We start from the raw sequence: 60948 nt of genomic DNA, 5'->3' as shown, positions 1-60948 counted from the left end.
AAACATGCACAAAGATTTTCAATCGTTTTTTATCTGCCTCGTCTGAAGGGAGTTTAATGACGGATGAATATTTGAAAGAAAATTGGTAAAACGGAAGGACATTGAAGAGTTGTCCCAATAGCAATAGTTCTAAAAAGAGGCCAGCTGATCAAAATAGAGCTTTTATTTTCTATCAGTTAACGCCTATAGTGGGAGACAATGACTTTGCTACTTTCAAAAACGAATCCGGTTAGTCTACAACAGGGCAACTCAACTAATTTTAGCAAAGGTCCATTTTGACAAGTTGAATATTTTTGCTGTCCGGTGAATATTTTACATGCAACCACAAAAATTAAACAACCAGTACGAGCACCGAAACACTTTTCAGGTAGTAACTACAGTAGTACCGTATGTAACATGACTTGGATTTTTGTCTGACACAAAGCAATAAATAAAAAAGGAAAAAATGTATTGTGTTTCTTTGTAGTGTAGCTGTGTGGAACGCACATCAGAGAAGACGGCAAAGCGTTGGGGGGTCTGGGGGCTAAGCCCCCAGCTCCTCGGATAATCAAAAAAATTGCTTTTCCCTAATGGAAATCTGTTTTAAGAGGCCCTAAAATGTGGCAATGAAGTTATTTTTCCGGAAGCCCGAGGTCCACCTTCAACACCCAGAAAGTCCGGATTCGGACCGCGGTCCGCCAGTTGAGTAGCCCTGGTCTACAAGAAAAAATCCTTTGCACGTGTTGAAGCTGGAGCTGAAGCTGAAGCTAATATAATTACATGTGATCAAAACAAAAGATTTTGCTCATATTTTGTTTTAAAAACGCGGCATTTGTCAGGGATTGGCCAAGTGGACTGCTTTCCGTGAAGTTTGTCCCCCTGGCCCCAACTTGAAATGATGTCACTGATGTCACGTGACCCACGTCAACGTTTCAATCGGCTGCAATGCCGAGTGATAAAAGCCCTGGAACGACACTCGAAAGGGCGCCAGTTCTATTTTTTCTCTCAAAATATCACAAAAAATACACTGGAGTGGTAGCCTACATTACATAGAAGTGAGAGAGGAAGTGAAAGACCTTATGAGGTCACCAAGTCAGCTTCCACCCCGGTGGCAGTATTTTACAAAAAATATTACCAGTGAAAATTGTACTGAAAACAGTTAGAAGTATAGGTTCGACATCGCTTAAGAGCATGTGGCATTGTGGCTGTGTATTTGGCGGGACGTTTAAAGGCATTCCCGTCCACTTAATTTACTGTAAATCTTTAACCACCGAGCTTACGTCTGGATATGAAAGAACGTTTTAATAAGAAGAGAACTCTGTGTGGCCAAGAAAAACGGCATCAACATTAATATTTGAAAATTATTTCATATAGCCTACTTTGAATTAAATATACTGTATTTTCATCAAAGCTGTAACCAGGCATGATAACAGAATTTATAAACTTTCTACCAGTGGATCAGATCGTGTCAGATGTCTTTCGATAAGTGTAGCCACAAACGCTTCTCAGCTTCTCACTATTTGATCGTTTGTCCTCACAAGTGCACAAGAAATTATTGGTATTTATAACACAGTGCAGAAGCCAGTCTTGAAAGCCATTCAACAGAAGGCTGGCCACTTTCGAGTTCGATAGTATGTAGCGTAACAATAAAATCTCCCGTCACGCTTCGCTACGCCCGAACTTTGCGTAGGTCGAGCAAGCGACAAAAGCAAAAACCAAGTTGACACTTTGTCAAACAGAAAGCAACTTTGTAACAGAGATTCTAGATAAGCGTTTGCTTGTATGCTAGCAATGTGAAGTACTGCAAGCCGTTATTGGTATTTGCTTTTTAATACCCTGTCCCAAAAGCCGCACATACCGGATACGAACAAGATTAATTTACATGATAACCCTAAGACCTTGAACCAAACTTCTTTTGCCTACAGGCGGTGCTTTTTACATCTTTGATACTAAATTGATGCCACTTGGCCGTAACTATTGCAGACCAAATAAATGCACCTCATTTCAAAGGCTTTACCACGCAGCTGCAGCCAGCCATGTTAAGACCAGATCCAGGCATCAAGTTAGTGGGAGAAAACTGATTTAGATTGCGATATGAAAGGTAATCAGGTGTGTAGCTACCAGTGAGAAAGTGGTCCACTGTCAACTAGAGAAACGCTGCAGTTTTAAGCAGAAGTTCGTCGCAATGCTTATTATTTTAAATTTAAAGAAATGATTACAAACTCTTTCGCTGTCTTTGACAGATTTCTGTGGGTGGGTGACTGTTGATATTGTACGAGGAAGATTGAAATAAAGAAGAGTTAATGCGAGAAGAAACAGAAAAGTAACGTTTATAAGCCACAATGCTTAGGCTTTAAGTAGCTATTTTATGAAATGCAGCCCATCAGTTTTTCAGATTAACATAATTTTTTCCTGCTTAGTTTACCTCTTTTGGAATATACATTTTAGGTCTTTTTATTACCTGTTCTTAGCTCATATCCCAAGAAGGAAGACAGGAAATAGCCTACCCCCACTAAGTTAATCATAAGAGATTTAAGTTGTCGAACTGAACTATTGTTTGAAGGCACGTGACTAGCTATCCCTTTTGCTTACAGATGGTATAGTTGAGGAAGCCAGTAAATGATTTATTTTTTATTAAAAAAACTTGTATCTTTTCTCATTTATTTATTGTAGGAAAGTCCGTGACTCCTAGATTCGCTACTGTTGTCAGAAAAGCATGTTTATCAGGTTACGTTTAAGCTGCCGATCTTAACAACTTAGATGTTGCTGGAAGAAAAAGATCAGCAGGCAGCATGATATGGAAAATGTATCCAAGTAACCCTTAATTCACACGTGAAGACATCCTCAATTTTTGCAACCTTAGTTACCGGTTAATGTTTCTTTATGAAAGAATAGTGTATTCAGCGACTTTACAGAACAACACTACTGGATCTACAAAATATATTGCCTTGCTGATAGAAAATTATCGATTTATCAACAACGTCACGCACTAATTGTGAACTACATCATGTCTAATTTTAGAGGTAACGAAACTTGTGGCAGGTGTAGCAAAAGAGCGCCCATCGACCGTTCTTGCCAAAGTAGCCTCCCAATTGTTGACAAAAAATATTTCTTTTATTGGTCGATTTTTGTTTTAAACTCTTGTAACCTAAGCTCGAAAAGTTAGTGATTTTAATACAATGTCAAAGCAAAGAATATTGTGTCGAAATGAACATTCCAAAGTAGTTTTATCTCGAATAGTCCTATAGTTCCACAACAACATGTAGAGTTACAGTCTTACAGACGAACGTGATGTAGTAGGCTCCGATGAAACAGGTGTAAAACATTAACATTTATAGACTTGTCTGTGCATATGAAATCGTTGAGCTAACCTAAGCTTCCCTGTTTTTATTAGCAATAGAACTTGACTAAAAATGACTCAATAATGAAGACACCAGCTTATGCGAGCGCTTTTATTTGACAAAGTTAGTGGCCATTTAAATTGCACTATCTTACGTATCTGTACGTGCAATGTGAATTGAAAAAGGACGCTTTTACTACAACAAACTTTATGGAGTTTCTGCTTTGGATTTGTGGGCTGTCTTGGCTAGAACGTTTCTCCTTTGTCGTAACAGGACTATTAGTTTTGTGTCTATTGAGTAAGAAAAGATTTGCAAATTTTCCTCCAGGACCGTATTCAATTCCTATTTTAGGAAACTTGCTCCAATTGCAAAGGCAACCACATCTCGTCATACATGAGTTTAGAAAAAAATACGGGGACATTTTTCGAATTTATCTTGGCTCTCAGCCTGTGGTGGTGGTATGCGGAAAACGATACGTGGATGAAGTCTTATCTGTGCAATCGACGCAGTTTTCTATGCGACCAGATTTTTTCAGTGCAAAATTTGTTTTGCAAGGAAACAGTTTTGCCTTTGGAAAAATGAATGCAAATAAACACAAGCAATACAAATCAATAGCAATGGCGGCAATTAAAAAAACAGAAAAGTTTTTTGGAAAATCCAACCTAAATGGACACAAGAATCTTACCAATGAATCATTTGTTCCTGAAACGTTCATTCCAAAAAGAAATGAAGGACTAGAGAAAATATTCGCTGAAGAAGCCGTCATTCTTGGTCGTAAATTGGTCAACTTAGGCAAAAAGTACCAGCAAAAGCATGGAGAAGAAACCGGAATGAACAAACAATATAAAGACGCTGTATACAAGATCAGCTTAGGAGCAGCAGCTAATATGATGTGTGCCATTACTTTTGGAAAAAGGTAAGCGTAACTTTATTTGACGTTTTTGTCATAACTCTAACTTGGAAAAAATCAGACCAAGCTAAACCACTCATTTTTACAGTTTACGTCTGCAAACGTTAAAAAAATATAAAAACAATGCATTTTTCTCAAGGAGCTTAAGAGCCTAAACACGAGATTCAATAAATATATCAGAAACTAATACAGTCTGCCCAGTATCAAGTCTGTTTTCATAGTTTGCGTACAGTTGGAATGTTACTTAACTCAATTACTTTGATGTATGATATTGAGAAAAAATTAATTCTCTCCAAATATCACCTTGTTTTCATCCTCAATCTTAATATTTAATTTATTTGAAAAACTTAATTTGTGCAAATAGAACAAAATGGAATTGCATATGTTTATTATCATCCAAGTTAGTCTAGTCATGACTCATGATCAGCTTGCGTGCGAACAACTCGGTGTAGATAAACTTATTAAAACTAGCTCATAAATTTTACAAATGATTTGGTCTCCGGTTACGTCACACACGTTTGACTTGATTGGGTTTTTAAAGTGGTAGAAAAAAAAACGTTACGTAATTGTTGTCAAACTAGATACATTTTATGGTAATGAACCGCATTACATGATGTTACATGATTACATCACGAACCATCATCTGCATCCCTGCAGTAAATGCTGAGTTTTGAGTCCATGCCGGTTGAAGTCATGCAATAAACTGTTTGCGTTAAACCTAGCAACGCTTAGCGATCTTTTCCCCTTTACTATGGCGCTGGTGTATCGTGGATTGCAACTGGTACTTTATTATGCTACAGAACATGAGGACAAATAAGACAAACTGAAATTACATTTTTGATTAAGTCAGTTACGGTAATGGTTAGGTATGGAGTATCATATATAGCTTAGCTAATCATGCTGTGAAATATTAAAAGTCAATTTGTACGGATAAGCTTTATGCTTTGTGTAAAGTAGGTGGGTTGGTAACTAAGGTATGATTTGTAAGATAGTACCCTTTTTGTAGTACCTATTTCGACTCCACGGTCAATTTATAAATACAATCAAGTTTTTTTTAATGATCTTTGCTTAACTTTATCGAACACTTTTATTGTGATATGTTCATTTGTTAACCATAAAAATTTATGTTTTTGATCTATAATCTTCACCATTTCGCAACAAAAAAATAATTTGCGTTTTGACTGCAAAAATGTTTACTCTTCTTAACATTTTTTGGTGACAATTTAATCTGTATCAAATTGCCGTTGTTTGATGTTGTATTACCTCTGTGTGAATGCTACGCTTCATTCAACTATGATATTTTGCATATCAACAAAAACTGGACTCTGTACTCGCCAGAGAAAAAAATTACATATCATGATTGTGTGTTACTAAAAGTAACTTTCCTAGTGTGCTTGCGTGAGAACAAATTAATCATCAATTCTTGCGATTAATTAAAAAGGGTTATTAGTTACTCTATTTTTTTGCTTGAATAACAGCGAGTTTATTTATTGCATTTTCTATACTACCATTCCGAACTTATGTTTCTCGGCAGCCGATTTGTAGCAAGAATTGACAGCGATAGACACCGTGTTTCGCCCATGAGGCTGGGCTCGTTGTTGTACTTTTCTGCAATGCAACATAAAACTTCATTAAGCTCCATTAGACTGATGTACTTTCACAACAAAGGCTGCGGTGCTCACTTAGTAAAACACTGAGTTAAACGGAAATTTGCTTGGATTTTAAAATTGAATTTGCCAATATAGTGTGGAAGTGACTACTTTCTTGATTATTTTTTATCACAATACGCATCCCTTAGGATCATTGGGAAATTAAAAGAAAATTTAATGAAAATTTTAGTAACGATGTTTTTATTTTTGAATATTAAACGGTAAGATGTATGTTAATGCTTCACTAACGTTTCTCACAATCATGACGAAGCTTATCTTCAGACCGGGTGATCTGTTACATTGTAAAATTTATAAGATATATACTGCCTATATATATTACATGTTACATTAAATATAGTTAATTACTTTTAAAAACCTCTACACCCGGAAGGTGGGATTATCAGAAGGTAGTTATTCTAACTTACTTGAATAGATAGCCTACGTCTGACAACGTAGGCTATCGTTGTTTTAATAAACGGGGTGTTTCTACTCGCTTTTATATGATTCTTAAATATATTAGCGTTGAGAAGACCCCTTTTCAAACTCTTACGCTTTGCCACTGTATCCATTGCATTGCTGATTGAGGTGAATGGAAACATAGCAAAAATGGATGTGTATTTTTTCAGATATAAACCTGAAGATCAACAGTTAGATTTCATCACGGACGTATTGTGGGATTTGCATGGAATCGATGAAACAATTACCCTAGTAAACTGTATTCCAATTCTTCAAAAAGTCTGGAAGCGCCCAATTAACAAATTCATTGGTTTAAATAAAACATTTAATGGGTACGTAGGTAGCTATTAGCCTACCGAGCGTAGAACGGTGGTTTATTTATAAATGGTCTAACTAGGCTACGTAGCTTAATTTGGTCTTGTCGGTCGCAGTCGGGTTGCTTGTGACAAAATGTTTCGATACAAAGTTTTCGTCTTCGTTTGTTATTGGTTTAGAAAAAAATTTCGTTGTTTTGTGAATTCAACACAAAACACTTTACCGATCATTTAGGCTCATGAGCAGGCCTACTCGGTGCAAAAATAATTCGAAACGTGTTGTTTCAACCGAAAAGTTAGTAGCCTAAGCTACATATCGCGCTACTAGCCATCTCTGCAGAGAAAGTTTTCTATACCTGGTTTATCGCATACGGTTTCTTGGCTATAGCCAGATTAACGTCAGTTAAGTTGGTCCAATGACTTAACATCTCATTTACAGACTTATTAAAATGCACATTGCCGCTCGAGAACGCCTCAGGCCGAAAGATAGTGAGCATGCGACTACTGAAAACATGAGTAAAGGAAATAATCATTTTATGTCTCATAACATCACGGATAATTTATTGAGCATGGAAGAGGATAAAGATTTTGAAGGACTGGGGAACGAAACCACCACTGCATCCATAGTAGGAAGACCTTATACTTTTTTTCTTTACAGTCATAATCTCGTTAGTCATTACTTATAGCCTACTTGAACACAAATGGAAACGAAAATGTTATTTTATAGCCTACGTTTGGTGTATGAAGGATAGACCACCAAGGATACTCATAAATACCAATGTTTAAGACCCTGCATTAATACTTACCACAACCACATAGGCTACCTTTACCAGTAACCATTTTACGACTACCCCGGTTTTTCTGCGATGTTTTAAACAAAATGATGATCGCTGTTACTGAGTCTTAGGTATAACTTGACTTAAAATCATATCCAGACATATCAGCAGCAAAGGCGAAAACTTGCCAGTAGTTGCATTTTACTTTGCGCTTAGTCCGTGCCAATAACTCGGTTATTTAATGCCCAGCTTTGCACACAAAAAAACTGAACGAATGAGCAGCACTGGTTCGGCTCTTGAGGTGTGCGCTTGAGCAATGCATTTCGAAGCTGCTCACCATTCAGCGGCACCTCCTAGGACCAAGAAGAAATAATAAATTACAGACAATAACACTTCAAAAAGTGGAAACTCCTCTTTGCCAATCTCGGTGACCAGGCCTGCGTAAATGGTTCAAAGCTTCTACAAGTATGCGAAACTGTCATTAACTAAATTTTCAAAAACGTTTTCTCAGTCCGACAAAAAAGATACCCACAATCAATTATTTCCCACTTTCTTGGTTACAGTTTTCCAAGTTTTTCACCACGGAGGCTTTATTTTATTGTTGCTTTTTTATTTGTGTTTAGGTAGGTGATATTTTTGGTGCTGGAGTGGACACAATGGCTATTCTGTCAATGTGGGTTATAATATACTTCGCAGCGTTTCCAGATCTTCAAAAGAAAGTGCAGACTGAAGTAAATCAGTTCGTCAGCAAAAACTACAGATTACCTTTGTAAGTTGATTTCGCTATAAATATTATTGGTGGGGCTTGTAAATCGTGGCCTACGAAAATAGATGGCCTAGACCAGTGGTTCTCCACCGGGGTGCCGCGGCCCTCAAGGGTGCCATTTACGTTTCGCAAGGGTGCCGCAAGTTATTAGAGTAGCATTATCAAATATGCGCCCAGACATTCAAAGGATTTGCGCTGAAACTCAGCGCAAATTTCGCACTGACTTTGTTTAAAACGTACTTCATTAAATTGTACATGATATGATACGGAGCTGCAGTTAGGGGTGTTCAATTTCGATTTTCGATTCGATTAAGGTGATATTCGAAATTCGTTTTTCGTATCGGACATATTCGAAATTATAGCCGCCCTTTCGGCTGAACGCGGTTGAAAGTAACTCGAGTGGCGCGAAATCTGTCTTGTCACATTTCAAGCGAAAAAAGACTTCGACGCATGCGCATCGTCGATCACGTGACTATCACAAGCTCTCGCGGGTCCAACGGCCAGTCCTGCACCAGGGATGCCAGGTTGGCATTTTTAATGCCAAATTCACAAATTTCTCTCAAGAATGAAGATAGCTAGGTTGTGCAATAGCAGAAAGTGTAAGCTGAGCTTTGTCGCAGTTTTATCCATTTTTTACCAAATCCATAGGCGCCTAAGCCTTGGGGGCAGGGCCGTAGCCAGACCGCAGAGCAAGGGGGGTCAACTTTTTTTTAGGGGGGGGCCGAAAAAATTTAAATGGGCAAAATCATTATAATTGTAGCTGTTGCTCGAGAATGTTGAGATTTTGCCAAAGGGGGGGGCGAAATTTTTTTCAGGGGGGCGAGGCCCTCTGGCCCCCGGCTGGCTACGGGCCTGCGTGGGGGCCAGGCCCCGACGCATATTTCTGTGTGGGTGCAACTTTTTATGCTGTATTGATACATAAAACAATAGATGAACTAGCGATCGGCAGCAGGAAAACACTTTTTGAATACAAACCGCAACAGCTTCGCGATAAATAATCACTAGAACGAGTTGCGATGCTACAATCCAACAACAGACAACAAAATCTGTCATTTTTACATTGATTTAATGTCTGCAGACGTTGAATCAATGTAAAAATGACTGATTTTGCTGCCTGAGACATAGCAAAAATCTACCATTTCGTGTCGATTCAATGTCATCAGATGTTGAATACACCCAAAAACAACATAATTTGCTAGGTAGACGGAGTGTGCGTTTAGCTTTATGCGCTTGAAAACATACTCGATGTCGCTTTCGAGTCGAAACCTCTGCAGTGAAATGTCGCGGCAGTGAATCGCTCGCTGTGAAAATGAACTTGAAGTGTTTGGGATCCCAGCGACCTCGGCTTCAGCGGAGCGATCGTTTTCAAAAGCTGGCCTGACCGTCACGAAGCTGAGATCCCGACTGATGGGTGACCATGTCGCTTGTGTTCTTAAACACCAACATGGGCCTGGAGCTGTAGACGTTATTTTGTGTTCTTTTTTCGCAAATTTTCATCGTTTTTTTTCGCGTTTTTTAGCGAATTTTCATGTCGTTTCTTTCAATAAAATCACATTTTGCAGTGTGGTGAATAGTTGTGATATTTGAAATCGAAATTCGGAAATCGAAAATAAATTGAATTTCGAATATTCAAATAATCGAAATTGAACACCCCTAGCTGCAGTTAGTTTTGTTTTTGCAAAAACTCTTTTCAAAATTATTTTTATTTACAGTAATGCAGAAACTTTTTTGGTTTGACTGTGGGTGCCGCCAAATTATTTGGTTGTTTGCAGGGTGCCGTAAGCCGAAAAAGGTTGAGGGCCACTGGCCTAGACAGTATAGACACCGTGCACAAGCCTTCAGAACTGAAGACTGAAGTCGATTGCAGATAGCCTAAGCACGTTACTTGCGCCCTATATATGCCTAAAATGTTTTTTATTCAATTGTTCAGCGTTGAAGTGTTTTGTTTATCATGAGAAACTTTAACATAAGAACTAAATTAGCATTTTATCAAGCAATGTGTCAACACATTTCATTAGTAGAAAATTTGAATTCCGAATACAAAGTTGTTCGTTGGTTTTCTGAGTCTAACTTTGAAACAGTTTCGCATCGCGACAATTTCATCACGATTAACTTGTATGTTGTTACTATTAGGGTCGTGAATAGAAGCAAGCATGTAACTGAACAACACACCTATTTCTTGAATTACATGTTGTGGGGTTATTATGCTTCTTTCCTGAAAATTTATGCATCTTGAAGTGTACGTCTGGCAACATTATAAAGTTATAATTTCGTTTAAAATAATGAAAATGTGATTTCTGTTCCTAAAGAAAAAACTGTGTTCACATCATCCAGATGAAACAAGTTGCCGTTTTTACATTGTTTCAGTGTCTGTATCTGGTAACCATGAAACTAGAAATAGATGTGTGTAGCCTGTGGCTTTGAAATTACAATGAAATACTAGAGTTGTTCAAAACATAATTTATTTGATCGAACTTTTCGTCGAAATTTAAATGGAAATGAAATAAGATCGAGTTTTGCGTCGAAACAAACCAAAATTCAGAACATTTATCGATTAAAAAAGCAAAGCTTTTTGTTTCGGCAATAGCCAAGGCATCATTTTAAAGCCGTGTTGGCCGAGTGCCATTTGTACATTACGTCATGTGTAACCTTTTCATGAGTTCGTCACAGGCGTTGCTCATTTTGCCAACAAGCCTGCAAGGTTTCTTTCCTGGCAATAACAAAGAATGCGTTGACTTACTTGAATAGTATGGGGTAACCGTAATAGTTACTGTTGGGAATAATAGGTAAGGCACAAATACAAACGTATGCGGCTTACTTTCACAACAGACAGGAAGCAATAACCCAGCTGAAAAAATTCGTCCTTTTTACATTGATTCAACGTCTACAAACTTTTATTCAATATAAAAAGACAGGTTTTGTCAGCAAGACCACATTAGGGAACGTTCAAATATTACGTAACGCTTTTTTTCCGAATTTTTGACTCCCCCCCTCCCCCATGTAACGCCAACATAACGCTTTTTTCAATCCCCCCCTCCCCCATGTAACGCTTTTTCACTACGAATTCAGCATAAAAAACTACCATTCCGTACTCGAAAGCGTTACGTAACGTTTTGCTTGAACCCCCTCCCCCCCGATGTGACGCTAACGTAACGCTTTGCATAAACCCCCCCCTCCCCCTCGAAGGCGTTACGTAATATTTGAACGTTCCCTTAACTGCTGCTCTGTGTCCAAAAGATAACAATTACACACTCGTCCACAGATTAAAATTCACTTTATATTAGTGTGGTACAATAGGCTACTGTATACGCATTTTGGCCTGGTTTAGGCCTAACTAAATTTGTCATCCTCTTACGATATATTCAGGGCCTGATTAAGGCTCATGGGGGCCCGAGGCACAGCTAAGTTTAGGGGCCCCTGTTGGCAATCGCTTTCAAAGCAATGCCATGTAGTCTCTGCGAATGATGAAATATGGGCTAAAAAATAGTTCAAGCAAAACTATAACTTCATAAATATTAATTTAGCTAATTTACCTACAACTTTCTAACAGTATGAACACTTTTATACATATTACAAAAATTATTGGATGAAAAATCTCTCTAACAGATTGGCAATTGAGCTCATTTTAATTTCATACAGGACACACTAGCAAAATATAGGCTACATTTGAATTTGAACTAGCAGAGTTTATTAATGGTTCCTTGAAACCAGTGCTGTGTTAAACCTTTTGTGGGCCCCGGGGCCAGAATAATTTTGGGCCCTCTATCGTCAAGCAGACCTATAATATTGTGTATATTTTCACTGCATCGACATGGAAATGTGGTTCATTTCAATAGACTTTCTCACCAGTTTAGAAAACAACACAACTGTAAGTAACCGCAAACACAGGTCTATTATTTCTTAGCTACATCTTTGCTAGGAATGAAAGCCAAAAGTGTTAACAATTTCTAATAAAAAAAAAATACTGGGGAGCTAGTACACAAGTCCCCCCACCCTTGGCAACTCATGATAAAGAGGAATTGACCAAAACATGTGGATGGAAGTGTGTGAACAGTAAAGCAAAGGTAAAGTAGTTTCACCCTATATGTTTGGTTGAGTCCTGTCTTTGTCATGAGTTGCCAAGGGGGGTGGGAGGGGGACTTATATACCAGCTCCAATACTGGCAATGGAACATTATCGGTCACGACGCGGTCATACCATCGTACCACACAAAATTTTGACTGTTTTAACTTTGCCCTGCTTTGCCGCCCGGTACCGCGCAGATAAAATCTGGGGATAAAACCAAAGCTGTAGAAATTATTAATTTCCATTCAGATTTGGTCATCTGATAACATTATTGTTTTTCACTATTTTTATGTTTTATCTGGCAACATTACTTGTTCTGTCAACCAAGGTGAAAACATTGTGATTGTACGGTAACTTGTAAACAAAAGCAGTGTAAAGCGTTTTGAGGATCAGGTGTTCAATTATTTTTATTCAACATTATTTCATTCCAAGGCAAAGCTTTCATAATTTTATGTAGGTATTCAAGTTAATTAAAGTGTTTAGGGTATGGTAGCCTAAGTTAGTGGCAAGAATAAACAGGTCCCTTGTGTTAAAAATGATTTTTGTTTTGTACCGTATCTACAACATGTGATATGCCAGGCTAAAAAGGTATTTGAAAATAATTGAGCAATTTCATGTGCATATATTCAGAAAAAGTAAATACAGAAGAACGTTTCTGTTAAAAGTACAGGACAGGTTTTTCCTGCTCGCAACATCACTAGTCAAGGATATTTATAATTATGGTATTGTAAATGTTAAAATTGAAATGATAATTAAACTATCTGAAATGCTATTTTGCTTACAGCTTACAATTTTTTAAAACAAAGCACTTTTATTGATGAAAAGAATCTGAATATGTGAATTCAAAAGGGCCCTCCAGTTTTTTTTTTTTTTTATTTCACTATTTGTGCTTTCCAATTTCTTTCAATGTCTTCTAAATGATACTTAAAAAAAAACAGCCAGATTTTTCAAACATATTGGTAAACACATAAAAAATACTCTATAAATTTTTCCATTGATTTTGAAATGGGCCCAACTACAGCAATTGCACTTCAACTTCTCTATAGTTTCTCCACAGAATCCTCAATGAGTGAACTTTTTAGGTATGATGCTTCTTACCAGTATGTTTAAGCATGTAATCATTATCGAAGTTTCACCACAAAAGTAAATGACCAAAATAATTAAAACAGTTGTGCCAAAAACACTTTGTGGCAATTGGGCCCTTTTTGAATTCATATATTCAATTGCATCCAATACATTTCTGCAGAACATGTTACTAACTTTATCGCATTTTAACTTTGTTTTTAGATAGCAATGGTGTTTTTAGAGATGTTTCAGTGTAGTCAGGGCCCAAATTTGTAAAATAGGCCCCAAATTTGAGATGTTTTAGTATAATAAGGGCCTAAATCATCTTCTTAATGGACAAGTACATGCAGTGAACTTTAGCAACTCAAAAAACACTTTTCTGAAATGCAAAAATCTATTATTTGTGGGCCCCTTGAGATGGTGGGCCTGGGATCCGGGCCCCCTTGACACGGCACTGCTTGAAACCTATAAAAGTATTGACGCCTACGGTATTAATGTAAAAAAAATTGGGGGCCCCCAAAACCAGGGGGCCTGAGGCCTGTGCCTCGTGTGCCTCATGGTTAATCGGGCCCTGGATATATTATTGTTTCTTAGCACACTGTGCGTGGAATAGATATTACAATTTGTATCATCCACATATGTGTGGAAATACGTTTTAAGAAGACGAAGTGTTGAACAATATGCGTCTTTTCAGGTATTCGGATTATAACAACCTTCCGTTGATGATGGCATTCATCACTGAAACTCTGAGGCATTGTAGTGTGATTCCATTTACTGTACCACATTCACCCATTCAAAACACGATGCTAGGTGGTTATATGCTTCCTCAAGGAATATCTGTCATGGTGAGCATGTGGTCAATAAACCACGACCCTGAAGCTTGGAAAGACCATGAAAAATTTTGGTGAGAATATACCCAGTTTTGTCATAGTTTCGGTCCAGGAGCTACTGCGGTCCAAAAGTTACCGTGCTGCTGCAGCGTGGCACTCTAGAAATGACGTCAGAACACAAATAACCAGAGCTGCCCGGCGCTTCTGAAAGCGATACAAAAACAAAAAATTTTAAACTAAGTTTAATTGAGTAGTTACTCTCAAACTAATGAATACCTTTTTCTTTAAGATTAATTAATGCCTAAAATTGTCAATGTAACTTTTTGAGCAGTACAAATTTCATTTATTTTCATAATAAAATAATTAATAATATTTGGCAACCCTGGTAACTCTTGGACTGCGGTCACTCCTGGACCGTTACACCGGTCTTAAGTTGGAAGATACGTTAAAAAACCATTCCAATTTTTGTCCAAAAAATAAATGGATATGAAGATAGTGAACTAAGAAAATAAACTGTTAAGGAAAAGGTTGTTGATCAGAAACGCTGTTTTCAAACCACTATTACATTTCGCTATTTGGTTGCCTGACATTAATTTATGGTTCTTCCATCTGTCACATACGTAAACTGCTCCTGCAGTTGTTTTCACTTCCCTACAAGTAACTAGGCAAACTTTGAAAGGTCATACTAACTACTGTAGATAGTGTAGCATACACTACAATGAGTTTAATAAATATATTTGTGCTGTCTGAGGAACTGTTAAATAATTAATCACTTTGATTTAACAGCTCATGATTCATTTGCTCAGCGTTCCTTTCTTATCAAACTAATCTACTTATACAGGCCCTGGAGATTTCTCAACGAAGACAACACTTTCAACAAAGGCTTAGCAGACAAAGTCATGGTGTACGGTGCCGGTCGTCGGCGATGTGCTGGAGTGACAATCTCAAAAATCCAACTGTTTGCTTTATGTTCGACGCTGCTACACACCTTTAATTTTGAGATTTTTAACAAGAAAAATGTGGTGTTACCAGAAGCAAAATTAGGTTTATCTTTAACACCACTGTGGGTTAATGTTAAAGTAACCGAACGTGAAGAATAGAGAGAATGAAACGCCAAGATGCAATGCTTATAATTGCCTATATTCATCAAAGTTTATTCTTTTCTATAGGATGTGCAGCAGTGTTGAGCGAATTCGTAAAATCATTTGATTTTCGTTTAAAGTTTATAATTGCAAGAGGCTAACTAAAACTAAACTCATTTGGCCATGAAAGCAACTATACCACAATTTGTTTAGTGTGTTCAAATGTCTCTAATATCATTCTTTGTCTAAGCTACTTTTCTGGCATAATATGGCCATTGTTTTGAAAATGTCTTCTCAGTTGTTTTTTTCAACAAGCAAGCGCAGTGATTCGATCTTTATGTGCATGATTTATTTCTTGACTGATGATCCCCGAGACCTTTTTTTCCAGAGTTGTGAATTGTATTTATGCATCATCTCTGTCTACAGTTTATATTATAGTTGCTCTTGCAATTTACTAAGTTTCTTGAAATAAACAAATTCCAGGGAAGAGACGAAACGAAACCTGTGGACTTCGATTTAGAATTGATTCCCACTTTATAAGTGTTAAAATCTTTCTGACTTCAGCCTATAACCTCACTGGACTCAAAAACCAGAAGAAACCAGAAGAAATTTGTCTCTTCCAAAAGCAAATATTACTTAATGTTGTCTACTGTATCTTGCCCTACTTTAACTTCTTCAATCGCACATACGGCTGTTGTTACAGAATAGGTGATGTGATATTACTTGATTCTTCTACCTTTTGTTTTTTCGTTAACTACATTTATGTTTATTACACGTTTGTGTTATGCAATTATGCTAAAAATAAAGATTTATTATGTACAATAATTGATTGTATTGATCAGTAGCATGGTCAAGAATTCGTAAGGATGAAGGGTGGTTCACAATTTTAGGCCTATTACCTTCATTTTAGCTTTTTAGAGACACTTGACGCTGGGCTCCTCTCTGACGAAAGACAAAGCCTACCGTTTGCTCCTGTATAACCTTTGTTTTAATCCACTGTTTTAACCTTGACTGCAAATATTATGACCAGTAGTTCTGTTTTCGAGTTAGTGTAGAGGCTAGCTGTTTTTTACTAGATTGGCTCAGCTTTGAATATTAAGCTAACTGGGCTATCGTAATATCGTATTGCTTTCATCTTTGAATGATCGACAACCGGCTCTAAACGTTATTAGGCCTAGGCCAAATGTTGATAATTTAAAAAAATCTTGTTATTTCAAGTAGTGTGTGTGCTGTGACAATGTGTGCTGTTATTTCAAGTGCTGTGACAATGTGTGCTGTGACAAGTTGAGTTTGGTGAGGTACGTACGTGAAAGCAGCGAGGGGACGTGGCCATGGTAAAAATAACTCTCTTGTTGATAAACCTTTAAAAATCAACCGTGTCTTGGTTAAGCTACAATCAATGAAATCGCAACTTCGGAAAGATCCCGGTGAAAATGCATTGACAGGCTGAGGTAAGCACAAGTCCTCTAGCTTGAAATCGTTAAACCTTATGTGAGTATGTAACATATCCTTCTCAGTCACAGTCTTGTCCCAGCCACTGCCTTTGATACATCTAAGGTTGATTTTCGGTCAGATTATACCGATAGGAGTATAAGTTATGTGCAAGTTGTTTAAAACTATTAAACATGATATCGATTGTGGATATAAAGTCGGTTCAATAATTTAATCAAACATCGTAAATACCATTCACAATTAAAAAAACATGCAGTGCTTAAAAAGCCTTTCGTGTAGGCTAGAAGTAGAACGACATAACATAAACTGCAGACAGATGTTGGGCTACACTATAAGTAGGCTATTGTAGGCCTATAGAGTAGGGACAGAATTTGAAGAGTGTTGGGGAATAGGCTTTCTATTTCAATTGGGTAAAATTTGACCCCATGCAGCTTCAGTTTCAAATAATTCGAAATCACCGAGTAGCCTAGACCAAAATAATGTCAAAAATCTCGCTGTAACACGCAACAAACAAGTCTATTCCTCAGCAAAACGTATTTATGTGTCATTCTAAACTTGACGCCACATTTTCTAACGCCTACAACTGTTTTTACTGCATTTTAATACGTCAAAACACTCAAACTGTCACATTGCATTACAAAACTTCAAACAAAAGGTATGTACAGAATGTTTGTAAGAATTCTTGTGATGCAGCCACGCGTGACTCATTCGTCAGTATATTTACCTATTCAAAAGTTTTAAGAACACATGTAGAAAATTAAAAATATTGTAATGAGTTTTGTTGTTTGATTTCTTGCACAAAATAGGCTAGAAAAATTCTGAGTAATGCAAAAATATATAACCTACGTGAACAAGAGCCAATGCGAGTAAAATAAACACTGGCCATCGCGTGCGAGACATTGATCAATTTCAAATGAACCCTTCGAGTTCACTGAAAATATCACTCGCCGACAAAGACAACAATGCTTCACTAAGGTCACGCTTTGCGCTGAGTTCACGCGTATTGCCAAGTGAAGTTCCCCATCTTATCGAGGCACTGCTATAGTAGCCTTGAGGGGTGTAATCACTTTTTTATGAAATTGGATTTCTCAGTAGACTATTTCTATTTCTGAAAACTACGTTTTGGCGACATCTGCTACTCTGCATAGCCTACCTTACCAATACACCGTATAAATTTCTTGAAAGTTCATTTCAAAACAAAACTTTGTTGCCAAATTACCCAAATAGGCCTAAATCATTTTCTAACTTCATACATGTCAAATTTCTGAAATTAAAACTCGCCTATGGGAATATTTGGAACACATTTTTCGTATCGTATTATATAAAATAGCCTAGTTTTGCATACAGGCAAAACTTGGTCGTTAATCTCTTTCAAACGACAATTTTTTTAATCAACATGAAATTGCTTGTCTCTCAGCAGCTGATTATAGCAGAAATTGACAGCAATAGTCACAGTGTTTCGCCCATGAGACTGGGGTCGTCAGTATCGCACCACTTGTTTGAACTTTTATTTAGGGAACGTTCAAATATTACGTAACGCCTTCGAGGGGGAGGGGGGGGTTTATGCAAAGCGTTACGTTAGCGTCACATCGGGGGGGGGAGGGGGTTCAAGCAAAACGTTACGTAACGCTTTCGAGTACGGAACGGTAGTTTTTTGTGCTGAATTCGTACTGAAAAAGCGTTACATGGGGGAGGGGGGGATTGAAAAAAGCGTTACGTTGGCGTTACATGGGGGAGGGGGGGGTCAAAAATTCGGAAAAAAAGCGTTACGTAATATTTGAACGTTCCCTTACATCAGTAGCGATAAACGTGAATAACCACTGACGCAAATTAAAATAAGCCAGATCGTGAAGACCTTGAATAACCGGCCTACCGCGCCCCGCGTATGCGAGGCGCGGCGTGAGGGGACGGGCGACTTTGCGCCCGGAAACGGTTGGTCCACCAGCTAAGGACGCGGGGCCAGGGCTGGGGAGATGTGGTGCCTGTGAGGAGAGAATTGGTGGCCGAAATTCCGATTGATGAGGTCGCGTCCCGAAAATTTAGAAAGTCGGGACGGACCAGAGAGACGGGTACGAACCGCCCTTTTGGGATGGGGGTTCGTCTTCCGGCAGGCTGCTTGGGTCTGCCGGGGAGAACGGCTTACACCCGCGGGGAAGATAGCCCACGGAGAGCGTTCTCTCGCGTCTCTCTCTCGCAGTCATCCTACAGACACTCACCTGGGTTTTAATTCCTGGGAGCTCCGGGCCGGCTGCTTTTATGAGCGGCCGGGAGCTAGAAACTGTGGTCTCCTGCAAAACGGAAGATTAATTTGATTGGAAATGTGGGACGTTCTGCAGGGGCTAATAAAACGTTTTAATAAATTTCCCTCAAAAGTATTGGGTGGTTTCGTTTTGGAGGATCGTCAATTACTTGAGTAAAATTTTATCCGCGGAGCACAGAGAGTTGTGCACAAGTTGAGCAGAAAGCATTCTCGCTCAACTGGGTCGTGAGAGCTAGCGGACAGAATCGAAAACACAAGGATCAGACTTTTATAGGTAGGAAAAATCAGTTTGTTGTTTTTTTTTTTTTGGGGAGGGGAATCATATCAAAAGGGGTGACCAGGGGCCGGTCATTAAGGGCTGAGGTTTGTGAGAACCCAGCACGTGAGGCAGCTGGCGAATACAATACACTGGGACGCGACCAAGTACAATAACATTGGGACTCATTCCACGGCCGTGACTTCAAAGATTGCGGCGCGTAACAGAAACGTCCATTCCGCTGTCACGGTGCAGTGTAATCAATTTCGAGGCGTAAGAGAACGTCCATTTCGCTGTCACGCCGGCTGATCCGGTCGTGACATTTGCGAGCCGATTTTTGCGGCAGCTATCAAGTGGGGCTTTTCAGTCCTGCCCACTGGGCCTCTGAGAGGCGTTGCGAAGTTACGATAGACAATATACAAGGGTTTGGTCGCGCCAAATAAGGATGTGGTTGCTGCCTCACGTGTTCGGCTCGCACTCACCATGCTCCACTGTTGGGTGGGGTTCTGATCCGCTGGTGTCGTCTTTTTGTTTTATGTTGACGTAGCTCTTCATCGAACGAGCCCGGCTTTCCAGGCTTTCCAGACCCGGTACGACCCCTCGATCGAAAGAGCGGCCGTTTTACGGGCTACCTCTTTAACCCCTCGAGCAGGAACTCCCAAGGCCACCAGAGCTCTAGAGCTCGCCGGTGGGTAACTCCCGAGGAAGCCCACGACGAATGGGTCGTCCAGGACACCCTTTCTGGGGCGTTTCTGGACGGCCACTATGTTGGTACACAGTTCGCCGTACTTGGTACGTTTTCTGTCGGCGGCTCTCACGAGGGAATCGGCACCGTACTCATACGGGCAGGTAACGTCACACACGACCGTGACACCGTCGGGACGTTGCAGGACGATATCAGGCCGCAGATCGGCCCCACCCGCCTCCACATGCTGTGGAACCGAGCGGTCGACGGAAATGCCGGATTGCCATTCGGCAGGCACGTTGCTCACGAGCTCCTCCAACACCGAATTGTGCCTTTCCGTGATGAGGCCCATCACCTCCGGGCAGTGGTTCAGTATGTGGGGAAGCGTCTCCTCCGCCCTTCCGCATCTTCGGCACATGGCGGGTTTGTATGAACCTTTTCCTCCGGGGGTTGCTTGTTTGGCCAAGGGCAACAGGTTCAGACGGGCCTTGTACGCGAATATCCGGTCCGCGGATCCGAGGAGCTCCGGGTGCCGTGTCCAAGAGTTCGAATACTCGGACAAGCAGTGGGCGCTGACCGTTTTGCCTTGGTCAGGTTTGGACTCCCACTGCTTCCTCCACTACAGGTCCGTGAGCTGGTGGAGGACCGGCACCAGTTTCTTTCGGATGGACGGGATGACTTTGGAGCTCCCCGCGGCCAACTCGAGGCCGCCGTCCTGCAGCGCGGACCAGCGCACGTTCAATCGACGCGTGGCCGCCGGGACTCGGGCCCACAGGCTTCCGCCTGCTGGACTCGGCCTCGGACGGACACCGTCTGGGGGTTTCTCTTCGTTCAGAAAGCTGGCCAGGGTGGTCGTAGCCGGTTCTTTGGTGCTGAACTTCGCACAGGCGTGACGTCGTAGTTGACCTCGCGCGATGGCGGACACGACGCCGTCGGGTGACGAGAGCATCTTGAAGGCCTGGGCGATTGTCAGTATGTCGCCTTCGCGGCACACGTTCATCACGCCGAAGCCACCCGAGACCGGTTTTGTGTGGACGAACGCCCCGCAAGTTCGGACCGGCAGACGCCAGGCCACCTTCAGACATCGGGACACCAGGCGGTCGATCGCCTGCAACTCGGCCTGCTTGAAGCGTCGCACGCGAAGATGGTACGACACGGACGGAAGGATGACAGAGTTTAGCGCCACGAGTTTCTGGCTGGGGGTCAGGAAAGAGTGGAAGAGAGCCGTGATGTGGCTCTCCAGGGTTGACAGGAAAGGTTTGGTGAGGGAAGAGTCCGAGGCGTAGCCGGTTCGAGCGCCCAGGTATTTGTAAGTCTCGCCCTTCGGCAACACCTTGATCTTCTCTCCCGAGAGATAGAAGGGTTCGGTGTCCGCTTCCAGGCGGGACTTGGACGCTCTCCTGTATGACAGGGTGCTGCACTTTCGTGGGTTGAACCGTAGCCCGGACCAGTTGGAGAAAGGTTCCGACGTGGAGAGTAAAGAGTTCATCTGCTCGCGGTCGGAAGCTACGAGGCAGATGTCGTCCGCGTAGGCCAGTGCCCGGACGGTGGCATCTTCTTTATCCGTTGGTAGATTGTAGCCACAATCCTTCTTCTCAGACACTCCTCTGAGAAGGACCTCGATGACCAGGTCGAAGAGCAGGCCGGACAACGGGCAGCCCTGACGGACTCCTCGCCCGACCGGGATACTGTCGGTTTCACCGGAGCCACAGCGAACCGTGGTGGTGTTGCCGCAGTATATGTCCGAAATGCACTCGACAAGGTCATCGGGGGCGTCAAAGTGACGCAAGACGTCGACTATGCATTTGTGTCGGACGCTGCCGAAGGCGTTCCGGATGTCGAGGAACGCGACCGACACAGGCCGTCTGCGTGACTGAGCGTCGAAAAGAACAGTGTCCAACACAAACACGTGCTCAAAAACACCTTCTGTGGGAACGAAACCCTTCTGTTCCGGACCGATTACCCGCCCCTCCTCCGCCCATCTCCTCAGGCGGCGGTCCAATACGGCGGCGTAAATCTTATATAAAGTGCGGCAGATGGAGATTGGTCGCCAGTTGCTGACGTCAGACAGATCGCCCTCAGGGTTCTTGCGTATAAGGGTGATTCTGCTGGTTCTCCACTGGTCCGGGACACGGCGATTGACTCGACAGGTCTCGAAAAGATCGGCCAAGAGTCCCCCTCTCGGGTCCAATTCCTTCCAAAAACCATAGGTCAGACCGTCCGAACCAGGGGCGGAACCGACGTCGAGCGACTGGAGTACCGCCTCCACCTCCGAGGCCGTAATGGGACCCTCGCCATCGGATACGGGGGAAAGGTTTGCGCAATCAGATCGATAACGTTGGGACTTCATCCACTCTGGCATCGTTGAGCAGCTCCCGGGCTCAGGAGCGGTCAGGTCGGCGCGAAATCTCGCCTCAATTTCTTTCGGCGAGATCTCGCAGCGACAGTCGGCGTTTTTCCCTTCCACAATCTTGCGGACCGTGCGTTTCATGTCCTTCGAGAACTCGTCCCGCAAGTTCGCGCCCCGGCGATACCGGGATCCGTTCCCGCGCGCGCCTCCGCCGCTCGACCGAGGAGAACCCCCGTTCTTGCGACGGCGGGCCGCGCGAGCCCGGGCTCCGCGGTTGAAACGCGGCTTGCGGGGTCGGGTCCTCTTCGGGGGGGAAACGCCAACGGTCCACGCTTCAAGGTCGTTGCAGAACACGTCGAAGCTTGTCAGGGTATTCGACCACCGATTTTATCAGTCAGTTTAACTCTTATCTTTGTGGAAAGAAAAAAGTCAACAAAACCAGCGAGCGCTAGGGGAGGACATTGTGAAGGGAGCGTTCTTCCTGGCTATCAGCACAAGGCTGAGCAGTCACCAGTACAGCGAGCCATAATTCGCTAACCATAAGGGTGTAGCTTTCATGCTAGCCATTTAGACCAGTGCTTCCCTACCTTTTTCAGTTCGCGACCCACTTTTAATGCAAGTTTTATTGTGCGACCCACAATGAGATATGACATCTTTATTATGCCATCTTCACTACCGGCGCACTGATTTAGACCATCCAATTAACTATGTTTCTCAGCAGCCGATTGTAGCAATAATTGACAGCGATGCTGTCAATTCTTGCTACTGTAGCGGACGCGTCGGTTAGTGCGCGCGCTCATATGCTGCCGTCCGTGCTGACGGCGACATTCCTGGGCAGAACGAGATTGGGACTGGCAAGGAATGACTAGGACACGGTGGTCTTCACACTGTCTATTTACTAACTGGCTTGACAGCTAATGCTTGACTACGAGATTGAATTCTCCAAGGCTCCGTCGTTTATTAATTGATCCACTATTTTCAGGAGAACAGAAATTTAAACATAGCGAACTAAGAACACCGAACTTTCAAAGAATAGAACTTCAACTTGCAGAAATCAAATAGCCAGTTTGGTTGCAACCAGAAAATAATAGCGAACCTTCTTGAATCGTCTCGAATAATATAGTTGAATAGTAAAGTAAAATCTATTACAGTAAAGGTCTAGTAAAGTTCTCGATTACAAGTACCATATCCTTTACACCAAAACTAAAATTCTCTGTCTGTCGATTGGTTGGCCAAAACGCGATATACATAGTCGCTGAGGAATGAAACATCTGTAAGCTATAACGTTGAAAAGACGAAAACTACGCATATGTGATGGAAGCTACAGGTTGTAAGAATGCTTTTAGCTGATTGGCGAACGATTTCTTCAGAGGTAAGCAAATTCCTAATCATACTTCAGGAAGCCCGAAGCATACTTGCCAAACTACCTGAATTGGTTGACTTACAGAGTAACATTACATATATGCAACAGAACAATGATATCAAGGCGGTAACAAGCGTTAAGGAAGATTGAAAAGACCTAAAGTGAAAACGCAGGGCGCTACACTACAATCCAAATCCGAAGCTGTACATCGAGATTCGAAAAGGACGAAGCTCTAGTCAAAGTCTACGAAGCTATTGATTAAGCTACGTATTGGTATCCTAAATTATACTGTAGGTTATCTTTAAAAAAAATATCAATGGAACCATGCAGACAAAAAGCATATTTGTCATTTGAGTAGTAATAAGTCGCTCTGTATCGCCACCTATAAGCAGATTACATTTCTTTCACTGAACGGGTTAAGCTGATCTCCCAGCAAGTTACCTTATGCATTATTGAAACGTAGCTGTACTGACAACCAAGCTTTATAAGATACTGTCTAACTTTAATAAACACTCCCTCCTTCGATAAAGTAGAACAACAAAATACAATCATGCTTTTATTTCATCACAAACGAGTATTAGGTGATTGCCCATGTGTCGAAGGGCAACAAGTTAAATCAAGAACAAGATGGTCGATGTGTGGCGCGTATGATTTGATCCTTTCAATGCGAGACAACGTAACGGACCACTTTGCATCTTCGAGGCTTAATTGTTTGCCAGGCAAGCCACTAAGAATTTGCTGTATGTTGTTTGCTGTTTCAATCGCCCAAGAAGTCCATTCAGGTTTCAATTTTCTATTGCAGGAAATATTACCACAGCCAATGTTATCACCAGACGACATGTGTTCGTTGTGGCCATTGTCCTGACCAGTCTTGGGTCGAGATGACACATTGCAGTGAATATGAAGTGTCCCTCCACTTGATGGATTCAAAGCAGCACAGGCTGCAAAATAACTTTCTTTTGCTGTAGGTATGAGACCCAAAACAACTCTATCGGCTAAACCAACCGGACACACCTGAAAGAAAAGTTGTAGTTGTAGTAGTGGTTAGTGCTGAATCTGTACCAGTCTGGTAATATAAGGTTACATTACTATGTCACAATCAATGTGCGAGGTCTTGCGACCGGCTGCTTGTATCTCGATCGAGCGTGCTGTTTTGATTGTAAAATTCTTATGCTATAGGTTATCATCGGTCATTATCCTGAAGTAACCTCTGATTACGAAATCTGTATTATGTAACGTGTATTCTAGGTCATTCAATTGCTACGTGCAGATCTAGAGTCTTCTTTAAACTTGCTTGTTTACGCCGCTCAGTGCAACGTGACCGAACGATGAGTTCGTGTGATGCAACATTACGTAACCTTCTCGAAGTTAGCCTACTAGACCGAACAAACCTTTTATAAATAGTGGTGTAATTTGCGTAATGATTATTATGGGAGTTGTATTAAGATGAGTTGATTATTATGATGAGTTGGTGATGAGAGATCATTGTTGTAGTAGTAGCAGTTGTTAATAGACGCAAAGATTATTGTTGATCGAGAGTTGAAGTATTGGATACGAGTAAAGCAAAGTTGATGCTAATATAATTTCTGATTGAAATTAGAATCGTTTGTGAGTGGATCACGTTAGAGAGAGAGAGAGAGATATTGCTTTTATTTGCCTTTCTAATACGACTCGATATAAAGAAACACAATTACATACATATCAAAATATGGCAATAGAAAGGTCTGGCAGCACCGAACAACCTTGCGGTTAACCAGTCAAGGTGCTGCCTGTCATCAGTCATCTTACATTGCAGCATCAGACATTATAACTGTATCAATAAAACATAATGATGGATGGAACGTTAGACGTTAGACGTTATAACGTTAGACTCGATCAAAAGCCGCAAGCGTTGGAATCTATTGCTGTTTACTGTTACTTTGATTAATTGCTGGAAGTGGTGAACCATTCGTTGGAGTCCTTCAAGCGTTTTCATATATATCATTTCACTAGTAGAACTATCCGTGAATTTAATTGACTGCTTTTCGGTTTAACCCATTAAACTACGTCATTGAACCTTTCCAAGTCTTTTTCTTGGTAAGAGATAGAAAGAAATCGTGACATACTATATGAAGAGTAAGCCAAACTTTTAGTCTTAAAGGCATACTAAATGAAAATTTCAAACGGGAATTAAGCATTAAAATGCGTAAACTGAACATTCAAGAATACATTTCAAGAAAAATTACCGAAAAAAAAAAGTTTTCAATGGCGCTGGCAAGGCCCAAAGTTTCATTTATTTTCAAAATAATCAAAAGTGCAAACACTGCTCGAGAATACGTCACAAAAGACAGCAATAACAAAAGCCAAGTTACCACATCTGATGTTTTGAGCAAACTGTCTGATGTTTTGATGTTGAAATGTGATGTTTTGATGTACATACATAGCCTACAGTCAAATCGCCCGCAGTAACAATTATTGCGAGATCAGCTGATTGCTAGTCTCTAGTGACGCAGACTGTACAGTCGCACGCTTCGCTGCTCAAACCCAACCTCGTTTTGAAAGCTCTGACAAAAGCACGCGCGCAATGGCGGTCAGACCGCAATGGGGCAAAATTTTATTGAAAATTGTTTTATGGTAGCATGTTAAACAGAAAGAACGTGGAAAATCGCCAAGTCAGGTTTTTCCTTTAGTATCCCTTTAACGCAAAGAAATATGTAGCAGTAAAGGGCGCAACTGGCGGATAAATTTTTCTTGTCATTTTGAAAGGCGGGTGGTAAAAAAGGAATAGATATTGTCACAATCTTTTGAATATTCGACTAAAACTAACAAAGCAAACTCATGTTCAGGTGAGAATCGGTTTGATTGAGGAAATCTTTTTCCTCAGACTAAGAAAGCTTCTTTGTGAGTTTATTCCTGGCGGTTTCGCATAAGTAAGCAGTGGTGTTTAAAACACGGCTCGCGGGCTAGTTTTTACGGAGGCAAATTTTAAAAATACAATTGAATATGGTCGCACAAGAAGCTTGAGCTTAACTCTGTTGAACTTCTCAGTTAACACTAGATGGAGCCAGCCATGAAAACAGTGCTTCAATATTACTGTTAACGCTACTAAACAAAATTAAGCAAAGGAAAAACTTTCACCGCTGCCGCGAGTCACTAGAAATGGCAGCATCGAGGAAACAAAAATTAGCGAGTGTAGAAAATTTTAAACACGGTGGAAAAATGAAAAATTTTTCAAAGAAATGTAATCTTGCACACACATGTGGAAAAAACGTTAGCTACAAGCCTATTTTTAATGGGAGGATGGTCCGTTTGACCAAAATAATGGTCGGATTAAGTGAGGAAAATTTCAGGGAAAAATCAATTTAAATTCGGGACCAGCGACCAATTGAGCGGGGTTGATTGTACTGTATAACTGCAAACGCTTCGTGACTGCCTTCCCTACAATATACAATTGGGTCTGAAAACTAACGCCAAATTTTAAGAACAAAAATGAGTGAAAAATGTAATGCGGCCCGTCAAAACTCACAATTAGCAAAATGCGGCCCGTAGCTAAAAAAATTTGCGCACCCCTGCTGTAGAGGCTATGAACCACAGACGCAGGGCCAGTTATCCATTTGTTGTTGTATGCCTATTTATAGATGCAATTACACTTTTGTACCAAACACGCAAAACATACTATCCTTGTTACTTACTTTTCTGTTGTCTCCTTCAAAAACCGTACACCGATCTTCCACTTTGTTGAGACGTAAATTATTCCGCAACGCAATAACAGCATCAGGATTCCATTCGCACGCGTGAACATGTTTTGCTTTTGCATGTACAAGCAATGGGAGAGTAAAGTATCCGATGCCTAATGTTGCAACACAAGGACAGCACCATAAGGCTAGCAACAGTTGAGCACATACTATGTAGTTCAGGTTGTATAAAAGGAACACATTTTAAGTTGTAATGAATTGAATATTGTGAAGCATTGCGAGAAGGAATTATTGAAATCGACCGTTGTGAACGCAAGACTTCGGTTGAGTAGCAAGATTAAAGAACGTGTTGTTGAATGGAAGCTACAGCAACCAGCAATATAAACAGTGATGTACAAGATGTGCACTATGATACTGAGGGCTCAATCTAGTGCTAATATCCAGGAAGACGGACCTATTTGTACTAAATGCTTTTCTCTATAGTTAACTGATTACAGTACTTTCTTAAAGGTGTTGCGACCGTGCTAAATTTTAAACTTATTAGACTATCCTAATTCGGTCACAAGCACATTATAACGTTTGCGTTTTGTCGCTTTCAGCTATGTCTAGACATCTGCTGTTTGACAGGTGTTCCTTTTTACTGAAAATGTAAGATTGTAATCAACTCAATTGGTGGAAGGAATTTTCTTTTCCTTTTCTCCCACTTTAGGTAATCTGTTTCGAAAGTGAACTTAAACTAATTTCTGCATCCACAACAAAATGCGCTCATTAACGAAAGCAGTTCATTTTTCAAGCTTCTCTGCAATATCTGTATGACTTTCTTTTCTGCAACCAAGACTGGCATTTTTACAAGACTGCTGTAAGGCTACAGTAGGCTAATGGTGTTCCTTAGTTCGGTAGGCTATTAGTCCATTACTATTGATATTTCTTATTTACTATAGCCACAGGCTGTTTGCACAGAACTACGTAATCAAACTATTCATGAGTATTCAGGCCTAACGCCTAAACTCAGCTAAACATAAGGATTGTGTATTTAATAAACTGATAGACTTATGGTTAAGGTAAAGCAACTTGCAAAACCTGTTCCTCTTTTCTGCACAACCAGGTTTAATAATCCTAAAACAGCGTTGGTAAAAAAGTATTGATTTAGGCCTTTTGGTGATTCAGAAACAGCTCATACTTTTGCTCAAGTGTGAAGGCTGTGGTCTTTGGAATATGAAGTTTTGCGCACCTATAATCCTGTATGTCTGTAAGGGCAGGAATTTTTTATTTTTTTACTGAACTATTCATTTCTATTTTCTTCACCATTTTTTTCTTTCATAAACTTTCAATTCAAATTTACTTCAATGAGGAAATGTTGTCACAAGTGAAAACCGAATGTCTATGGCTGTTAAGCTTTGTTACACTCGACTACTGAACACAGGGTAAGCAAATAGTAAGTTTAGAAGCAAATGCTAAAAACACTAACCCTTTAAATTCCAAGGAGGAACCAGAAGATATCAAAAGATTTTCAAAAAATCTAGCCAAAAACTGTTCTTGCTTGTTAAATGCAGCACGCCACAACAATGCTTGGATCATTCAACATAGATCATATTAAGGGTAAGGTCTGCGTACCAAACAACTCTCCTAACCTAAACAGACCAATCTATCATTAAGCAGGCAATTAAATGTTTGCGGCTCATCTTTTCTGCTCTGTGAATTCTAATCAATTACTGTACTTCCTCGTATCTTGCTTATCTGTCACGACTCACACCTGCTCAAGTGATCTGTTTCTATGCAATGTTGCGATTGTTCTATTCAGAAGTATCAATCATTGTGTCAGGATAGATCAACTCCGTCTCTAATCGCTGAACTCTTAAAAAAGTAGCTCAACTTCATTGTTGTGACTGAAACACTACAATACGTCAAAAACGTTGAATGTAAAAAACTTAGTAGTGTATCTTTCTTTGTATTTTCAAAATGGATCATATCTGTATCAGCTACTTCACCAAGAAAGCGTAAAAAAATACATTAACTGGTGCAATTGTCAAACAGCATCCGCGACATTTCTACACGCACGTCGTTTGTAGACTTTCGCTGTGGTTATGAAACACTTATAATACTTAGAAAAAGCTATTGGCGATTATCTTGTTACCTGCAAACATATCAACGACAATTTCATCATGACAATCCATCTTCGCCATCCTTAACTTTTCAGTTACATTTCCAGATGAGAACATGCATTTTGTCACATCAAAGCTGTACCTGTGAAAGTAATCAAATCTATCAACAAAACGTCATTAAAATCGACAATTTTGATTTAAAGTTTTATTCCGAGGAACTCTTTCGGCAAAGATCTGCCAAACGCATTTGCACCATTTCCAATATCATAGGCGGTCGTCCAAACGTCCGAAACGGCGGTCGTCGGTCGGTCGTCCGAAACGCGGTCGTCCAAGAAGAACGTGGAAACAACAAGTGAAGGATGAATTTAAAAAAGTCGGACTGAAGGAGGAAGATGCAAGGGACAGAGTGAAATGGAGAAAAGGGATTAAAACAATTGCTGCGTGGAAACAATCGGCCACCCCCACTAGTGGGGAACAAACCGACGATGGATTATGATGATGATGAGGCTATTGTACACAACTGTAAAGTAATATTTGTATGCAAAAATAATGAAAAAGGCAATATAACGCAAGAGAAAAACTGCACGTTCAGTAAGCTGGTGCAAGAGAGAGGCCCAATTACGGATCCATAGGATGCATATTGCACAGCCTAATAATTATAAATTCAAGAAAAATGTAATTCAATATTCGAAATCGCGATACACATCAAGATAACTTGACATCAATTGGACTTGTCGTACATTTTTCTTGAATTTATAATACTTATATCCTAGCTTATTACTTGATGAAATTAAAAAAAGTGAAAAATCAAAGCAGTTACAAATTGTGCAAACGCTACAAGGAAATGATATCGCCAGCTATCATGGTCTGCTTCAAAATTGCGGCATGTGCAATAGGTAACTTCAGTGAGCATGTTGAAGGGGTAAGATAGAACAGTAACGGTGAAAACCGTTCAGGTAGCATTTTACAAACGCACACGCCCTTCGTGCTCACTTGAAGCTGCAGATTTAGCAACGCTTTAACATACGGTAAATAAAATCAATTTCCATGGCATTTTAAATTACATAAGTATAATCATATATCATACTTTACTTTATTGTCTACATGTGTCACCCATGTATCTGTTCCTAGTAACATTTCCACAGACGGAGATCTGGTATCATTGGCACGAATAGCACCTTGTCTGGCAAGTCTTTTCACTTTTAGTGCACGAGAAATACAAGTCCATAGCTGTGTTTGATCTGTAAAAATATTACTTTAATCGGATAAGCTATTACTGTGACAACAATAATGAGTAGGTTTCTTTTAGAGCTGTCCATCGCATATACAGTACACTCTATGTAGTAGGTGTACACTGTACACATCAGTTTAGCTATTATAATTTGTATGACACTGTGTAAAATGTTTGACAACTGGTGCAAGACTGAATGAATGAAGTGATGTATTAGAGCTCGACCGATATCCCTTTTTCAGGCCGATACCGATATTTATGAAATTTTTAGGCCGATACCGATATACATCAGCCGATATATATCAGCTACGAAAAGTTTGTTACCAACAAAGTTATTAAGCAACAAACCAGTTCAAGAAAGTTTATGCATTAGTTGCTGTAATGGAAAAACATTCTTAACACTAATCACAAAAAACACCAAACAAAAAAGAAATAACCCAGGCCTCGAAATTTGTAAAACTAACGTAAAACTCGAAAGTTTTCCTGCTTGAATGGAAGCTAAGGGATACAGTCTTAACATTTTCTAGATGCGCGCACTAGAATGGGCGGGAAATCATATTCTTGCAACAATTGTTCCTGCTATGCAAGCACGTTTGAGCAACTTGTGTTTCTTCTAAAGGCATGTATGGCTGGTTTTGAGTTTGCTTTTGCTGGCCGATGTTTATCGGCGAAAAATAGCCGATACAATATATCGGCTACACCTGATATCGGCCGATATATATCGGCTGACTGATATATCGGTCGAGCTCTAATTGATATATATTCCAAAAATTGATAGTCAAGTTAGTTTTGACTAAATCAAACAAAATACACGTTTAATTTATATAAATTTCCTTTGTTAGTGAAGCTGTGGAAAATTTTAGTAGTATGCCTATTGCCTATGCTACTTTACACTAAATTTGCACAATCATAAACAATACAAGTCTTCAATCAAAAGTGCATTCAACTATGTCTGTGTGCCAGTGCATAGCTGTACGCATGTCCACTGAACTAAGCAGATCGTAACTGCACATATATAATGCAAAATATTGCTTGCTTAATGTATATTGAACAGTGAACAAAACACTGCTACAAGTATAAATTTTTAACAGGAGAATACATGAATTCACCTAAATCTTTCCACAAAGAAGAAGAAAATGCAGACGATGAAAAAACGATCAAGTCTCCATGACGTTCATACTTTTTCGGAAAATCATTTAACGCTTTACTCAACCAACTTGAGTTTTCTGTTTTCAAAATTTCCGAGAAAGACTTTTGCAAATTCTGTAACATAGAACATGTCAAAAACCTTGAAAATTCACTGATATTTTAAAATATAAAGTAAACAAGTTTGAATGACCAATAAAAATGGTTGATATAGTAGACACACATGCAGAGATGTACGTATATGCTGCAAATTCTACACCGCATACTTGCGACGTAGATTTTTTGTTTGCGCTAACGCTTGCGGCCACATTTTTTTGGATAGTTGGCGCTTGAGGCTACGCCATAAAGTTTTCATGTTTTTTTAGCGCATAGCGTCAACGCATACTTTTTAATGTATTCTTTTCTCTACAACACGCCAATACCTTCCAGCGCTGCAGTTGAAAGAATGTTTTCAATGGGCAAAGACATATTGGAACCAAAACACAGCAAAATGTCAGATGAACACTTTCAGATGCTTGTGCTTCTTCGTGGAAATTCAAAATAAAACTTGTTTGTTTCGAGTGGTTTATACCGATTGAATATTTGGCACCTAGCAAACAAAATGAGTTTACCCCAGTGTATGCACTGACGTTGACGCCGCCAACTTTTTTTACAAGTTGCGTTAACGCATACGGCATATGTTTTTTCGAACGCTTGCGTTTACGCTGACGGCGTCAATATTTTTTGTATGCGCGTACATCACTGCACACATGTAGGAAATGTTTAAGGTGGTGTAGTTCAATATAACTTTAACAGTGGTATTAACAGAACACTTAACTGCGCTTTAGCTACCTAAAGCAACTATCTGAAAAATGTATTGGCCGATTTTGCAAACATCTTCTTAGGAAATTCTTATACACACAGCTACATATTATATATATACGGTACATGATGTAATTACAAAATATTTCAAAATCAACCATTCTGTGAGAATGTTCCAATGCTGCAATGAAAAACCATATTATATCATGCAGAAAAATTCAAAAATGTTTTTTTCTTTTCCAAATAATTCCACTGTAAGCCAAAATTACTATGAAAGCCTATTTGGTTGAAATTATTGTACTGGCTTCTAATTGGACTGATTTTATTATATTACAGTTTTATGATCACTTCATATTGTAAGTGCTCCAAATGTTGGGCTCCTTACAGCATACCGGTAACTGCCAAACTTATCTTGAAAGTACAAAATTTACATATCTATGGTTAAATTTTACCTAGCAAAAAATTATTTTGAATTATAACTAAATAAACCATAACACTGATCACAAAACGAATGCATGAAAAGTAAAAATCCAAAGCATCAAAGTATTAAGTAAACCTAGTACTGTACTGTACTGTATTCCAGATTTGCACAGCAGAGATTACCAAAGTTGAAATTTCATATCCACAGCTAATAATGTTGGTTAAGCTAACTGAAATTAATGGTCATAGCCAAGTCCAGAAGAGTGTGCACTGTGCAGTGTTAATTGTGTTTTGTACATTTTTGTTTATTTGCCAACAGAACAAAAATAAACTGAATACCATAGACTCATAGACTACAGCATTTGATGATTTTTGCAGTGATGATGTAAGGTAAAGGTGGTCTCATATACTTGATTCCCAATGTCAGGAGCACACAGATTATGATGAGCACAATCAAATTATCAAGTGGTTAAAAAGCTTATGATATAACAGTGGTTAAACAATTCATAAATTCACCAATCAAAACCTTGCTGCATGTGTACAATATAATGTAAGAGTAGTCCTATTTTACTAAGAGAGAAACCTTTTATTTCGTCTGTTGCAAAAGCTGTGACCTATTTGATTGAATCTTTATCCTTGGACTAGGAAAGCTTCTTGCAGAGCTTAATCTTGGCAGTTTCGCATACTTGTAGAGGCTTTGAATCACTGACACAGTGACACAGGCCCGGTCAACGAGATTGACAGAGTGAAGTTTTCGATTGTTGAAGTCTTGTTGCCGGGAAATTATTGCATCTATTAGATGCCGCTGAATGGAGAGCAGGCCTTAAGGTGCGTTGCTCAAGCGCACGCCCTGAGAGTCGAACCAGCGCCGCTTGATCTTAAAGCTTCTTCGTTCCAGAAGTGACGCGCTAACCAATAGAGCTATCGGGGCTATTGTGGTAAAACAAGGTTATACTCACTTTTTTGGTGTGACAGTTCATTGAAAAAGGTAGGCTATTACTGCAGTTCTTTTATCCAAATCGCTCCCAAGATGTCGAGATAACAATTAAACAAATTGTAAGATCTAACTTAAGCTGGTGCAATTTGTTCGGTTACCGTAATAGCTAGAATTCAGTCACGACTGTTAAGATATCCAATGATTCAGTCAGCTAGTCTTCAAACTTTTCCATCACAATACACGTCGAATTTAAATTGCTGAAATAGGCTACCGACCGAATACCAAGTACGGTACCGTTACCGATTTACCAAATGCAAAATTCTGCAATGTGATTGTGACAACCAGAGTTGCCAGGTCCACTTATGGAAAAAATGCCAAACAACTGGTCAAAACATGCCAAATGACCTAAAAAATGCCAAGGTAGGCAAAATGCTGCAAAATCAAAGGTTTCTTCATGAATAAGTAATGGATTCGGTAAAAAAAGTAGATAAAACTGCAACAAAGCTCTATGACCAACTATGACCAAACAAAGGTCATTGTTATGGACCTATGGTCAAAGCCTATGAGAGGGGGGTACGGAGGGTACAGCAAACCCTTGAGGGCCCAGGCCTGTGATTGTTGGGGGGCCCGAAATTGTAATTTTATAGTTTACGCGCAACATGTTTTGGTTAAAACCATCCTAAACAACTAAATTCAAGCATAAAAGCTGTTATTCGTTAGTCCTTGGGGGGGCACGTAATTTAGCAAAAAGGCCCAAAATGGTGATTTAATGCTTTATGTGCAAAAATGTTCCGTTAAAAGCACCCTAAATTAAGTCATAAATGTTGGTTATTCTCCTGTCTGGGGGGGAGGGAATAGTGTAGCAAAAGTAGGGTTGAGAAAAACCCGGGCTTTTTAAAAAGTCCTTGTGTTTTTAGGCTTTTTTGTTTTTTAAAAACTATTTGAAAAAGGTAGTTTCAAGCTTATTCCACTTCAAAATGAATTTCGGAGTTGTAGCATGAGCCGGAGTTAATAGGCTACTTTCGGAGGAGGAGCGGATCCGGAGTCAAAAAAAGTGACTTCGTTCACCTTTGCTAGGCATGTGGTGAATACAAAAGTTAATGAAGAAAGGTTATTGGTCAGATGATTAATTTGATTATATTAAGAAAATTTATTTTAAAAACATAGAGAGAGACTGTTCACCAGGCATTTGGTAATAAAATTAGTTTGCGTTCTTCTGGTGACTATATGCTAGGTTACCTCGTGATGTTAAAGATGATAACTAGCTTTTGTATTTCCGACGTTTCGTCAGTCAGCACGACTGACTTTATCAAGGTGGCTAAAACAGGTTAACACAACCTGTTCAGCAACGATGGCACAACACAAAAACATACTGATAAAATGAGTAAAGTAAAGCTGTTAAATCTGTTAACGTTACTGAGTGTTAGAACGTCCAGAGTACTGAGTATTTCAACGTCCAGAGCATTCCGCTCTTTGCAAACACTCTATAAATTCAGACCATAAAATTACTTGGACCAACGCCACCATTCTTAAAACTGAAAAGGATTATACAAAAAGATTGTTCACAGAAAAATGGTACATAAACCAGAAGGCACAACATGCTCTTAACCAAAAAGATGGTCAGAATTTCCCCTCTGTGTACAAAAAATTACTTTAACTTTAGCTTCACCTTTTCCATTCTCAGTGCGTTTTCTCTACCATTGTTATTGCTAATCCCATTGTTTTCTGTTTTGTCTGATGTCTTTTCAACGTTTCTTGACAGTGGCCCAATAAATAGATAAATTTACGCTGTTGGAAAGTAGCCTACTGGTTTTAGGCATTCACTGCATTTAGTTTAACCTCTAGGTATCGTTGCGTGTTTTAATTCTGATTATTGCTGCTTTACTTTACTCATTTTATCAGTATGTTTTTGTGTTGTGCCATCGTTGCTGAACAGGTTGTGTTAACCTGTTTTAGCCACCTTGATAAAGTCAGTCGTGCTGACTGACGAAACGTCGGAAATACAAAAGCTAGTTATCATCTTTAAAATTTATTTTATTTAATTTATTTTTTCTTAATGATTGCTTTCTGTGTTAGGTTGATCGCCCATTTGAGGAAGTGTCATAGTAGCCTACCTGATCACCTTTACCAGTTAGTTTTTCTCACTTTAATTATGTTTTAACAAGATGTTATGTTTGAGCCTTGGTAGCCTACAGAGCTTGACTTGTTGTACCAGATAGGCTACATATAACACTCAGTAACGTTAACAGATTTAACATTTGTTATTAAACACATAGAAAAAACAAGAAAAACTACTAAATCTAACGTTTTCGACACGACATAATGTCATCAGGAATAATCATAGGCTACATTTAAGAGAAATATGTCCAATTCTGCAATAAAGTGCTGTAGGTGTGCAATAGGCTACGCCTAAGCAAACATCACGCGTTTTACCCTAGACAAAGGGGGCCGGAGTGAAAGGGGGGCCGGAGTGAAAGGGGGGCCCGGAATGACTCTTCGTACCTCTAGTGAAAATTTCTCTCAGAGCCCCTGGTTATGGTACAAGCTACAATTATGAAGTTAAATGATAACCACTATGACGTCACAGTTTATCGATCTTATAAGGAATTTAGAATATCGAGCTTGAGAAACAGGGTATTAAAAGTTCAAAAACCTTAAATAAATATTTTTTTAAACCACATTTGTGGAAAAAATTGCTAGAAGCATGTTTTAATCAGCAATTTCTTTCAAAAAATACTAAAAACTTGACACAACTAATTTTTTGTTACATGGTGTTATAGCTTAATTTTATGGTAGGCACTTTAACATGCAGATTCCCCATTCAACTATCACGAACCGTCAACCAATCAGAAGCTACGCTGTTCATGACATTATCAAGGTTGCCTTTCTCGGAACAAAGAAAAAACGCAACTTCCCACCACTGCTATTGCACTTTTTTCTTCTGTAATTACTAATTACCAGTGACGTTCGGTGGCTTAAACCGTTGGGAAAGCAACTTGGAAATATGCTGCAGCAAGGTAGTAGGCACGAAGGGCGTAACCGTCGGGCGAAGGCCGAAGGCGTGTTGCCGAAGGCAACACTTCCAGCGGGGGGTCTGGGGGGCCTCCCCCAGAAATTTTTGAAAAACACTTCCAATTTGGTGCGCTCTGAAAGCATTTCCAAAACAAATCAAAAATAAAGATCTGTCAATTGTGCTTCGCCTATGTCGTGATCGTACATCCATTTAATGTTTAGAAGTCATGAATAATCTTAATTTCAACGTTACAGGACCAAAATCTTGTGTTAGACATGGAATAATAGTTGTCTAAATGTTTAATTCGTCATGAATGTTCATTCTCAGATATTCAGTTAGGCCTACACTACAAAAACTAACATTTAGGCATAAACATTACAACCGCAAGCAATTTGTACAAAAAGCTGGATAAGTTTGCTTCCTGCGTATAGAAGCTTAAACAAACTAAATATTGCATCCGCACCTGAATGTTCATTGGCGAAGTAGCGTTATATCAACGCTGTAAAAAGGGCAAAGGCATGACTATGAAAGCTAGTACAGTAGGCTACAGTACATGGCGAGGAAAGTCAAGTCAAGTCAAGTCAATTTATTTTGTTTTAACAGCGCCATATATTAACAAACAATCAGAGTAAAATGTAATTGTCAAAACAATGCATTGTACAACTGTTGGTTAGATTATGGCGCAATCAGGATGGTAGCGAAAGACCATAAGCAGTCATCTAGTCAGCCACCACCCCATCACAGTAAATCTAACTACACATTCATACACAATAGTGTGCAGAGGCAGGCACACTACTTCATTGAATAAAAAGGTTCGCCACTGAGATTGAAAAACAACTGCTGTTGGTTTGAATCTGCATCCTCAAACTGAGTAAGCCGAGGATGAAGATTCAAACCAGCGACCAAGAATTAACTAACGACCAATAAGTGATTGTGTGCTATAATAGGCTACAGCACTTGCGAAAGTTTTCTTGAAATAACGGGGGAAAACGTGAATACCACCACCGAATTGCAACAATTTTTATGTAAAGCATACAAAAACAGGGCAATTTGATACTAACTATAGAGAACAAAGATTAATAAGTACGATATGATGATATACTGTAAAGGTAAGTTATCCTTTGTATTGAGCACTTAAGGTACGCATGTATATTCATGTAACAGTTGGTTTTTGACATTTTTTTTAAAGCATTGGAACGGTAAATCTTTTATATCGTGTGAAATTTCACTCCACACTTGCACACACAAGAAATGGAGTGTTTTTTTGCCAAAGTTTGTTTCAAACCTGGGAAGAAAAAATCTGGTTTTAGCCTTATGTCTTGTATCATGTTGATGTATGTCGTCTAGTTTAACAAAGTAGCCAGAGAAACATGCTGGCAAAAAATTATTTTCGTACTTGAACATGAACTGTGCATATGCCAGCTTTGCAAGGTCACACACTTTTAATACCTGAAATTTGCTGTACATGTAGGTCGTCGAGGTTTTCCTGTCACCAAACAAACAGGCTCTAATAAATTTGTTCTGAATCACTTCTACCTTGTGTATTAACGTTTTGTTGGCCCTACCCCAATTAATTATTGAATATTGAAGATTTGATTGAAATAATGAAAAGTAAATTAACCGTAATGTGGATATTGGGACATAGTATCTGATTTTGTAAGCAATGCCACATACTTTACTCAATTTTGTGCAAAGGTCAGATATATGGGCGTTCCAGTTCAATCTGTGGTCCATCGTTACTCCAAGATATTTTACTTGATCAGTTTTGTTAATGCTTTGGCCGTTTAAGGTGAGAGAGAACGATTTTGCAACAGGAGGATTTCTACAAATGATCATAAAATTAGTTTTAGTGTAATTAATCGATAATTTATTAGTTCTCATCCATACATCAATCTTTTTTATTTCTTCATTGGCTTGTTGTTCTAGGCAAGTCAAATTATGGTGTGTCATGTTTAGGCTGGTGTCATCCGCAAAAAGAGTGGTCATGAAAGAGGACGCAGTAGGTAGATCGTTTACATATAATAAAAATAACAAAGGACCAAGGACTGACCCTTGGGGGATGCCGCATTTGACCGTCGAAAAGTTTGATGATAATGAGTTAAGTTTGGTGCATTGTTGTCTGTTGGTTAAATAAGACTTCATCAAGTTCCATATTTTTCCACGCAAACCATAACAATACAATTTGTTCAATAAAATTCCATGATCAACAGTGTCAAATGCTTTACTCAAGTCAAGAAAAATGGAGCACGTATAGTTATTGTTATTTAAGTTTTTGAGTAAATGATCATATATGTGAGTTATACTGAGTTCTGTCGAATCGTTTGTCCTAAAGCCGTGTTGACTGGGAGTTAATATATTATTTTTATCCAGAAATTTGATTTTTTATCCAGAAATTTGAATTTTTATCCAGAAATTTTTTTTGGAAACATCAAAAAACAGCAACAAGCTTTTTGGCATTATGATGCTGTGCGTGTACCGTGACGAGAGACCATTCTGACGAGTTAGTCTAGTCACTCTAGCGAATGTACGCATTGACGTCACTGGGAAAGTACAACTAACCATACCATAACCATAACACATCTGATTGGCTAAGCAGCTGGTGACGTTTTGCAAATCGAGTGAGGATTGGATAAAACGAAGGCGTTTTTTGACATTTTTTGAACCTGGGAAAGCAACTTTGATAGTTGATTTCCCTGGAGCTTCAGTGGTTGTTTCTGACAGAAGCGTTTGCGTCAATTGGCATTTATAGGCAAGACATGCGGTTTGGTGAGGACTTAGACTACTCACAAGCGTTACGAGTAATTCTAGTCACGAATACAGTAATTTTCAAGTTAAAATAGACGTGATAAAAATAATAAGAAGTTAAACCTAGAATTCAGTCATTACATTTTGCATAGTTTTTGCTAAGGTAAGCACTGCTTTCCTTGCTTTCCCTCACCGATCGTCACTGCTAATTACCAAACAAAGTTCAAAGTAATAATCACCTCTCTAGCTGAATGCTGGAATGGTCACAACTGGACGGACAACGTAACATCTGATTGTTCGTGGTTGAATTCAGTGGCGTAGCCAAGGGGGAGGGGGGGGTTTGGGGTTACAACCACCCCCCTTTGGCACGCGTGTGACGTCACGATATTGAGAATGATGCTTTCAGTCTAAAAAAATTGCTTAATTTTATACAAAACTGCATTAAAAGAGCGAGTTTTGCCAATACCAAACGTTCAAACATCTCAGCCAGGAATTAGCAACAAGAAAACATAGAAACTTAGCTTTATTTCCGAAAAATGCCGAAGAAAACATGATCTTATCCCTTTGCTATGCCACCGAACAGCACCATTTTACAGGAATATTCATACCTACATTTTTGTTGAAAATGCTCTCAGAATGCACCAAATTTAAAGTAATTTTTCAAAATTTTCTGGGAAAGCCCCCCAGACCCCCCGCCGCTAGGTCGTCAAAACCCCCCCTTTCAAAATTCCTGGCTATACGCTACTGGTTCAATTGAATATCAGCATGTTAAAAGTGCCTACCTAATTTTATAAGTTATACCTTGTCCATAATGTCCAACGGCTAGTAGGCTAAGTCATGCGGACATTTTTTTTGCATACGTCATCAGGGAAGTTTTAGACCACAAATCAAGTAGGCCTATTATGTATTATTTCTCTTAAAATACCAGAATTTCAAACTAAAACTGTCCGAAGTCCTCCAGGATCGCCTGGCAATTCTGGTTTTGACCTGTTTGAATAATCCGTCTATTTCCTCACTTTTTAATCCTTTTGAGGTGACGAATTTCACTGAGCCGTATTTCCGCAAAACAAAAAAAAAAACGAGAAACTGGCATGACCAATATAAAAATGTAATTCTGAAGAGGTTGCAACAACACCTCTTAACTTATTGAACTCGTTTTATTCCAACGGTCACTGTTAAATCCTGCAAGCATCGCTGCATCAATAGGCTACATATTTGTTCGGTTTCAAGATAATTTCCAACAGGGGGATTTCCAAAAACATGTAAGCTGGCCTGGGCTATGTCGGCCTACGGAAAAAGGAAAGTTGATTTTGACCAATCGACTTTAACTACATAGCTTACTTTTCAACAAAACGCTACTTTCTCACTACCTTTTGGTTGGCAGTCTACAAAAAAATTCCAAGCAAAATTCATCTGCACGTGTAGCTATACCGATAGCATAATAAAGCAACAGATTTCGACGATCTGCAATTGCCTCGGCCCTATCAGGGTGGCTGCTTGACTTGAAGACTTTGTAGCCTATGGTCACTTCGCAGCTTTCCGTTATTGGGATAATAATATTACGCAACAAAGCGTTGTAAAATTGTGATATTTTCTGCAATTAAGCTACTCATTGTGTTTTGATTTAATAGTCGGCCTACATTTACTCGCAGAAACCAATAAATTTCTATCTATGGGCTACATTTTATAAATGACTGTTGTCTTTCGCTCATCATTGCTGTCAATAAAGATGAATATGGTAGAGACTTCCATTATCAGATTACAGCGTTTTCAAACCCATGACATCAATATGATAACTTTAGCTTTTTTCTATTGATTCAGTCACAGAATTAATAACAAAGCCAAATCATTGGGCAACGGCGTCAAAAGTTCAAACAATGCGCAGTTTGAAAACCATCGTCATCATCGATACATGCCTTGGCTATAAGATGGTGACAGGGGTTTTGGGGATTACGAAAATCACCCAGTAGGCTACCGGCTAGCCTACAGCCTTATATTTGAACATCTTTTTAAGATAGCATTGTGACGTGATGATTTGTTGGTTTTAGTCTCCTATATCAGCAAACAGCCAAAGCCTGTGAAACTCTGGCAGGCTAAGTTACAAAGTATAGGCTAAAATGGGCAACTTATAACTCTGAACAATATAGTCTTTCTGCACACCCGCTAAACTGAACCGAGTTTCGTGAATACAACTTATTAATAAAAGAGATTGACCCTCAATGTCGATTTTGCTGGAGTCACTTTGTTCTCATTCTGTCATTCTCAAGTCTCTTTGATTACTTAGCCATAAAGTGTAAGGAAAAGTTTTATTACAATGTTTCCTAATCCAACAACAGTCAAGAAAAAACACCAGGAGCAAAATCTGACTACCGTTATAGATAATGCGATGTTTTGTAAACAGCCACTAACTAGTTTAGACAACAATAACGGACGTCACAGCTACAAAACAGCTGTCGATATCACCTAAAACCTGTCTTGATGTTCAAACAGAAAATAAGCAATATTCAATATCTTTAGTAAACCTATACATAATGCACTAAATTAAAAAAAAAACATCTTGACATACAGCCAGCTATGCACATCATGTGCGAAAAAATACATGTCTCTTTGCAGCTGTGCATGGTTTGGAGTTATGAAACTTAATTGAGGAAATGTTCCAGTTCGAACTGAAGCAGATATCGCAATGCTTGAACCACAGACTCAAGCTTAGTCACCGGGGTTGGCAATGCAAAATTTTTGCTGGTGCTTAAGTGCGCAGTCAGACAGACGCTTGCAAAAGCACTGAAAATAGAAATAATAAAATAAACTAAACAGTAAACAGCGTTACGAAAAGTTAATGAAAATGAGACAACAAGTCAGTTGCAATGTTGGCAACACTGCCAACATGCTTGAATAATTCATCGATTGTAACAATCTGCAATACTGCACGGGCATCAAGGTTCAAAAAATTAAAAGCTTCGGTGAAACGCCAACCGCAACAACTGATCGAAAGCATCGAGCCACAACGGATCAAATCAATACACAAAATAGGAAAGATCAAAGCTCCGGTTAGCCCTTGTCACGTTTCACGCAGCCTTGCCAAACGTTGAGAAAGTTCATCTTGTTCCGTGGACGCTGCACTAGTTGCAATGGACTGAGATGAAGCACCGGGTATCTCCAGATTCATGGTCAATCTGTGCATTGAAATGTTATTGGTAATGAATTTGCTTTCCAAGGCGTTTGAAGTTCATTTAATGTTTTTTAATGTTCAATTGCAATTGAAAATGTTAATACAAAGACATAAAACGTTTCTGGAAAGAAAATGTATTTGCGTTATAAGATAAGAAGGGAACAAAAAATAATCAAGTTTATAATTTAGATGAACTTGTTTTTAACCTACAAGCAACAAAATTTAAAATAATTTTGCATTTTTTTTCAATTATTTTACAGAAAATAGCAAAGTGGTTAACTAGCCAATAGACTATAACAAAATCTTGAATCAATAAGCTCATATGAAAACTTAACCTGTATTTGTATATGCTAAATGGCTTTTATGCGATAAAGCAAGTCAGATACTCACCCAGCTTCGTCAGCAGTCTTCTGCATTAATTGCTTTACTTCATCTTCAGGTGCGAATTGCTGCGTGGTTCCACTCATAGCGTTTTCCATGTATTGCGATTGAATGTCCAAATTTTCAAACTGTTTCTCAAATCGATCCATCATCTGGGATATCTAGGAACACCAATTTTAACATTTTCATCTGATAAATTGGGAAGTTTAGCTGAAATTCCATCAAAATATATACCTCACATATTTATTATATATATTATCCAGTCCTCGAAAGTAGCGGCGGCACACGGCAATTGCCGTGGTAAATGCCGCCGCAAACGTCATAATGGCCATTCTGCTACGGCAATAAAAATGCCGTCGCAAAATGAGCATTTAATTCCGACAAAAATTGTTCAAAATTTCTTTCTGTTTGATTTACTCGCAGCGGGAGTTTAATCAGCAGAAACATCGCACCAAGACCTCACCTCGGACTATTTTACTTGCTGTGAATACTCAGTCTTCAAAATTAGCATATTTTTACTTCGCAAAAACGTTGACGAGGCTAAACGGCAAAAGTTGAAATTGCCTCGGCAATTGCTGTGAACGTTTATTACGAAAAAATTGTTTCAAAACATGTAAAACGAGAAGAGAAAAAAAATAATCGAATAGCCTAGCACGACCGCACTGTTTGATTTGTTGTGATGTAATAATACCAAAAGTAACGATAAAGCGATCAACGCGATACGCACGCTGCTACGGTGATTCACGTTATAACTCATTGGGGGGAAAGTAAGTTAATTTTGGGTTGATTCAACGTTCGAGTCAGCACAAATCGATTTAATTTTCCCGCGAGTTATATCGCGTAACAACAATGCTCAATAAGAAATTTACTATGCTGTTTGTTCACATTAGAGCTTCGGTAGAGAGTTTGTCTTGTTGAACCATAGGCATACGAAGCCGAGCAACGTGATCAAGTTTAACATCTTCAAGTTTATTACATTTACATAAACATAAAACTACGCAACAAATTAAGTATCGAACGTTTTCGACATCACAAGATGTCCTCTTCAGGAATAATATACATACAAATTAACTTCAGACGTAGTTAATATTTTTTCAGATGTAGTTAATTTGTATATATGTATATTATTCCTGAAGAGGACATCTTGTGATGTCGAAAACGTTCGATACTTAATTTGTTGCGTTGTTCACATTAATTTAACATCTAGCGACGTTAAATTATCATGAAATAACGTTAATTGCTCAATCAGGTACCGATAACAAATCAATAGCTCCCTGCGAGAAGATTGCCTCGATTTACGTATACAGTACACTGTACACTAACATAATTTCGGCACAATTAGGATACTGCGAGCAACACAAAGTCTGTTGGATAAAGAACTAGTCAGAATCGGAATCATCGGAGGATGAGGTTGTCGCGTCGTCACTGGAATACTTAAAGACGCAAAACTGCCCGTTCATGAACGCGCGATGCCATATGATCGGAAGCATTACTTTTCTTTACTGCCGAAGAACCATTTATCCAATTTTGTACCACTTTTTATGTTCGCAACGATACCGGTCAAAAATAAGCATTCGATGAAACAATAAGTTTCGCGTAACAATTAAGCCAGCATTTATAAGGTTGCAAACTTTTTACAGCTCACAAGAGCATTGTCAGCGCTTAAAATAGCTTGCGTGATGCCCTGGGCTACCGCCGTGTGACACACGATGAAGAAGAAGCGCATAAAATTTCGTTTGATTAAAGCATACAGCAATTGCCACCGTAATCCAAGGTTTGTTGATTTGGCGACGGCACTGTTTTTGCCGTCGTAGATGGAAGCTAATTTCGAGGGCTGATTATAGGTCCTTATCCTATTTGAATAAGGACCTTCTGATTATCCTCCTTTTAGGATAAAACAGGCGTAGAGGTTTTAGAGAGTAGTAACTATATTTAAAGTAATTCGCTCTGCTTGGCTTTTTGCTTGGCATTGAGCACTTTTTGTAGTATTAATAGTATTTACTGTTTTATATCATAGTCATAGATTTTTCCGCTTGCACACGTGATTCACAATTGCACCGTATAATTACTAAAGTTGCAGGATGTGGTCCAATAACATTTTTAACAATGACGAAAGTTACTTCAATTTTAAGGTAACAGAGAAAATACTCATTCTTTCATTAAATAGCGAGCAACGTAAGGTGGATATTTGATACAAAGGCATTTTGCAATATATTGTTATCACCACATGAGCTGTAGCACTTCGATCTTTTTTCCCATATCTTTGCTCATTTTGCTAGGTTTTCGTGTTTATTTTAATTTTTTCACTATCCACCTTATGATTGCTGGACATAACTCTGAACAGTGTTACTTATTCCTGTCTAAATCTCCGAAGTGACACACTGACCAGACTCTAGAACGGATTAATCAGTAAACATACAGACCTTTTCCAAGTTCATAGAACGCATTGTGGCTTCCATGTTCTTTGTCACGCTTGACATGTTCTTAGTAACCTGTAACAGATGCATTGCATGAGCAAACATGGTTATTGGTTAAATCACACCCAAATAATCAAATGGCTTTCAAATTTCATTATTCAATCTTGCTTTCGTGATGGGCCGGAGCCCAATTGGGTAAAAGGTATTTGTTAACAATAAGAGCTCAAAATATTCTAAATTTATATTTGAAAAACTGTAGCACCAATTAAATTATTGAATATGTTTTATTAAACATCGTCATCAACCATTAGTTGGTTTGATATTTAATTAAATTTAGTTAAATTTAATTTGATTCAGCTAGTGGTACTAGTGGTACTTAATTACTTAAACATAGCCTAATAGTTAATACATAAACCATGTGTTGAAGAGCATACATTTGAAGCAAGCTACAAACTGATATGATTTCAGAAACCAATATTTCCATCATCAAGCTCACATTTTTCATTTGAATGGCGGTTTGAACTCTTGATGTTATAGCATCAACCCGGGCACTCATGCGTAGAAAGTTCAGTGCTTGATTTTTTTGACGAATTGCATTTTCTGCATGAATCTTAGCACCCTGGAACAAATTGAACTTTCAAGAAAAGCATATATCTAGAAAACTTGGAAAACATGCACCGACCTGTAAGTTGCATAAATAACTACCATAATTTGTGGTAGGGTACAAGAACAATATGCCATAAGTATCATCAACACTGTGTATGTAATTATCCTTATAGTTTTATTTTTTTATGCGATGGAAAGAACAAGATGGGGAACAGGATTGAAGGCAATCGCTGCATAAGAAAGAATCACCCACTCCAATCTCCCACTAGTGGGGACAAAATGGAATTCAGATGACGACGATTAGTTTAATCAATTAAAATAGTATTCTGTCACTGAAATTTAAAGTATAACGTAATATTTTTGTATGAAATGGATCAAATTTTATGGTTCACAAATGTAGATAACGGAATGTAAAAAGAAACAATCAGCATTGATCAGTCCATCTCATAAAATGGAGGACAATATTTACCTCCATATTGTTCTTTTGGATTGCACTTTTCAGCTTTCCTTTCTGAAGTTTCTCTTCTTTTTCACATCTTTTACTCTCTCGCAACAAGCTCTTTGTGGCCATTTTCAGTTCAAACATGCATGCTGTAAAACGAACAAGTATGATACCATACCCGTACGACATTTAATACGTATATAAACAGTAATGCAGTGGTTCCCAATCAGATAGCCACGGTATTCATGGGTGCCACAAAATGTTCTTATTTTCTGTCAAACATCATTGAATCGTAGCATCGGCTGTATAGTCAAGTAGTGAGAGCCATAGTATGATGTTAAAAAGGGTGCCAGTTTGCCATTGCTTAAGAACATTGGCTTCCTTGCCTTCCCGTCCATTTAATTTAAATCTTCAAACACCGGGCATAAACAGTACTGTAGGGTACTACAACAGTGTGCAGTATGGGATTAACTGCAGTATTGGCAGGGTTGCCATATCATCTTTATTTCTATGATTTGTCCTTATATTGAAGGACAATGTCTTAGAAGAATTTCTTGTCCTTATTTCTAAGAAATGTCCTTATTTTTGACTTGAGTAGGCCTATTCATTTTGTCTTTTTTCAACAATTACAAATCTTCTATCTTTTTTGGAATATATTAGTAAGTGGTTCGATTTGAAAAGCATCAACTGAACCCGGCTAAAAGATCAATTAAATACAAAACGTTAAGGGGTTGGCGAAGCAAATTGGTCCACCAATGGCAGTAAAGAATGAGTTGTTCGATGAGGTCTCGGTTGTTAATGTTTTGCTCAGGAAGATTTCAGATGATATCATATGTTTTGTGGACGAAGATCTTTACTGGAGACAACTCTTCTCTGTTGCCCTACAAGCTGGTTAGCATCATCTTCTCCCTTCCGGTCAGTAATGTGTTTTTGGAGAGAGTGTTCTCTCTTGTTTGGACTCAGTGGACCAATGAAAACAACAGACTTAGTGTATAGTCACAAATCCTTGCTAAAAGTAAAGGCAAACCTAAACCTGAGCTATCGTGAGATGCACTAAGTATTTTCTACAATCAAGGAGTTGCTGAAACAGATTGTTTCTGGCAAAAAATATGGCATATGGTATGTCATGGCTCATAAGCTATAACTGCAAAGATATGTTCAAAAACGTTTGTTTCGTACAAAAATTTAATTTTTTCGGTTGTTCTTACTTTAGGGTCCATGTCAATGGCAACCCTGAATATAGGTTAAACAACTAGCCCACATAATCAAGTAGTGAAACCGTCTGATTCATAAAGAAGATTGTCAGCTTGGTACACATCAAGTGCGCATGGTCATTGGTCATGTTTAGAAATTGTATGGCACAAAATTGGCTTCATTATTGCCCTGTCTACTTGATTCAAACCTTTATAGTCATGCATAAGCTTAAATTTGAATAAAAAACAGAAGTTGATTGTGGGATTTATTACATCATAAGGTTGATTGTGGGATCACTAAAAAAATTTATAGAGAAATAGTAGGCCAAAAAAGTTTACTTACATTCCATATTTGGCATCTTGATTTTTTTTCAGAAGTTACTGACGATTAAAAAACCTTTCTGGACACTATGCAATGTTTACTTAGCTAAAGTCAAGTTACTGTAAACTGTTGTAGATATAGCCTGCAATGTTTTATATCTAAAAATATCACCAGTTGTTGATACAATTCCAGATAAGCACTAAGCAGGTTTACAAAAAGGAAAAACATGTCAGTTCCCTTGAGGCTTGAGCAACACAGATAAACCAATACAGGCTACCATATATCCTACTACCGTAGCTGTTGAGCTATCCACACATTGGCAATTTGAACAATTAAACCAAACAGACCACTTAGAAACTTTTAGCTTATGACAACCTAGCCTACCTTTAAGCGTACATACTAGGTACCGCACCATATGTGACTAATAGTAATAAAAGGTTTCTGCAGACTCTGAACCTCAGTTCTGGCTTCTCGGTGTTATGGGAATTGCTAATCATAAGTAATTGTAGGATCCATGCGAGAGGATTCAACCAAACGTATAATAATCAATAAAAAATCAACCAGGTTTGGTAACTACAAAATTTATTGGTAGAGCTTTCGCCGCCGTCAAGGCGGCTTCATCAGTACTCTATAAAAGCACAAATAAAAAGCATTAAAAAAAAGAATATGTAAAAAATTATAAAGTACAAGGTGTAACAATTCAAAAGGTAACGCTTGAACTATAAATAAATAATAATTTAAATTAAATGTAAACAAAGTTTAGGTTTGGCCTTTTGAATTGTTACCTTGTACTTTATAATTTTTTACATATTCTTTTTTTAATGCTTTTTATTTGTGCTTTTATAGAGTACTGATGAAGCCGCCTTTACGGCGGCGAAAGCTCTACCAATAAATTTTTGTAGTTACCAAACCTGGTTGATTTTTTATTGATTATATGTAACTAAGTCAGCAATTCTTGTCCTTTTCTGACGCTAGCTTTTGATCTGACTGCTGCAGTGTATGTTGTTTTGTGATAATAACAATCTTAAGATTTTATTTATTGTTGGGATTGTCGGCGCTACTGTACACTCTATAACGTCAACAGTAGGGTGGAGCTTATTTTTTGATTTTTGAAATATGTTTTTCTTACCCTCTCAAATTGTTCCTTTATATGAAATAACAATTGAGAAAAAAAATCAGTGCAATTGAACAATATTTAGAGGTAGCTTAATGAGGGATGACATAGAGACTTGGTTATCGGCTTAAAACATTTGCAATTGCCAACTTTATAGGCTTAGTTTTTATGTTAGTTGCAAAAAACTGTATTTTGAGCCAATTTGCGGCCAATTTTCAATTTTACGACAGATTAAATTCAATTTTTGATGATTTTATAAGGAAACAGTCAATAAAATAACAATTTACATTTGTTAGTGTATGATATAATATATTTTGTTTTGAAAGTGGGTTACTGGTATATTATTGGTGAATGTGCTTTTGTTCGAAATGGATCGAAGAAAGAAGATCTGGCTCCTTGATGATAATGCTGATACGCCATTACGCCTGGTCCATTCCTCGGGTCAAAACCTACAACTGTAAAAGATGTACTTCGCAAATTTAAGGGGACTCCAAGCTGATTCTAACGTTCTCCAACCTGATTCTAACGAAACATCTTCACTCAGAGATGCCTACAAACAAACAGCAGAACAAGTTATTGAATGGTGAGCGAGGACTCATATTGCTACGAAAACATTGAAGAACGTTATTTCAATGATTGAGAAGCTAAACAATAATTGGAAGACGCTTTATTTTGAAAGGAAGAAGATTACTATACAGCAGCAAACAAAGAGATACTTTTCTGGAAGAATTCAATAAAACATTTTGGGTAGTGAGTCCTGATTATGAGAAGCTACTTGAAAACAGTACTGATCCCAGAAAAGTAGAAGATAAACAGTTTCTCGAGAACATGAAGACAACCTGTGACAGAAGGCTGCCAAGATAATGAATATCAACGGAGACTGACGAGGAAAGCCGAAAGGGAACTAGCTACAACAGCGAAACAGTGTGGACCATCTCACAGTCGTGCTGAGATTATCGAACCGAATGACCCCAATCCAGTAGAGACTGAACCAGAATATCGAAATGATGATGATGAATACAATCCCATTCCAACGAGATCGCGAGAACCTCAAGTTGGTAAGTCTTCACCATTCTCTCCAGGTGTTTGTGTAGTAGCAGACAAGCACAAGATCTAGTTGAGAGGTTTGACTGAGCTTTTTGAAGTTGCTCACAAGGACAAAGGTGGGGATCTAGATGAAATAACTCTTTCTGCAGCTACATCAAAACGAAGGAGAGCTAAAATTAGAACCGAAGCTGGGACGAAATATCTGAAAAGCAATTTGGAAAAGCTAACTGGAGGTTGTACTCTGCACTGGGACGGGAAACATCTCAAGAGCTTGACACACATCGGTAAATCAGAGAGGGTGGCTATACTTTTAGAGCAGGAGGGCGATGAAGTCTTACTTGGTAAGTCTAGTTTATTGGTAGCCTATTTTTGTACAGTTTTTTTAATTTTCAATAACAACTTATACACAATAATATACCGTATTAGTTTCTGATTATATAATTCAACGTGTTTCAGGAATCCCACAAGTTTCCGGCAGTGATGCTGAATCCATTACCAACGTGAAGTGGATACCTTCAAGAAGCTGAACATCGATCATTGGGCTGGTATTCGACACCAATAGTACAAACTCAGGATGCATCACAGGAATAGTTGTTAGACTTGAGAAGATTTTCGGTCGCAAGTTGCTAGAATTAGCTGAGCTGGCGTGTGGTGCAGCAAAAACTCCAAGCACATTTGTGGTATCTGGGTGAGTGGTTGGCTATACTAGCCTTGTTCAGCGACACCACGGACAAGGAAGACAAGGCTGAGATGGCGAAGGAGCTTGTCTGGTATAAAGGGAAGACACTATCAGCCTCACAGGATATGTCTATCACTAAGAATTTCAGTTCAGTACGACTGAAAAGCTTTGTGGGTCCTGACTCCTGGACATGTTTTGGACTTTGTGGCATAAAGCCAACATTCCTTTTTAAACCGGTGCCACGATGGTCAGCAGATGAGATGTTCATTAAGCTGTCGGCTCTGGCCAGTTCAATCAAGGTAATTAACGACTCAGCAGAGAGAGCCCATGGCATGCTAACCAATTATCATCTTGATAGAATCACCAGATCCCTGGAACAACGGCAGCATTTGCTCCAAGTTGTCAAGGGAATAAGAACACGTCAGAAGGATTTGCTGAAGAATGGAAGAGGAGAGCGATGTACAAAGAAGTTGATTAATGCAATGACTTACTCTTAGTTGTTAATCTATACCACGAGACTTAGTAACTTTTGAATTGTGGTTTATTGACTGTTTCCTTATAAAATCATCAAAAATTGAATTTAATCTATTGAAAATTTAAATGGCCGCAAATTGGCTCAAAATACAGTTTTTCACAAATAACATAAAAACTAAGCCTCCTAGAGCTTATAGTTGTTATACAAGCTAATATAAAGTTGGCAACTGCGCACGTTTTAAGCCTATAACCAAGTCTCTAGGTCATTTCTAAGCCAAAATATGAGTATTTGGAAAGCAATACTTCTTGCTCGTACCCGGAAATCATAAATATGGGGTAAAGGGCTCTTTAAGGTTGGACAATCGGCCCAAAATTTTATGGGTGTTCTAGTTGGACCATATCGCAACTTTGGGAAGGGATTGAAAAAATTGGTGATAGTGGTGTAAATTTGCAACGCCCTACTCCCAAACCATTCAATTTTCATCATTTTCATAATCTTTGAGGTCATTGAGCTACCTCTAAATGTAGGAATTTAGGCCTGAAACTTTATACACATTGTATCTATATCAAAAGGAACGTATTCAGGGGGTAAGACTTTCAAAAATATAAATTTAGTTTTTTTTTGGATATTTTAAGCTCTACCCTAGTCAACAGCAACAGAGCTCATTTTAAATTTTATATCAGGTTTACGATGTCATCACACTACTACTTTGTGACCTTTTGGTCTTTCGCTGCCATCCTTGTTGTGCAAATTATTTGTGTTTTTGTATATTTTTGTTTTTTTATTTTTCGCCAACAAAACAAAAATAAACTGAACTCAACTCAACTTACTCTCACTACATTATGCACGAAACAACACAATCGGTAGCCTACCGCTTTTAAAATCTTTGGTTTGACCTGATATATATAGAATTGATCTCAGATCTACCAGCTCTACAGCCAAAAGATATAACAACTGGTCACTGAGCTGGTCGATTGTTGATTCATGGTATACATTTGGCTAACCATGCACTTGAAACTCTTCTGGGCGCTGGCACTGCTGATTAAGAAAGACTGTTGTAGACTACAGTACTATTATTTAACGAGCTACATCACAAAAAAATAGAAAACTGAGTGCACACTGCACAATTCACTTTGTGGATGCAATGAAACATCACAAATCAAATGTCTGAGTTTGAAATACATGAGCTCGCTGTTAGCGCCTAGTTATACGAAGTGACTAAGAAGTCAGCTGACAGGAATGACGAACTTTGACATCTATTCTTCAGTTTGTTTTGTTGTCACATGACGTCAAATCACTTGTCCTCACGTGATGAGTAAGGTTGCCAGATGTTCACTATTTTAGTGAACAAATCACTATTTCAAGAAAATGTTCACTGTAAACTATTTTGCTAATAGTGATAGTGAACACGTTCACTATTCTGCTATTCTTAACAATTCTGTCAACAATTAATTTCTGTCAACAATTCTGTTAATATATTTTAGTCAATAGCCATGGATTAACCAGTAACTATACACTTCTTTGTTGGAGTTGGTTGTAATTTTTTGGCCAAGATATATATAGTGATCTACTTTTTCGATAGTCGCTCCGTCCAAAAGAATATTGCTGTCGGTGTCTGCCAGTTTGTTAAACATAACTTTCGTTTTGTTAAAGTTCATATGAAGGCCAATCTTTTTGCTTTCTGTATTGAGTTCACTTAGCATTGTTTGTAGTTGTTTAGGTTGCTCAGATATAAGGATAATGTCATCAGCAAAACGTAAATGGTTTATGTATTCACCATCAATTTTGATTCCTTTTTCTTCCCAGTTAAGTTGCTTAAAAATTTCTTCTAAGGTTGCTGTAAAAAGTTTTGGAGATATTGTGTCACCTTGACGTACCCCTTTTTGAATCTGAAATGGTTCAGAGTCTTTGTGCAGCCGAATTATAGATGTATTTTTCGCGTAAATGTTTTTGAGAAGTTGAGTGTATGATTGGTCAATTCCTTGTTTTTCCAGTGCTGAAATGACAGCTGATGTTTCAACAGAGTCGAACGCTTTTTTATAATCTATTAGTCCAAGGCAGAGTGGGATGTTATATTCGTTTGTTTTTTCAATTAATTGGTTGATAGTATGCAGGTGGTCCATGGTTGAGAACCCTTTCCTAAAACCTGCTTGTTCTCTCGGTTGGTGGTAGTCCAAATCTTTAGCAATTCTGTTGGTAATTACTCGGGTAAAAAGTTTGTAAATTGTTGGAAGAAGACTAATCGGACGATAGTTTCCCAAGTCTTTTTGGTCTCCCTTCTTATGAAGAAGTATGATGATAGCATTCTTCCAGTTGGAAGGAGTTTGTCTTGTTTTAATGCATTCCGTAAACAGATGGGCAAGAGGTGATGAAATTGTTTCTTCTGCATCTTTAATTAGGTCAGGCGTAATATTATCTTCACCAGGCGCTTTATTTCGTTTCATCTGACCAATTGCATGTTTTATTTCAGAGATATTTACTTCTGGAGTGGTTGCTAAAATTTGAGATTTGTCACCGGAGTTGTCGACCGGCCCTTGACCCTGATTGCTAGCATAGAGATTTTGATAGAATTCTCTTGTTCTTTCTATTATCCGGTTTCTGCATTTTGTAATAGAGCCATCTTGTTCTTTTATTCCAGTCATATGAATTTTTTTCCAAGCTGAGCTTCCTTTTGGCAGCTTTAAAACCTCGACCTTTCCGGATCGTTTCTTCAACAACATCAGAGTTGTATTTTCTTATGTCTCTTCTTTGTTTTTTACTGATGAGTTTGTCAAGTTCTGCTTTTTCGATTTTGTTCCTTGCTGATATTGGTTGCTTGAGATCTCTACGCTTCTTCATAAGGTTTAAAGTTTCTGTTGACAGTTTTGAACCATTGTTAGGCTTTACTTCTCTATACTTTTCAGCTGTTTTTGTAAGATTGATAACGATACTGTTATTTAAATCTTCAACTGTATTTCCTAACAACAAAGAAGATTTAACTCCAACAAAGAAGATGAAATCAAAAGAAGAATATCACTTGGATGGCAAGCCTTCGGAAGAGCAAGTTCGATATTTAAGTCAAAACTGCCTCTTTCTCTCAAGAAACAAGTCTACGATCAATGCATCGTTCCAACCGCTACATATGGTGCAGAAACTTGGAATCTTACAAAGAAATTAACACTTAAACTAAGAACTATGCAGAGAGCACATGAACGAATCATGATGGGTTTAACATGGCGAGACAAAAAGACTGCCGAATGGATCAGAAATCAAACAAAATTACGAGATATATTGAGCACAATCAAGAAACTAAAATGGTCCTGGGCAGGTCATATAGCAAGATATCAGGACAATAGATGGACTAAAAAATTAACAACATGGACACCACGAGAAACCAAAAGAAAGAAAGGAAAACCAAAAGTAAGATGGAGGGACGACATTGACAGACAATGCAATACAACCAATTGGTACCAACTAGCACATGATCATGTAAATTGGCATGAAAAGGGGAAGGCTTACGCTCTGCATTGGGCTCTCACAGGCTGAAAATGATGATGATGATACACTTCTGCTGCTTAGAGACTAAAAGCAGGAGAGTCTGGTGCTTTGGGGAAAAACCCCTACTATACTACCCCAGTGTAATTTCGCCAAAGCCAGGCTTGACCAGCACGAAGTCCAACAGTGGAGTGTACAGCCTAGGCAGTGATGTACGCGCATACAAAAAATATTGACGCCGTCAGCGTTAACGCAAACGTTCGAAAAACCATACGCCGTATGCGTCAACGCAACTTGTAAAAAAAGTTGGCGGCGTCAGCGTCAGCGCATACACTAGCGTAAACTAATTTTGTTTGCTAGGTGCCAAACATTCACATGGTACAAACCACTTGAAACAAACCAGTTTTATTTTGAATTTCCACGAAGAAACACAAGCATCTGAAAGTTTTCATCTGACATTTTGCTGTGTTTTGGTTGCAATATGTCTTTGCCCATTGGAAACATTCTTTCAACTGCAGCGCTGGAAGGTATTGGCGTGTTGTAGAGAAAAGAATACATTAAAAAGTATGCGTTGACGCTATGCGCTAAAAAACCGCGAAAACTTTATGGCGTAGCCTCAAGCGCAAACTATCCAAAAAAATGTGGCCGCAAGCGTTAGCGTAAACAAAAAGTCTACGCCGCATGTATGCGGCGTATACGTACATCTCTGAGCCTAGGTAGGTGACAAACTGAAAGCCAATAGCCCGAGCAACTATAACAGCCTAGATGTTTGGCCATTTGACTGTTAGTTTATAGACTATGTAGGTCAGCTACTCAATCATGTGTGATGTGGCTAATAAGTTATAAGATCATCGTGGAAGATCATCGCTGGAAAAGTGGACTAACTTTTTTCAGAAAGAAAATGCACATAACTTGTTAAAAGTTGTCCAGTATGCAATGTCTATTCCCTGTATCTAATGTCAATGTTGAGAGAATTTTTGGTGTTATGGGCAGGGCTTTGGAACAGGCGTACGGTAGCCTAAATGTTAAGTTGCTCCAGCTCCGGAGCTCTCTTTTATCATAAATTAGTTCCAGCTCCGAAGCTTATTGATACCACTGCTCCGGCTCCAGGCCCGGAAAAGTGCTTAGCCTACATTAAAATAATGGCGACATATCAATTTAATTTCTAAAGCTTAAAATAGCCTGTAGTCAACTGTTGCTAAAAAATGGTAGGCTACAACTTTATGAAATTTAAGGTACGGTACTGTTATCAAAATGTCATGCGGAACTGCGTTTCAAAACATGCCGGGGCTATTTTTCAAACAACTGGCTCCAGCTCCACATGAATTTCAAATAGAGCTCCGGCTCCAGCTCCGATGAAAATGCACGGTTTCGGGGAATCTGGTTCCTTGTTCCGGCTCTAAAGCTCTGGTTATGGGTAACATATGGACAGATGAGCGAAACCGTTTAGCTGTTTATTCTGTTAAAAGTGAATTGTGTGTATTCTTCACCACACCTTTTAGCTGCTAAGAATTTAAAAAAAAAATTTCTGCTAACAAGCTTTTATTGAAGGCAGCACAGTCGCACGAAAAGTATGTTAAGTAAACTACATAAGCAGGTATAGGAGTGTTCTAATTAGCACTTCTAATTCTAATCGTGGTTTTTTTTTCTTGCCCACTTAGCATCAGTAGGTATATGCTGTGTAGCCTACACTGCAAGAAACTAGCTAGCCCATTACCTGGATTCAACCTGTGATCAGTTGAGCATTATACTTGCTAAAGACCAAGAAAGCAAGATTTTATCAACTTTCATCTGTGGTAGCCTATCACTTATGAACCAAATTGTTGTGTCAGACAATATCACACATAGTATTGCAACAATTTTTACATATTTTGCAATAATTCTTTGCATTTTAGGGAGTGGTTGCACACATTTAGGCGCGTGGCGTGCCTAAGAGGGTGCGGTCGCGCGTATTTTGGCATGTGTTTGAGAACTTTGAGGGTGCTGTCCCGCGCTTTCAAAATGTTCACTATTTTGAGAAAAAAATCTGGCAACCCTAGACTGATGAGCTATGGTCGCTTGCAGTGCTCCTACTTTATTCAACAAGAATTTTTCTCATAACTTGGCACAAAAATAAAACAGCGTCACGAAAGACGACAGTCATTTCAATACGTTTAAAATCTATAGTGTAGCTGACGCTGAGCTGAGCATTACTTTACCATTCTTTTTGAATCTGCATCGCATGCACGTTTTAAACTTCTGTGATTTTGTCACCTTTAAATCCTTTCATTGGTTTTGTTCCAGTACCGCGGTAGGCCTACCGGTACACTATTTGTAACTTTATCACTGCTGCTGTTTTTCGACAAAGAAAAAACAAATTGAATTGAACTGAATTGATTTTTTTTTCAATTGATGTCATGTTGAAATCAAAGCATCGTTCATGCCTTGCTTTGGAATGGGGCTATTTTTTGTTTAGGCCTTGCTTTAGTGTTTTATAAATAAATGATTGAGAACAGTGTAGTACCGGTACCCTAAATGAATGAAATTATTCAAACAATAACAAAACTAATGCAATGTAAGAAATTCCAACCTTTTCAGCCTGGTTTTCAGCGCAGCATTGTGCCCACCACAAAAATAATTATAATCAACCACAATGTGTTCAATGCGTCAACGAGTGATAAGTTATCAGCGTGAAACAATGCTTCAAGTTCTATCCTACATCAGTACAGTTCTTAAACTGGGAGGGCAAGCCCCACGTCTTAACGGGAGTGAAGACTCTCCAAGAAGGCCGCGAATATTTTAAGCTGTTGCCAATGCTGTGTCAAAGGGGGCCCAGCCTGCGGGCCACCATCTCAGCAACAAATAAAAGACTTTTATGTTTCGGTAACAACATGTTCACTGTAGCCTACTGTTTTAAACTTTTATTCTAAAAGAAGTGTGGTTCGGTCAATGTTTTTTTTTTGTGAATTGTTTGGTGCAGAGTCACTTGTAGCAAAATACTGATATTAATCGAATGGTTGTATGTATAAATAGATAGTGTTAGCAAGCACAGATTGGACTGTAGCGAACGTAAGATTGTCTGAACATATCTAGCTGTAGCTAAATGCTACAGCAACATCCCGAGTATCAGCTTGGTAGTGGGAATGATCTGAGGATTATTACCTTATTCTTCTGCGATTATGAGTTTATTGTAAGGAAAGTAACGAATTTCTAGATTGAAAACGTTGCAGCCAAATAATGCCTTGATTACAAATAGAACGAACTGAACTGATTCAGAACATGAAGTTGGGTTGGGGTTCAGCTCCATAAAAAACAAACAATTAAATCGAATATTAGGCTAGTCTTGCAAAACAGAATCATACGAGTCATAACATTTATAGCGAACGAACAACCACAGCAGCTCCGCTCTATCAGAAGTGTTGTGTACTACGTGTAAACCTCATCTATAAACATGAAATTGCAAAAATTATGTTTAAGTACAAAAGTGAACATCTGCCAACAATCTTTACCGGATACTTCCAAACTCAAAGAGAAATACACTACCATAACACAAGATGTTCTCAACAGAATAACTATTTCTTGCCAAGAGTTGAAACGAAGAAGTCAAGCCTCTAGCCTTAAAGTGCAAGGTCCAAAAGTATGGAATGAGATCCCACACGAAATAGGCACACTTTCCAACATCAAAGCCTGCAGTGATAAACTAAAATTACATTATTTAAAAACGACCACAAACCAGTTCCCTACATGAAAAGCAACTTAGCCTACCGTACCTCTACAAACAATTACGCTGTTTAAGTTAACTACAAAACATGTATATCACATGTAACATGTATATCACATTTTTGTAGTAGCCTATTAATAGTTTTCATTGTTTTATATCACATGTAGCCTATATGTATAATTTGTATATGTATATCAAACACTGACTTATTGCCGTTTATTGTTTAATGCCATTAGCCAATTCGAGTGCTTCCTTCAATCCATTTGGGTCTTTATTAATGACCAGTTGGGAGCAGCCGACTGCACTACATTATTTTCTATCTGTTTGTGTAGAAATCCTACCCCAATCAAGGAACTTCAAACATCCTCCGAAACCAGGCAACAATGAGCGACGTGGCAGTCGCGATACCCCCCTTTCAAGGGTTAATATGCTTGCCCATGGCAGTAGGGGACCTGGAGCCACAGGAAACACATAGGCCTAACAAAGTCGGCGTTGCAGCAGTATTCATCATCTTTGTTTAATTTTCCAAAAATGAATATATATACGGTCTTACAGTATTGGCGATTCCATGTAGCCTTATGATTTTAAATGTTATAGTGAAATGTTTACGTTACGTTTTATCAGTGTTTGCATATTTTTCCTCACCGTATACTCAATTGGAAGGGGCTATTTTTCCACACTTAATGCCATAGTAACAATCAGGTGTTGCCAGAGTTAGGATTAAAGTTAGGAAGGGTTAAGGTAAGGGTTAGAGTTAGGAATAAGATGAGCGTTTTCATCTTTGTCCAGGACTAAAAAAATTTACAAAACTCAAGTTTTTTTTTCAACAGCTTTAAACTTTCCTCAAACTAGGGCAGAATTTCTTATCTGGCAACACTATTGAGGTAATTATTACAATATATGGTGTAAATATAGCCACAGCTTACTCAATTTTGTGCTGAGTACCCGTAAAAGTTGTTACATGAAACAGAAAGACGTTTAGATGTTATCTTTTGTCGATTTTCGTTTCAGCGGTAGTAACCCTCTTAAGGCCCATGCCGCTTTTCAGTCGGAAGTCCCCTTCTCTGTAGTCCCGGCTCTATGTTCATGAAATGTTTGCTATTGTGATGTAAGCTTATTGTGTTTCGTACTACTGTATTATAGAATCTGATTGGCAAATAAAGTTATTTTTCTCGCTCTCCATCTCTCTCTCTCTCTCCCTCTCTCTGTCAATCTCGGTAACCGGTCCTGCGTCAAGAGCCTCTACAAGTATGCGAAACTACCAGGAATAACGAATCAAGACTTTGTCAGTCCGAGGATAAAGATTCAAAACCAACCCAACCATTTTCTCCGAGACACTTCTTCAGGCTGCTTGTGTTGTACAGAAATCCAAACAACTTGTACCACTCCACAAGTTGGTCAAAGCGCGAAGAAACAGAAGATATGGCCTGATCAGTGAGAACAAGAAAAATTGCGATTTGAATGTTTCTTCAACAGAAAGAAGACTAGAATCATCAGCACATTCGTAACCAAACATTCTCTTTTTACGTCACACCGTATTTTTTGAAAACACCTGCTCAATACCAGTAAGCTCTGCTATTACGCGTGCATTTGTGACCACGTAGTTATATCTTGTATTTCGATAGTCTTCCAAAAACTTCGCGGGAGGGGCCCTCATTCCTTGCGGGGCCTCTTCCGATCGGAGGGTACGGAGGGCGATTGTTACGCCTCTGCGTGTAGCCAAAGGTGGGCAAAGTTACTTTCAAAAGTAACTGAGTTACAGTTACAGTTACTTGGCCAAAATAGTAACTGAGTTACCGTTACAGTTACCGATTTAAAAAAGTAACTAGTTACCGTTACTAGTTACAGTTAGCCTACTAGTTACTTTCCGTTACTCACCAATCTGAACAAAAAAATTCTGCACCTGGCCAGCTCTGCATGCAAGTCCAGTTTAACCGCAATGTTTGATATATAGTGTTAGACTTAGAGCCACCCATGCTAACATAACAGCACAAGTACAAAACCAACAATGTTTTATTTAAAAAAAATTACTCAGTGGCTTAAGTTTATATGTTTATTTCCTTTGAGAAATACGAGCACTTCAAAGTGCTAGTCACTTAGGTCTGCCCTTTGGGGCTTCAAAATGTCATTGTCCAATCGTCGTCGCCGTGTGAGCCTCTGGGGCCGAGGGTCTATATTTTTACCGCCCCAGATTCACGATGTTCCCGGACTATAATGGAAGGCTACTAGAGAGCAGCCAGTCTTTGGTTTCATCATCCATG

The 60948-nt window shown here is 38.9% G+C and overlaps 3 protein-coding genes across 3 annotated transcripts; 1 reads left to right on the top strand and 2 right to left on the bottom strand.

Annotated features, from left to right (window-relative positions):
• The first annotated feature begins 3381 nt into the window (after positions 1-3381).
• LOC145769495 (cytochrome P450 1A1-like) lies at positions 3382-16052 on the top strand. The gene is made up of 6 exons (XM_082581143.1): positions 3382-4236; positions 6506-6667; positions 7089-7275; positions 8049-8194; positions 14016-14225; positions 14993-16052. The coding sequence occupies exons 1-6, from the start codon at positions 3530-3532 to the stop codon at positions 15249-15251; spliced, it is 1671 nt and encodes a 556-aa protein (XP_082437269.1). The 5' UTR covers positions 3382-3529; the 3' UTR covers positions 15252-16052.
• Positions 16053-23921: 7869 nt separating this feature from the next.
• Positions 23922-34273, bottom strand: LOC145769496 (tRNA wybutosine-synthesizing protein 2 homolog). The gene is made up of 6 exons (XM_082581144.1): positions 33933-34273; positions 31716-31869; positions 30463-30616; positions 29408-29517; positions 27271-27428; positions 23922-24613 (listed from the first exon to the last, which is right to left on the bottom strand). The coding sequence occupies exons 1-6, from the start codon at positions 33951-33953 to the stop codon at positions 24164-24166; spliced, it is 1047 nt and encodes a 348-aa protein (XP_082437270.1). The 5' UTR covers positions 33954-34273; the 3' UTR covers positions 23922-24163.
• Positions 34274-41957: 7684 nt separating this feature from the next.
• On the bottom strand, positions 41958-48358 carry LOC145768486 (charged multivesicular body protein 1b-like). The gene is made up of 6 exons (XM_082579989.1): positions 48220-48358; positions 46711-46832; positions 46132-46254; positions 45642-45710; positions 43228-43379; positions 41958-42841 (listed from the first exon to the last, which is right to left on the bottom strand). The coding sequence occupies exons 1-6, from the start codon at positions 48233-48235 to the stop codon at positions 42727-42729; spliced, it is 597 nt and encodes a 198-aa protein (XP_082436115.1). The 5' UTR covers positions 48236-48358; the 3' UTR covers positions 41958-42726.
• Positions 48359-60948: the final 12590 nt, after the last annotated feature.

Source organism: Aplidium turbinatum, chromosome 4 (assembly GCF_918807975.1).
Source record: "Aplidium turbinatum chromosome 4, kaAplTurb1.1, whole genome shotgun sequence".
NCBI classification, from domain to species: domain Eukaryota; kingdom Metazoa; phylum Chordata; class Ascidiacea; order Aplousobranchia; family Polyclinidae; genus Aplidium; species Aplidium turbinatum.
This window is presented reverse-complemented; position numbering and strand designations above follow the sequence as displayed.

What these genes read in the sequence shown, in the direction of transcription:
- LOC145769495 (XM_082581143.1), top strand. Translation starts at nt 3,530, where the DNA reads ATGGAGTTTCTGCTTTGGATTTGTGGGCTGTCTTGGCTAGAACGTTTC. An exon ending in AAAAACTACAGATTACCTTT is followed by an intron (nt 8,195 to 14,015) that starts GTAAGTTGATTT and finishes GCGTCTTTTCAG; the next exon opens with GTATTCGGATTATAACAACC. An exon ending in AAAGACCATGAAAAATTTTG is followed by an intron (nt 14,226 to 14,992) that starts GTGAGAATATAC and finishes CTACTTATACAG; the next exon opens with GCCCTGGAGATTTCTCAACG.
- LOC145769496 (XM_082581144.1), bottom strand. Translation starts at nt 33,953, where the DNA reads ATGAACTGTCACACCAAAAAA. An exon ending in TGAACTGTCACACCAAAAAA is followed by an intron (nt 31,870 to 33,932) that starts GTGAGTATAACC and finishes TCTATGTTACAG; the next exon opens with AATTTGCAAAAGTCTTTCTC. An exon ending in CATGTAGACAATAAAGTAAA is followed by an intron (nt 29,518 to 30,462) that starts GTATGATATATG and finishes TTACTTTCACAG; the next exon opens with GTACAGCTTTGATGTGACAA.
- LOC145768486 (XM_082579989.1), bottom strand. An exon ending in GTTCTATGAACTTGGAAAAG is followed by an intron (nt 43,380 to 45,641) that starts GTCTGTATGTTT and finishes TGGTGTTCCTAG; the next exon opens with ATATCCCAGATGATGGATCG. An exon ending in AAGACTGCTGACGAAGCTGG is followed by an intron (nt 42,842 to 43,227) that starts GTGAGTATCTGA and finishes TTCAATGCACAG; the next exon opens with ATTGACCATGAATCTGGAGA.